This window comes from Hemitrygon akajei, chromosome 16 (genome assembly GCF_048418815.1).
Source record: "Hemitrygon akajei chromosome 16, sHemAka1.3, whole genome shotgun sequence".
Lineage (NCBI taxonomy): Eukaryota > Metazoa > Chordata > Chondrichthyes > Myliobatiformes > Dasyatidae > Hemitrygon > Hemitrygon akajei.
Genome location: NC_133139.1, coordinates 31822964 through 31895052, shown reverse-complemented (window position 1 = coordinate 31895052; position 72089 = coordinate 31822964).

The following is a 72089-nucleotide window of genomic DNA, read 5'->3' as shown; positions in this document are numbered from 1 at the left end:
GTCTCCACAAGCTCAAACAGTTCATGTCCAGTCACTACAAATCCAAACAGTTCATGTCCAGTCACTACAAGTCCAAACATTTCATGTCCAGTCACTACAAATCCAAACAGTTCATGTCCAGTCACTGCAAGCTCAAACAGTTCATGTCTAGTCACAACAAGCCCAGTCAGTTCATGTCCAGTCATTGCAAGTCCAAACAGTTCATGTCCAGTCACTAAAAATCCAAACATTTTATGTCCAGTCACTACAGATCCAAACAGTTCATGTCCAGTCACTACAAGTCCAAACAGTTCATGTCCAGTCACTACAAGTCCAAACATTTCATGCCCAGTCACTAAAAAACCAAACATTTCATGTCCAGTCACTAAAGATCCAAACAGTTCATGTCCAGGCACAGCAAGTCCAAAATGTTCATGTCCAGTCACTACAAGCTCAAACAATTCATGTCCAGTCACTACAAGCTCAAACAGTTCATGTCCATTCACTACAAATCCAAACAGTTCATGTCCTGTCACTACAAATCCAAACAGTTCATGTCCAGTCACTACAAACTCAAACAGTTCATGTCCAGTCAACCACAAGTCCAGTGAGTTCATGTCCAGTCACTTCAAGCTCAAACAGTTCATGTCCAGTCAGTACAAATCAAAACATTTCATGTCCAGTCACTACAAGTCCAAACAGTTCATGTCCAGTCACTGCAAGCTCAAACAGTTCATGTCCAGTCACGACATGCCCAGTCAGTTCATGTCCTGTCATTGCAAGTCCAAACAGTTCATGTCCAGACACTGCAAGTAGAAACAGTTCATGTCAAGTCACTACAAGTCCAAACAGTTCATGCCCAGTCACTACAAGACCAAACAGTTCATGCCCAGTCACTACAAGTCCATACATTTCATGTCCAGTCACTAAAAATCCAAACAGTTCATGTCCAGTCACTAAAAATCCAAACATTTCATGTCCAGTCACGACAAGTCCAAACATTTCATTTCCAGTCACTAAAAAGCCAAACAGTTCATGTCCAGTCACTACAATCTCTAACAGTTCATGTCCAGTCAGTACAAGTCCAAACAGTTCATGTCCAGTCACTACAAGTCGAAACATTTCATGTCCAGTCACCACAAGTCCAAACAGATCAGTTCCAGTCACTACAAGTCCAAACATTTGATGTCCAGTCACTAAAAAACCAAACAGTTCATGTCCAGTCACTACAAATCCAAACAGTTCATGTCCAGTCACTGCAAGCTCAAACAGTTCATGTCTAGTCACAACAAGCACAGTCAGATCATGTCCAGTCATTGCAAGTCCAAACAGTTCATGTCCAGTCACTAAAAATCCAAACATTTCATGTCCAGTCACTACAGATCCAAACAGTTCATGTCCAGTCACTATAAATCCAAACAGATTATGTCCAGTCACTGCAAGTCTAAACAGTACATGTCCAGTCACTGCAAGCTCAAACAGTTCATGTCTAGTCACGACAAGCCCAGTCAGTTCATGTCCAGTCATTGCAAATCCAAACAGTTCATGTCCAGTCACTAAAAATCCAAACATTTCATGTCCAGTCACTACAGATCCAAACAGTTCATGTCCAGTCACTACAAATCCAAACAGATTATGTCCAGTCACTGCAAGTCTAAACTGTTCCTGTCCAGTCACTAAAAATCCAAACAGTTCATATTCAGTCACTAAAAATCCAAACATTTCATGTCCAGTCACTAAAGATCCAAACAGTTCATGTCCAGTCACTGCAAGTCCAAACATTCATGCCCAGTCACAACAAGTCCAAATAGTTCATGCCCAGTCACTACAAGTCCATACATTTCATGTCCAGTCACTAAAAATCCAAACAGTTCATGTCCAGTCACTAAAAATCCAAACATTTCATGTCCAGTCACGACAAGTCCAAACATTTCATTTCCAGTCACTAAAAAGCCAAACAGTTCATGTCCAGTCACTACAATCTCTAACAGTTCATGTCCAGTCAGTACAAGTCCAAACAGTTCATGTCCAGTCACTACAAGTCGAAACATTTCATGTCCAGTCACCACAAGTCCAAACAGATCAGTTCCAGTCACTACAAGTCCAAACAGTTCATGTCCAGTCACTAAAAATCCAAACATTTCATGTCCAGTCACTACAAGTCCAAACATTTCATGTCCAGTCACTACAAATCCAAACAGTTCATGTCCAGTTACTACAAGTACAAACAGTTCATGTCCAGTCACTGCAAGCTCAAACAGTTCATGTCTAGTCACGACAAGCCCAGCCAGTTCATGTCCAGTCATTGCAATTCCAAACAGTTCATGTCCAGTCACTGCAAGTCCAAACAGTTCATGTCCAGTCTCTACAAGTCCAAACATTTCATGTCCAGTCACGACAAGTCCAAACATTTCATGTCCAGTCACGACAAGTCCAAACATTTCATGTCCAGTCACGAAAAAGACAAACAGTTCATGTCCAGACACTACAATCTCTAACAGTTCATGTCCAGTCAGTACAAGTCCAAACAGTTCATGTCCAGTCACTACAAGTCGAAACATTTCATGTCCAGTCACCACAAGTCCAAACAGATCAGTTCCAGTCACTACAAGTCCAAACAGTTCATGTCCAGTCACTAAAAATCCAAACATTTCATGTCCAGTCACGACAAGTCCAAACATTTCATTTCCAGTCACTAAAAAGCCAAACAGTTCATGTCCAGTCACTACAATCTCTAACAGTTCATGTCCAGTCAGTACAAGTCCAAACAGTTCATGTCCAGTCACTACAAGTCGAAACATTTCATGTCCAGTCACCACAAGTCCAAACAGATCAGTTCCAGTCACTACAAGTCCAAACATTTGATGTCCAGTCACTAAAAAACCAAACAGTTCATGTCCAGTCACTACAAATCCAAACAGTTCATGTCCAGTCACTGCAAGCTCAAACAGTTCATGTCTAGTCACAACAAGCACAGTCAGATCATGTCCAGTCATTGCAAGTCCAAACAGTTCATGTCCAGTCACTAAAAATCCAAACATTTCATGTCCAGTCACTACAGATCCAAACAGTTCATGTCCAGTCACTATAAATCCAAACAGATTATGTCCAGTCACTGCAAGTCTAAACAGTTCATGTCCAGTCACTGCAAGCTCAAACAGTTCATGTCTAGTCACGACAAGCCCAGTCAGTTCATGTCCAGTCATTGCAAATCCAAACAGTTCATGTCCAGTCACTAAAAATCCAAACATTTCATGTCCAGTCACTACAGATCCAAACAGTTCATGTCCAGTCACTACAAATCCAAACAGATTATGTCCAGTCACTGCAAGTCTAAACTGTTCCTGTCCAGTCACTAAAAATCCAAACAGTTCATATTCAGTCACTAAAAATCCAAACATTTCATGTCCAGTCACTAAAGATCCAAACAGTTCATGTCCAGTCACTGCAAGTCCAAACATTCATGCCCAGTCACAACAAGTCCAAATAGTTCATGCCCAGTCACTACAAGTCCATACATTTCATGTCCAGTCACTAAAAATCCAAACAGTTCATGTCCAGTCACTAAAAATCCAAACATTTCATGTCCAGTCACGACAAGTCCAAACATTTCATTTCCAGTCACTAAAAAGCCAAACAGTTCATGTCCAGTCACTACAATCTCTAACAGTTCATGTCCAGTCAGTACAAGTCCAAACAGTTCATGTCCAGTCACTACAAGTCGAAACATTTCATGTCCAGTCACCACAAGTCCAAACAGATCAGTTCCAGTCACTACAAGTCCAAACAGTTCATGTCCAGTCACTAAAAATCCAAACATTTCATGTCCAGTCACTACAAGTCCAAACATTTCATGTCCAGTCACTACAAATCCAAACAGTTCATGTCCAGTTACTACAAGTACAAACAGTTCATGTCCAGTCACTGCAAGCTCAAACAGTTCATGTCTAGTCACGACAAGCCCAGCCAGTTCATGTCCAGTCATTGCAATTCCAAACAGTTCATGTCCAGTCACTGCAAGTCCAAACAGTTCATGTCCAGTCTCTACAAGTCCAAACATTTCATGTCCAGTCACGACAAGTCCAAACATTTCATGTCCAGTCACGACAAGTCCAAACATTTCATGTCCAGTCACGAAAAAGACAAACAGTTCATGTCCAGACACTACAATCTCTAACAGTTCATGTCCAGTCAGTACAAGTCCAAACAGTTCATGTCCAGTCACTACAAGTCGAAACATTTCATGTCCAGTCACCACAAGTCCAAACAGATCAGTTCCAGTCACTACAAGTCCAAACAGTTCATGTCCAGTCACTAAAAATCCAAACATTTCATGTCCAGTCACTACAAGTCCAAACATTTCATGTCCAGTCACTACAAATCCAAACAGTTCATGTCCAGTTACTACAAGTACAAACAGTTCATGTCCAGTCACTGCAAGCTCAAACAGTTCATGTCTAGTCACGACAAGCCCAGCCAGTTCATGTCCAGTCATTGCAATTCCAAACAGTTCATGTCCAGTCACTGCAAGTCCAAACAGTTCATGTCCAGTCACTACAAATCCAAACAGTTCATGTCCAGTCACTACAAGTCCAAACAGTTCATGTCCAGTGACTACAAGTCCAAACATTTCATGCCCAGTCACTAAAAAACCAAACATTTCATGTCCAGTCACTAAAGATCCAAACAGTTCATGTCCAGGCACAGCAAGTCCAAAATGTTCATGTCCAGTCACTACAAGCTCAAACAATTCATGTCCAGTCACTACAAGCTCAAACAGTTCATGTCCATTCACTACAAATCCAAACAGTTCATGTCCTGTCACTACAAATCCAAACATTTCATGTCCAGTCACTAAAAATCCAAACAGTTCATATTCAGTCACTAAAAATCCAAACATTTCATGTCCAGTCACTACAGATCCAAACAGTTCATGTCCAGTCACTGCAAGTCCAAACATTCATGCCCAGTCACTACAAGTCCAAATAGTTCATGCCCAGTCACTACAAGTCCATACATTTCATGTCCAGTCATTAAAAATCCAAACAGTTCATGTCCAGTCACTAAAAATCCAAACATTTCATGTCCAGTCACGACAAGTCCAAACATTTCATTTCCAGTCACTAAAAAGCCAAACAGTTCATGTCCAGTCACTACAATCTCTAACAGTTCATGTCCAGTCAGTACAAGTCCAAACAGTTCATGTCCAGTCACTACAAGTCGAAACATTTCATGTCCAGTCACCACAAGTCCAAAGAGATCAGTTCCAGTCACTACAAGTCCAAACATTTCATGTCCAGTCACTAAAAATCCAAACAGTTCATATTCAGTCACTAAAAATCCAAAAATTTCATGTCCAGTCACTACAGATCCAAACAGTTCATGTCCAGTCACTACAAGTCCAAACATTTCATGTCCAGTCACTACAAATCCAAACAGTTCATGTCCAGTTACTACAAGTACAAACAGTTCATGTCCAGTCACTGCAAGCTCAAACAGTTCATGTCTAGTCACGACAAGTCCAGCCAGTTCATGTCCAGTCATTGCAATTCCAAACATTTCATGTCCAGTCACTACAGATCCAAACAGTTCATGTCCAGTCACTACAAGTCCAAACATTTCATGTCCAGTCACTACAAATCCAAACAGTTCATGTCCAGTTACTACAAGTACAAACAGTTCATGTCCAGTCACTGCAAGCTCAAACAGTTCATGTCTAGTCACGACAAGTCCAGCCAGTTCATGTCCAGTCATTGCAATTCCAAACAGTTCATGTCCAGTCACTACAATCTCTAACAGTTCATGTCCAGTCAGTACAAGTCCAAACAGTTCATGTCCAGTCACTACAAGTCGAAACATTTCATGTCCAGTCACCACAAGTCCAAACAGATCAGTTCCAGTCACTACAAGTCCAAACAGTTCATGTCCAGTCACTAAAAATCCAAACATTTCATGTCCAGTCACTACAAGTCCAAACATTTCATGTCCAGTCACTACAAATCCAAACAGTTCATGTCCAGTTACTACAAGTACAAACAGTTCATGTCCAGTCACTGCAAGCTCAAACAGTTCATGTCTAGTCACGACAAGCCCAGCCAGTTCATGTCCAGTCATTGCAATTCCAAACAGTTCATGTCCAGTCACTGCAAGTCCAAACAGTTCATGTCCAGTCTCTACAAGTCCAAACATTTCATGTCCAGTCACGACAAGTCCAAACATTTCATGTCCAGTCACGACAAGTCCAAACATTTCATGTCCAGTCACGAAAAAGACAAACAGTTCATGTCCAGACACTACAATCTCTAACAGTTCATGTCCAGTCAGTACAAGTCCAAACAGTTCATGTCCAGTCACTACAAGTCGAAACATTTCATGTCCAGTCACCACAAGTCCAAACAGATCAGTTCCAGTCACTACAAGTCCAAACAGTTCATGTCCAGTCACTAAAAATCCAAACATTTCATGTCCAGTCACTACAAGTCCAAACATTTCATGTCCAGTCACTACAAATCCAAACAGTTCATGTCCAGTTACTACAAGTACAAACAGTTCATGTCCAGTCACTGCAAGCTCAAACAGTTCATGTCTAGTCACGACAAGCCCAGCCAGTTCATGTCCAGTCATTGCAATTCCAAACAGTTCATGTCCAGTCACTGCAAGTCCAAACAGTTCATGTCCAGTCACTACAAATCCAAACAGTTCATGTCCAGTCACTACAAGTCCAAACAGTTCATGTCCAGTGACTACAAGTCCAAACATTTCATGCCCAGTCACTAAAAAACCAAACATTTCATGTCCAGTCACTAAAGATCCAAACAGTTCATGTCCAGGCACAGCAAGTCCAAAATGTTCATGTCCAGTCACTACAAGCTCAAACAATTCATGTCCAGTCACTACAAGCTCAAACAGTTCATGTCCATTCACTACAAATCCAAACAGTTCATGTCCTGTCACTACAAATCCAAACATTTCATGTCCAGTCACTAAAAATCCAAACAGTTCATATTCAGTCACTAAAAATCCAAACATTTCATGTCCAGTCACTACAGATCCAAACAGTTCATGTCCAGTCACTGCAAGTCCAAACATTCATGCCCAGTCACTACAAGTCCAAATAGTTCATGCCCAGTCACTACAAGTCCATACATTTCATGTCCAGTCATTAAAAATCCAAACAGTTCATGTCCAGTCACTAAAAATCCAAACATTTCATGTCCAGTCACGACAAGTCCAAACATTTCATTTCCAGTCACTAAAAAGCCAAACAGTTCATGTCCAGTCACTACAATCTCTAACAGTTCATGTCCAGTCAGTACAAGTCCAAACAGTTCATGTCCAGTCACTACAAGTCGAAACATTTCATGTCCAGTCACCACAAGTCCAAACAGATCAGTTCCAGTCACTACAAGTCCAAACATTTCATGTCCAGTCACTAAAAATCCAAACAGTTCATATTCAGTCACTAAAAATCCAAACATTTCATGTCCAGTCACTACAGATCCAAACAGTTCATGTCCAGTCACTACAAGTCCAAACATTTCATGTCCAGTCACTACAAATCCAAACAGTTCATGTCCAGTTACTACAAGTACAAACAGTTCATGTCCAGTCACTGCAAGCTCAAACAGTTCATGTCTAGTCACGACAAGTCCAGCCAGTTCATGTCCAGTCATTGCAATTCCAAACAGTTCATGTCCAGTCACTGCAAGTCCAAACAGTTCATGTCCAGTCTCTACAAGTCCAAACATTTCATGTCCAGTCACGACAAGTCCAAACATTTCATGTCCAGTCACGAAAAAGACAAACAGTTCATGTCCAGACACTACAATCTCTAACAGTTCATGTCCAGTCAGTACAAGTCCAAACAGTTCATGTCCAGTCACTACAAGTCCAAACATTTCATGTCCAGTCACTGCAAGCTCAAACAGTTCATGTCCAGTTACTACAAGTACAAACAGTTCATGTCCAGTCACTGCAAGCTCAAACAGTTCATGTCCAGTCACGACATGCCCAGTCAGTTCATGTCCAGTCATTGCATGTCCAAACAGTTCATGTCCAGACACTGCAAGTCCAAACAGTTCAAGTCCAGTCACTACAAGTCCAAACAGTTCATGCCCAGTCACTACAAACCCAATCAGTTCATTTCCAGTCACTGCAAGTCCAAACGTTCATGTCCAGACACTACAATCTCAAACAATTCATGTCCAGTCTCCACAAGCTCAAACAGTTCATGTCCAGTCACTACAAATCCAAACAGTTCATGTCCAGTCACTACAAGTCCAAACATTTCATGTCCAGTCACTACAAATCCAAACAGTTCATGTCCAGTCACTGCAAGATCAAACAGTTCATTTCTAGTCACAACAAGCCCAGTCAGTTCATGTCCAGTCATTGCAAGTCCAAACAGTTCATGTCCAGTCACTAAAAATCCAAACATTTTATGTCCAGTCACTACAGATCCAAACAGTTCATGTCCAGTCACTACAAGTCCAAACAGTTCATGTCCAGTCACTACAAGTCCAAACATTTCATGCCCAGTCACTAAAAAACCAAACATTTCATGTCCAGTCACTAAAGATCCAAACAGTTCATGTCCAGGCACAGCAAGTCCAAAATGTTCATGTCCAGTCACTACAAGCTCAAACAATTCATGTCCAGTCACTACAAGCTCAAACAGTTCATGTCCATTCACTACAAATCCAAACAGTTCATGTCCTGTCACTACAAATCCAAACAGTTCATGTCCAGTCACTACAAACTCAAACAGTTCATGTCCAGTCAACCACAAGTCCAGTGAGTTCATGTCCAGTCACTTCAAGCTCAAACAGTTCATGTCCAGTCAGTACAAATCAAAACATTTCATGTCCAGTCACTACAAGTCCAAACAGTTCATGTCCAGTCACTGCAAGCTCAAACAGTTCATGTCCAGTCAGTACAAGTCCAAACAGTTCATGTCCAGTCACTACAAGTCGAAACATTTCATGTCCAGTCACCACAAGTCCAAACAGATCAGTTCCAGTCACTACAAGTCCAAACATTTGATGTCCAGTCACTAAAAAACCAAACAGTTCATGTCCAGTCACTACAAATCCAAACAGTTCATGTCCAGTCACTGCAAGCTCAAACAGTTCATGTCTAGTCACAACAAGCACAGTCAGATCATGTCCAGTCATTGCAAGTCCAAACAGTTCATGTCCAGTCACTAAAAATCCAAACATTTCATGTCCAGTCACTACAGATCCAAACAGTTCATGTCCAGTCACTATAAATCCAAACAGATTATGTCCAGTCACTGCAAGTCTAAACAGTTCATGTCCAGTCACTGCAAGCTCAAACAGTTCATGTCTAGTCACGACAAGCCCAGTCAGTTCATGTCCAGTCATTGCAAATCCAAACAGTTCATGTCCAGTCACTAAAAATCCAAACATTTCATGTCCAGTCACTACAGATCCAAACAGTTCATGTCCAGTCACTACAAATCCAAACAGATTATGTCCAGTCACTGCAAGTCTTAACTGTTCCTGTCCAGTCACTAAAAATCCAAACAGTTCATATTCAGTCACTAAAAATCCAAACATTTCATGTCCAGTCACTAAAGATCCAAACAGTTCATGTCCAGTCACTGCAAGTCCAAACATTCATGCCCAGTCACAACAAGTCCAAATAGTTCATGCCCAGTCACTACAAGTCCATACATTTCATGTCCAGTCACTAAAAATCCAATCAGTTCATGTCCAGTCACTAAAAATCCAAACATTTCATGTCCAGTCACGACAAGTCCAAACATTTCATTTCCAGTCACTAAAAAGCCAAACAGTTCATGTCCAGTCACTACAATCTCTAACAGTTCATGTCCAGTCAGTACAAGTCCAAACAGTTCATGTCCAGTCACTACAAGTCGAAACATTTCATGTCCAGTCACCACAAGTCCAAACAGATCAGTTCCAGTCACTACAAGTCCAAACAGTTCATGTCCAGTCACTAAAAATCCAAACATTTCATGTCCAGTCACTACAAGTCCAAACATTTCATGTCCAGTCACTACAAATCCAAACAGTTCATGTCCAGTTACTACAAGTACAAACAGTTCATGTCCAGTCACTGCAAGCTCAAACAGTTCATGTCTAGTCACGACAAGCCCAGCCAGTTCATGTCCAGTCATTGCAATTCCAAACAGTTCATGTCCAGTCACTGCAAGTCCAAACAGTTCATGTCCAGTCTCTACAAGTCCAAACATTTCATGTCCAGTCACGACAAGTCCAAACATTTCATGTCCAGTCACGACAAGTCCAAACATTTCATGTCCAGTCACGAAAAAGACAAACAGTTCATGTCCAGACACTACAATCTCTAACAGTTCATGTCCAGTCAGTACAAGTCCAAACAGTTCATGTCCAGTCACTACAAGTCGAAACATTTCATGTCCAGTCACCACAAGTCCAAACAGATCAGTTCCAGTCACTACAAGTCCAAACAGTTCATGTCCAGTCACTAAAAATCCAAACATTTCATGTCCAGTCACTACAAGTCCAAACATTTCATGTCCAGTCACTACAAATCCAAACAGTTCATGTCCAGTTACTACAAGTACAAACAGTTCATGTCCAGTCACTGCAAGCTCAAACAGTTCATGTCTAGTCACGACAAGCCCAGCCAGTTCATGTCCAGTCATTGCAATTCCAAACAGTTCATGTCCAGTCACTGCAAGTCCAAACAGTTCATGTCCAGTCACTACAAATCCAAACAGTTCATGTCCAGTCACTACAAGTCCAAACAGTTCATGTCCAGTGACTACAAGTCCAAACATTTCATGCCCAGTCACTAAAAAACCAAACATTTCATGTCCAGTCACTAAAGATCCAAACAGTTCATGTCCAGGCACAGCAAGTCCAAAATGTTCATGTCCAGTCACTACAAGCTCAAACAATTCATGTCCAGTCACTACAAGCTCAAACAGTTCATGTCCATTCACTACAAATCCAAACAGTTCATGTCCTGTCACTACAAATCCAAACATTTCATGTCCAGTCACTAAAAATCCAAACAGTTCATATTCAGTCACTAAAAATCCAAACATTTCATGTCCAGTCACTACAGATCCAAACAGTTCATGTCCAGTCACTGCAAGTCCAAACATTCATGCCCAGTCACTACAAGTCCAAATAGTTCATGCCCAGTCACTACAAGTCCATACATTTCATGTCCAGTCACTAAAAATCCAAACAGTTCATGTCCAGTCACTAAAAATCCAAACATTTCATGTCCAGTCACGACAAGTCCAAACATTTCATTTCCAGTCACTAAAAAGCCAAACAGTTCATGTCCAGTCACTACAATCTCTAACAGTTCATGTCCAGTCAGTACAAGTCCAAACAGTTCATGTCCAGTCACTACAAGTCGAAACATTTCATGTCCAGTCACCACAAGTCCAAACAGATCAGTTCCAGTCACTACAAGTCCAAACAGTTCATGTCCAGTCACTAAAAATCCAAACATTTCATGTCCAGTCACTACAAGTCCAAACATTTCATGTCCAGTCACTACAAATCCAAACAGTTCATGTCCAGTTACTACAAGTACAAACAGTTCATGTCCAGTCACTGCAAGCTCAAACAGTTCATGTCTAGTCACGACAAGCCCAGCCAGTTCATGTCCAGTCATTGCAATTCCAAACAGTTCATGTCCAGTCACTGCAAGTCCAAACAGTTCATGTCCAGTCTCTACAAGTCCAAACATTTCATGTCCAGTCACGACAAGTCCAAACATTTCATGTCCAGTCACGACAAGTCCAAACATTTCATGTCCAGTCACGAAAAAGACAAACAGTTCATGTCCAGACACTACAATCTCTAACAGTTCATGTCCAGTCAGTACAAGTCCAAACAGTTCATGTCCAGTCACTACAAGTCGAAACATTTCATGTCCAGTCACCACAAGTCCAAACAGATCAGTTCCAGTCACTACAAGTCCAAACAGTTCATGTCCAGTCACTAAAAATCCAAACATTTCATGTCCAGTCACTACAAGTCCAAACATTTCATGTCCAGTCACTACAAATCCAAACAGTTCATGTCCAGTTACTACAAGTACAAACAGTTCATGTCCAGTCACTGCAAGCTCAAACAGTTCATGTCTAGTCACGACAAGCCCAGCCAGTTCATGTCCAGTCATTGCAATTCCAAACAGTTCATGTCCAGTCACTGCAAGTCCAAACAGTTCATGTCCAGTCACTACAAATCCAAACAGTTCATGTCCAGTCACTACAAGTCCAAACAGTTCATGTCCAGTGACTACAAGTCCAAACATTTCATGCCCAGTCACTAAAAAACCAAACATTTCATGTCCAGTCACTAAAGATCCAAACAGTTCATGTCCAGGCACAGCAAGTCCAAAATGTTCATGTCCAGTCACTACAAGCTCAAACAATTCATGTCCAGTCACTACAAGCTCAAACAGTTCATGTCCATTCACTACAAATCCAAACAGTTCATGTCCTGTCACTACAAATCCAAACATTTCATGTCCAGTCACTAAAAATCCAAACAGTTCATATTCAGTCACTAAAAATCCAAACATTTCATGTCCAGTCACTACAGATCCAAACAGTTCATGTCCAGTCACTGCAAGTCCAAACATTCATGCCCAGTCACTACAAGTCCAAATAGTTCATGCCCAGTCACTACAAGTCCATACATTTCATGTCCAGTCATTAAAAATCCAAACAGTTCATGTCCAGTCACTAAAAATCCAAACATTTCATGTCCAGTCACGACAAGTCCAAACATTTCATTTCCAGTCACTAAAAAGCCAAACAGTTCATGTCCAGTCACTACAATCTCTAACAGTTCATGTCCAGTCAGTACAAGTCCAAACAGTTCATGTCCAGTCACTACAAGTCGAAACATTTCATGTCCAGTCACCACAAGTCCAAACAGATCAGTTCCAGTCACTACAAGTCCAAACATTTCATGTCCAGTCACTAAAAATCCAAACAGTTCATATTCAGTCACTAAAAATCCAAACATTTCATGTCCAGTCACTACAGATCCAAACAGTTCATGTCCAGTCACTACAAGTCCAAACATTTCATGTCCAGTCACTACAAATCCAAACAGTTCATGTCCAGTTACTACAAGTACAAACAGTTCATGTCCAGTCACTGCAAGCTCAAACAGTTCATGTCTAGTCACGACAAGTCCAGCCAGTTCATGTCCAGTCATTGCAATTCCAAACAGTTCATGTCCAGTCACTGCAAGTCCAAACAGTTCATGTCCAGTCTCTACAAGTCCAAACATTTCATGTCCAGTCACGACAAGTCCAAACATTTCATGTCCAGTCACGAAAAAGACAAACAGTTCATGTCCAGACACTACAATCTCTAACAGTTCATGTCCAGTCAGTACAAGTCCAAACAGTTCATGTCCAGTCACTACAAGTCCAAACATTTCATGTCCAGTCACTGCAAGCTCAAACAGTTCATGTCCAGTTACTACAAGTACAAACAGTTCATGTCCAGTCACTGCAAGCTCAAACAGTTCATGTCCAGTCACGACATGCCCAGTCAGTTCATGTCCAGTCATTGCATGTCCAAACAGTTCATGTCCAGACACTGCAAGTCCAAACAGTTCATGTCCAGTCACTACAAGTCCAAACAGTTCATGCCCAGTCACTACAAACCCAATCAGTTCATTTCCAGTCACTGCAAGTCGAAACGTTCATGTCCAGACACTACAAGCTCAAACAATTCATGTCCAGTCTCCACAAGCTCAAACAGTTCATGTCCAGTCACTACAAATCCAAACAGTTCATGTCCAGTCACTACAAGTCCAAACATTTCATGTCCAGTCACTACAAATCCAAACAGTTCATGTCCAGTCACTGCAAGCTCAAACAGTTCATGTCCAGTCACGACATGCCCAGTCAGTTCATGTCCTGTCATTGCAAGTCCAAACAGTTCATGTCCAGACACTGCAAGTAGAAAAAGTTCATGTCCAGTCACTACAAGTCCAAACAGTTCATGCCCAGTCACTACAAGTCCAAACAGTTCATGCCCAGTCACTACAAGTCCATACATTTCATGTCCAGTCACTAAAAATCCAAACAGTTCATGTCCAGTCACTAAAAATCCAAACATTTCATGTCCTGTCACGACAAGTCCAAACATTTCATTTCCAGTCACTAAAAAGCCAAACAGTTCATGTCCAGTCACTACAATCTCTAACAGTTCATGTCCAGTCAGTACATGCCCAGTCAGTTCATGTCCTGTCATTGCAAGTCCAAACAGTTCATGTCCAGACACTGCAAGTAGAAACAGTTCATGTCCAGTCACTACAAGTCCAAACAGATCAGTTCCAGTCACTACAAGTCCAAACATTTGATGTCCAGTCACTAAAAAACCAAACAGTTCATGTCCAGTCACTACAAATCCAAACAGTTCATGTCCAGTCACGGCAAGCTCAAACAGTTCATGTCTAGTCACAACAAGCCCAGTCAGATCATGTCCAGTCATTGCAAGTCCAAACATTTCATGTCCAGTCACTACAGATCCAAACAGTTCATGTCCAGTCACTACAATTCCAAACAGACTATGTCCAGTCACTGCAAGTCTAAACAGTTCATGTCCAGTCACGACAAGCCCAGTCAGTTCATGTCCAGTCATTGCAAGTCCAAACAGTTCATGTCCAGTCACTAAAAATCAAAACATTTCATGTCCAGTCACTACAGATCCAAACAGTTCATGTCCAGTCACTACAAATCCAAACAGATTATGTCCAGTCACTGCAAGTCTAAACTGTTCATGTCCAGTCACTACAAGTCCAAACATTTCATGTCCAGTCACTAAAAATCCAAACAGTTCATATTCAGTTACTAAAAATCCAAACATTTCATGTCCAGTCACTACAGATCCAAACAGTTCATGTCCAGTCACTGCAAGTCCAAACATTCATGCCCAGTCACTACAAGTCCAAATAGTTCATGCCCAGTCACTACAAGTCCATACATTTCATGTCCAGTCACTAAAAATCCAAACAGTTCATGTCCAGTCACTAAAAATCCAAACATTTCATGTCCAGTCACGACAAGTCCAAACATTTCATTTCCAGTCACTAAAAAGCCAAACAGTTCATGTCCAGTCACTACAAGTCCAAACATTTCATGTCCAGTCACGACAAGTCCAAACATTTAATGTCCAGTCACGACAAGTCCAAACATTTCATGTCCAGTCACGAAAAAGACAAACAGTTCATGTCCAGACACTACAATCTCTAACAGTTCATGTCAAGTCAGTACAAGTCCAAACAGTTCATGTCCAGTCACTACAAGTCCAAACATTTCATGTCCAGCCAATGCAAACTCAAACAGTTCATGTCCAGTCAACCACAAGTCCAGTGAGTTCATGTCCAGTCACTTCAAGCTCAAACAGTTCATGTCCAGTCAGTACAAATCAAAACATTTCATGTCCAGTCACTACAAGTCCAAACAGTTCATGTCCAGTCACTGCAAGCTCAAACAGTTCATGTCCAGTCAGTACAAGTCCAAACAGTTCATGTCCAGTCACTACAAGTCGAAACATTTCATGTCCAGTCACCACAAGTCCAAACAGATCAGTTCCAGTCACTACAAGTCCAAACATTTCATGTCCAGTCACTAAAAATCCAAACAGTTCATATTCAGTCACTAAAAATCCAAACATTTCATGTCCAGTCACTACAGATCCAAACAGTTCATGTCCAGTCACTACAAGTCCAAACATTTCATGTCCAGTCACTACAAATCCAAACAGTTCATGTCCAGTCACTGCAAGCTCAAACAGTTCATGTCCAGTCTCCACAAGCTCAAACAGTTCATGTCCAGTCACTACAAATCCAAACAGTTCATGTCCAGTCACTACAAGTCCAAACATTTCATGTCCAGTCACTACAAATCCAAACAGTTCATGTCCAGTCACTGCAAGCTCAAACAGTTCATGTCCAGTCACGACATGCCCAGTCAGTTCATGTCCTGTCATTGCAAGTCCAAACAGTTCATGTCCAGACACTGCAAGTAGAAAAAGTTCATGTCCAGTCACTACAAGTCCAAACAGTTCATGCCCAGTCACTACAAGTCCAAACAGTTCATGCCCAGTCACTACAAGTCCATACATTTCATGTCCAGTCACTAAAAATCCAAACAGTTCATGTCCAGTCACTAAAAATCCAAACATTTCATGTCCTGTCACGACAAGTCCAAACATTTCATTTCCAGTCACTAAAAAGCCAAACAGTTCATGTCCAGTCACTACAATCTCTAACAGTTCATGTCCAGTCAGTACATGCCCAGTCAGTTCATGTCCTGTCATTGCAAGTCCAAACAGTTCATGTCCAGACACTGCAAGTAGAAACAGTTCATGTCCAGTCACTACAAGTCCAAACAGATCAGTTCCAGTCACTACAAGTCCAAACATTTGATGTCCAGTCACTAAAAAACCAAACAGTTCATGTCCAGTCACTACAAATCCAAACAGTTCATGTCCAGTCACTGCAAGCTCAAACAGTTCATGTCTAGTCACAACAAGCCCAGTCAGATCATGTCCAGTCATTGCAAGTCCAAACATTTCATGTCCAGTCACTACAGATCCAAACAGTTCATGTCCAGTCACTACAATTCCAAACAGACTATGTCCAGTCACTGCAAGTCTAAACAGTTCATGTCCAGTCACGACAAGCCCAGTCAGTTCATGTCCAGTCATTGCAAGTCCAAACAGTTCATGTCCAGTCACTAAAAATCAAAACATTTCATGTCCAGTCACTACAGATCCAAACAGTTCATGTCCAGTCACTACAAATCCAAACAGATTATGTCCAGTCACTGCAAGTCTAAACTGTTCATGTCCAGTCACTACAAGTCCAAACATTTCATGTCCAGTCACTAAAAATCCAAACAGTTCATATTCAGTTACTAAAAATCCAAACATTTCATGTCCAGTCACTACAGATCCAAACAGTTCATGTCCAGTCACTGCAAGTCCAAACATTCATGCCCAGTCACTACAAGTCCATACATTTCATGTCCAGTCACTAAAAATCCAAACAGTTCATGTCCAGTCACTAAAAATCCAAACATTTCATGTCCAGTCACGACAAGTCCAAACATTTCATTTCCAGTCACTAAAAAGCCAAACAGTTCATGTCCAGTCACTACAAGTCCAAACATTTCATGTCCAGTCACGACAAGTCCAAACATTTAATGTCCAGTCACGACAAGTCCAAACATTTCATGTCCAGTCACGAAAAAGACAAACAGTTCATGTCCAGACACTACAATCTCTAACAGTTCATGTCAAGTCAGTACAAGTCCAAACAGTTCATGTCCAGTCACTACAAGTCCAAACATTTCATGTCCAGCCAATGCAAACTCAAACAGTTCATGTCCAGTCAACCACAAGTCCAGTGAGTTCATGTCCAGTCACTTCAAGCTCAAACAGTTCATGTCCAGTCAGTACAAATCAAAACATTTCATGTCCAGTCACTACAAGTCCAAACAGTTCATGTCCAGTCACTGCAAGCTCAAACAGTTCATGTCCAGTCAGTACAAGTCCAAACAGTTCATGTCCAGTCACTACAAGTCGAAACATTTCATGTCCAGTCACCACAAGTCCAAACAGATCAGTTCCAGTCACTACAAGTCCAAACATTTCATGTCCAGTCACTAAAAATCCAAACAGTTCATATTCAGTCACTAAAAATCCAAACATTTCATGTCCAGTCACTACAGATCCAAACAGTTCATGTCCAGTCACTACAAGTCCAAACATTTCATGTCCAGTCACTACAAATCCAAACAGTTCATGTCCAGTTACTACAAGTACAAACAGTTCATGTCCAGTCACTGCAAGCTCAAACAGTTCATGTCTAGTCACGACAAGTCCAGCCAGTTCATGTCCAGTCATTGCAATTCCAAACAGTTCATGTCCAGTCACTGCAAGTCCAAACAGTTCATGTCCAGTCTCTACAAGTCCAAACATTTCATGTCCAGTCACGACAAGTCCAAACATTTCATGTCCAGTCACGAAAAAGTCAAACAGTTCATGTCCAGACACTACAATCTCTAACAGTTCATGTCCAGTCAGTACAAGTCCAAACAGTTCATGTCCAGTCACTACAAGTTCAAACATTTCATGTCCAGTCACTGCAAGCTCAAACAGTTCATGTCCAGTTACTACAAGTACAAACAGTTCATGTCCAGTCACTGCAAGCTCAAACAGTTCATGTCCAGTCACGACATGCCCAGTCAGTTCATGTCCAGTCATTGCATGTCCAAACAGTTCATGTCCAGACACTGCAAGTCCAAACAGTTCATGTCCAGTCACTACAAGTCCAAACAGTTCATGCCCAGTCACTACAAACCCAAACAGTTCATTTCCAGTCACTGCAAGTCCAAACGTTCATGTCCAGACACTACAAGCTCAAACAATTCATGTCCAGTCTCCACAAGCTCAAACAGTTCATGTCCAGTCACTACAAATCCAAACAGTTCATGTCCAGTCACTACAAGTCCAAACATTTCATGTCCAGTCACTACAAATCCAAACAGTTCATGTCCAGTCACTGCAAGATCAAACAGTTCATTTCTAGTCACAACAAGCCCAGTCAGTTCATGTCCAGTCATTGCAAGTCCAAACAGTTCATGACCAGTCACTAAAAATCCAAACATTTTATGTCCAGTCACTACAGATCCAAACAGTTCATGTCCAGTCACTACAAGTCCAAACAGTTCATGTCCAGTCACTACAAGTCCAAACATTTCATGCCCAGTCACTAAAAAACCAAACATTTCATGTCCAGTCACTAAAGATCCAAACAGTTCATGTCCAGGCACAGCAAGTCCAAAATGTTCATGTCCAGTCACTACAAGCTCAAACAATTCATGTCCAGTCACTACAAGCTCAAACAGTTCATGTCCATTCACTACAAATCCAAACAGTTCATGTCCTGTCACTACAAATCCAAACAGTTCATGTCCAGTCACTACAAACTCAAACTGTTCATGTCCAGTCAACCACAAGTCCAGTGAGTTCATGTCCAGTCACTTCAAGCTCAAACAGTTCATGTCCAGTCAGTACAAATCAAAACATTTCATGTCCAGTCACTACAAGTCCAAACAGTTCATGTCCAGTCACTGCAAGCGCAAACAGTTCATGTCCAGTCACGACATGCCCAGTCAGTTCATGTCCTGTCATTGCAAGTCCAAACAGTTCATGTCCAGACACTGCAAGTAGAAAAAGTTCATGTCCAGTCACTACAAGTCCAAACAGTTCATGCCCAGTCACTACAAGTCCAAACAGTTCATGCCCAGTCACTACAAGTCCATACATTTCATGTCCAGTCACTAAAAATCCAAACAGTTCATGTCCAGTCACTAAAAATCCAAACATTTCATGTCCTGTCACGACAAGTCCAAACATTTCATTTCCAGTCACTAAAAAGCCAAACAGTTCATGTCCAGTCACTACAATCTCTAACAGTTCATGTCCAGTCAGTACAAATCAAAACATTTCATGTCCAGTCACTACAAGTCCAAACAGTTCATGTCCAGTCACTGCAAGCTCAAACAGTTCATGTCCAGTCAGTACAAATCAAAACATTTCATGTCCAGTCACTACAAGTCCAAACAGTTCATGTCCAGTCACTGCAAGCTCAAACAGTTCATGTCCAGTCAGTACAAGTCCAAACAGTTCATGTCCAGTCACTACAAGTCGAAACATTTCATGTCCAGTCACCACAAGTCCAAACAGATCAGTTCCAGTCACTACAAGTCCAAACATTTCATGTCCAGTCACTAAAAATCCAAACAGTTCATATTCAGTCACTAAAAATCCAAACATTTCATGTCCAGTCACTACAGATCCAAACAGTTCATGTCCAGTCACTACAAGTCCAAACATTTCATGTCCAGTCACTACAAATCCAAACAGTTCATGTCCAGTTACTACAAGTACAAACAGTTCATGTCCAGTCACTGCAAGCTCAAACAGTTCATGTCTAGTCACGACAAGTCCAGCCAGTTCATGTCCAGTCATTGCAATTCCAAACAGTTCATGTCCTGTCACTGCAAGTCCAAACAGTTCGTGTCCAGTCTCTACAAGTCCAAACATTTCATGTCCAGTCACGACAAGTCCAAACATTTCATGTCCAGTCACGAAAAAGACAAACAGTTCATGTCCAGACACTACAATCTCTAACAGTTCATGTCCAGTCAGTACAAGTCCAAACAGTTCATGTCCAGTCACTACAAGTCCAAACATTTCATGTCCAGTCACTGCAAGCTCAAACAGTTCATGTCCAGTTACTACAAGTACAAACAGTTCATGTCCAGTCACTGCAAGCTCAAACAGTTCATGTCCAGTCACGACATGCCCAGTCAGTTCATGTCCAGTCATTGCATGTCCAAACAGTTCATGTCCAGACACTGCAAGTCCAAACAGTTCATGTCCAGTCACTACAAGTCCAAACAGTTCATGCCCAGTCACTACAAACCCAAACAGTTCATTTCCAGTCACTGCAAGTCCAAACGTTCATGTCCAGACACTACAAGCTCAAACAATTCATGTCCAGTCTCCACAAGCTCAAACAGTTCATGTCCAGTCACTACAAATCCAAACAGTTCATGTCCAGTCACTACAAGTCCAAACATTTCATGTCCAGTCACTACAAATCCAAACAGTTCATGTCCAGTCACTGCAAGATCAAACAGTTCATTTCTAGTCACAACAAGCCCAGTCAGTTCATGTCCAGTCATTGCAAGTCCAAACAGTTCATGTCCAGTCACTAAAAATCCAAACATTTTATGTCCAGTCACTACAGATCCAAACAGTTCATGTCCAGTCACTACAAGTCCAAACAGTTCATGTCCAGTCACTACAAGTCCAAACATTTCATGCCCAGTCACTAAAAAACCAAACATTTCATGTCCAGTCACTAAAGATCCAAACAGTTCATGTCCAGGCACAGCAAGTCCAAAATGTTCATGTCCAGTCACTACAAGCTCAAACAATTCATGTCCAGTCACTACAAGCTCAAACAGTTCATGTCCATTCACTACAAATCCAAACAGTTCATGTCCTGTCACTACAAATCCAAACAGTTCATGTCCAGTCACTACAAACTCAAACTGTTCATGTCCAGTCAACCACAAGTCCCGTGAGTTCATGTCCAGTCACTTCAAGCTCAAACAGTTCATGTCCAGTCAGTACAAATCAAAACATTTCATGTCCAGTCACTACAAGTCCAAACAGTTCATGTCCAGTCACTGCAAGCTCAAACAGTTCATGTCCAGTCACGACATGCCCAGTCAGTTCATGTCCTGTCATTGCAAGTCCAAACAGTTCATGTCCAGACACTGCAAGTAGAAAAAGTTCATGTCCAGTCACTACAAGTCCAAACAGTTCATGCCCAGTCACTACAAGTCCAAACAGTTCATGCCCAGTCACTACAAGTCCATACATTTCATGTCCAGTCACTAAAAATCCAAACAGTTCATGTCCAGTCACTAAAAATCCAAACATTTCATGTCCTGTCACGACAAGCCCAAACATTTCATTTCCAGTCACTAAAAAGCCAAACAGTTCATGTCCAGTCACTACAATCTCTAACAGTTCATGTCCAGTCAGTACATGCCCAGTCAGTTCATGTCCTGTCATTGCAAGTCCAAACAGTTCATGTCCAGACACTGCAAGTAGAAACAGTTCATGTCCAGTCACTACAAGTCCAAACAGATCAGTTCCAGTCACTACAAGTCCAAACATTTGATGTCCAGTCACTAAAAAACCAAACAGTTCATGTCCAGTCACTACAAATCCAAACAGTTCATGTCCAGTCACTGCAAGCTCAAACAGTTCATGTCTAGTCACAACAAGCCCAGTCAGATCATGTCCAGTCATTGCAAGTCCAAACATTTCATGTCCAGTCACTACAGATCCAAACAGTTCATGTCCAGTCACTACAATTCCAAACAGACTATGTCCAGTCACTGCAAGTCTAAACAGTTCATGTCCAGTCACTGCAAGCTCAAACAGTTCATGTCTAGTCACGACAAGCCCAGTCAGTTCATGTCCAGTCATTGCAAGTCCAAACAGTTCATGTCCAGTCACTAAAAATCCAAACATTTCATGTCCAGTCACTACAGATCCAAACAGTTCATGTCCAGTCACTACAAATCCAAACAGATTATGTCCAGTCACTGCAAGTCTAAACTGTTCATGTCCAGTCACTACAAGTCCAAACATTTCATGTCCAGTCACTAAAAATCCAAACAGTTCATATTCAGTTACTAAAAATCCAAACATTTCATGTCCAGTCACTACAGATCCAAACAGTTCATGTCCAGTCACTGCAAGTCCAAACATTCATGCCCAGTCACTACAAGTCCAAATAGTTCATGCCCAGTCACTACAAGTCCATACATTTCATGTCCAGTCACTAAAAATCCAAACAGTTCATGTCCAGTCACTAAAAATCCAAACATTTCATGTCCAGTCACGACAAGTCCAAACATTTCATTTCCAGTCACTAAAAAGCCAAACAGTTCATGTCCAGTCACTACAAGTCCAAACATTTCATGTCCAGTCACTACAAATCCAAACAGTTCATGTCCAGTTACTACAAGTACAAACAGTTCATGTCCAGTCACTGCAAGCTCAAACAGTTCATGTCTAGTCACGACAAGCCCAGCCAGTTCATGTCCAGTCATTGCAATTCCAAACAGTTCATGTCCAGTCACTGCAAGTCCAAACAGTTCATGTCCAGTCTCTACAAGTCCAAACATTTCATGTCCAGTCACGACAAGTCCAAACATTTAATGTCCAGTCACGACATGTCCAAACATTTCATGTCCAGTCACGAAAAAGACAAACAGTTCATGTCCAGACACTACAATCTCTAACAGTTCATGTCAAGTCAGTACAAGTCCAAACAGTTCATGTCCAGTCACTACAAGTCCAAACATTTCATGTCCAGTCACTGCAAACTCAAACAGTTCATGTCCAGTCAACCAGAAGTCCAGTGAGTTCATGTCCAGTCACTTCAAGCTCAAACAGTTCATGTCCAGTCAGTACAAATCAAAACATTTCATGTCCAGTCACTACAAGTCCAAACAGTTCATGTCCAGTCACTGCAAGCTCAAACAGTTCATGTCCAGTCACGACATGCCCAGTCAGTTCATGTCCTGTCATTGCAAGTCCAAACAGTTCATGTCCAGACACTGCAAGTAGAAACAGTTCATGTCCAGTCACTACAAGTCCAATCAGTTCATGCCCAGTCACTACAAGTCCAAACAGTTCATGCCCAGTCACTACATGTCCATACATTTCATGTCCAGTCACTAAAAATCCAAACAGTTCATGTCCAGTCACTAAAAATCCAAACATTTCATGTCCAGTCACGACAAGTCCAAACATTTCATTTCCAGTCACTAAAAAGCCAAACAGTTCATGTCCAGTCACTACAATCTCTAACAGTTCATGTCCAGTCAGTACAAGTCCAAACAGTTCATGTCCAGTCACTACAAGTCGAAACATTTCATGTCCAGTCACCACAAGTCCAAACAGATCAGTTCCAGTCACTACAAGTCCAAACATTTGATGTCCAGTCACTAAAAAACCAAACAGTTCATGTCCAGTCACTACAAATCCAAACAGTTCATGTCCAGTCACTGCAAGCTCAAACAGTTCATGTCTAGTCACAACAAGCCCAGTCAGTTCATGTCCAGTCATTGCAAGTCCAAACAGTTCATGTCCAGTCACTAAAAATCCAGACATTTCATGTCCTGTCACTACAGATCCAAACAGTTCATGTCCAGTCACTACAAATCCAAACAGATTATGTCCAGTCACTGCAAGTCTAAACAGTTCATGTCCAGTCACTGCAAGCTCAAACAGTTCATGTCTAGTCACGACAAGCCCAGTCAGTTCATGTCCAGTCATTGCAAGTCCAAACAGTTCATGTCCAGTCACTAAAAATCCAAACATTTCATGTCCAGTCACTACAGATCCAAACAGTTCATGTCCAGTCACTGCAAGTCCAAACATTCATGCCCAGTCACTACAAGTCCAAATAGTTCATGTCCAGTCAATAAAAATCCAAACATTTCATGTCCAGTCACGACAAGTCCAAACATTTCATTTCCAGTCACTAAAAAGCCAAACAGTTCATGTCCAGTCACTACAATCTCTAACAGTTCATGTCCAGTCAATACAAGTCCAAACAGTTCATGTCCAGTCACTACATGTCGAAACATTTCATGTGCAGTCACCACAAGTCCAAACAGATCAGTTCCAGTCACTACAAGTCCAAACAGTTCATGTCCAGTCACTAAAAATCCAAACATTTCATGTCCAGTCACTACAAGTCCAAACATTTCATGTCCAGTCACTACAAATCCAAACAGTTCATGTCCAGTTACTACAAGTACAAACAGTTCATGTCCAGTCACTGCAAGCTCAAACAGTTCATGTCTAGTCACGACAAGCCCAGCCAGTTCATGTCCAGTCACTACAAGTCCAAACAGTTCATGTCCAGTCTCTACAAGTCCAAACATTTCATGCCCAGTCACTACAAGTCCATACATTTCATGTCCAGTCACTAAAAATCCAAACGGTTCATGTCCAGTCACTAAAAATCCAAACATTTCATGTCCAGTCACGACAAGTCCAAACATTTCATTTCCAGTCACTAAAAAGCCAAACAGTTCATGTCCAGTCACTACAATCTCTAACAGTTCATGTCCAGTCAGTACAAGTCCAAACAGTTCATGTCCAGTCACTACAAGTCCAAACAGTTCATGTCCAGTCACTAAAAATCCAGACATTTCATGTCCTGTCACTACAGATCCAAACAGTTCATGTCCAGTCACTACAAATCCAAACAGATTATGTCCAGTCACTGCAAGTCTAAACAGTTCATGTCCAGTCACTGCAAGCTCAAACAGTTCATGTCTAGTCACGACAAGCCCAGTCAGTTCATGTCCAGTCATTGCAAGTCCAAACAGTTCATGTCCAGTCACTAAAAATCCAAACATTTCATGTCCAGTCACTACAGATCCAAACAGTTCATGTCCAGTCACTGCAAGTCCAAACATTCATGCCCAGTCACTACAAGTCCAAATAGTTCATGCCCAGTCACTACAAGTCCATACATTTCATGTCCAGTCACTAAAAATACAAACAGTTCATGTCCAGTCAATAAAAATCCAAACATTTCATGTCCAGTCACGACAAGTCCAAACATTTCATTTCCAGTCACTAAAAAGCCAAACAGTTCATGTCCAGTCACTACAATCTCTAACAGTTCATGTCCAGTCAATACAAGTCCAAACAGTTCATGTCCAGTCACTACATGTCGAAACATTTCATGTGCAGTCACCACAAGTCCAAACAGATCAGTTCCAGTCACTACAAGTCCAAACAGTTCATGTCCAGTCACTAAAAATCCAAACATTTCATGTCCAGTCACTACAAGTCCAAACATTTCATGTCCAGTCACTACAAATCCAAACCGTTCATGTCCAGTTACTACAAGTACAAACAGTTCATGTCCAGTCACTGCAAGCTCAAACAGTTCATGTCTAGTCACGACAAGCCCAGTCAGTTCATGTCCAGTCACTGCAAGTCCAAACAGTTCATGTCCAGTCTCTACAAGTCCAAACATTTCATGTCCAGTCACGACAAGTCCAAACATTACATGTCCAGTCACGACAAGTCCAAACATTTCATGTCCAGTTACGAAAAAGACAAACAGTTCATGTCCAGACACTACAATCTCTAACAGTTCATGTCCAGTCAGTACAAGTCCAAACAGTTCATGTCCAGTCACTACAAGTCCAAACATTTCATGTCCAGTCACTGCAAGCTCAAACAGTTGATGTCCAGTCACGACATGCCCAGTCAGTTCATGTCCAGTCATTGCATGTCCAAACAGTTCATGTCCAGACACTGCAAGTCCAAACATTTCATGTCCAGTCACTACAAGTCCAAACAGTTCAAATCCAGTCACTACAAGTCCAAACAGTTCATGCCCAGTCACTACAAACCCAAACAGTTCATTTCCAGTCACTGCAAGTCCAAACGTTCATGTCCAGACACTACAAGCTCAAACAATTCATGTCCAGTCTCCACAAGCTCAAACAGTTCATGTCCAGTCACTACAAATCCAAAAAGTTCATGTCCAGTCACTACAAGTCCAAACATTTCATGCCCAGTCACTAAAAAACCAAACATTTCATGTCCAGTCAATAAAGATCCAAACAGTTCATGTCCAGGCACAGCAAGTCCAAAATGTTCATGTCCAGTCACTACAAGCTCAAACAATTCATGTCCAGTCACTACAAGCTCAAACAGTTCATGTCCATTCACTACAAATCCAAACAGTTCATGTCCTGTCACTACAAATCCAAACAGTTCATGTCCAGTCACTACAAACTCAAACAGTTCATGTCCAGTCAACCACAAGTCCAGTGAGTTCATGTCCAGTCACTTCAAGCTCAAACAGTTCATGTCCAGTCAGTACAAATCAAAACATTTCTTGTCCAGTCACTACAATCTCTAACAGTTCATGTCCAGTCAGTACATGCCCAGTCAGTTCATGTCCTGTCATTGCAAGTCCAAACAGTTCATGTCCAGACACTGCAAGTAGAAACAGTTCATGTCCAGTCACTACAAGTCCAAACAGATCAGTTCCAGTCACTACAAGTCCAAACATTTGATGTCCAGTCACTAAAAAACCAAACAGTTCATGTCCAGTCACTACAAGTCCAAACAGTTCATGTCCAGTCACTGCAAGCTCAAACAGTTCATGTCCAGTCACGACATGCCCAGTCAGTTCATGTCCTGTCATTGCAAGTCCAAACAGTTCATGTCCAGACACTGCAAGTAGAAACAGTTCATGTCCAGTCACTACAAGTCCAATCAGTTCATGCCCAGTCACTACAAGTCCAAACAGTTCATGCCCAGTCACTACATGTCCATACATTTCATGTCCAGTCACTAAAAATCCAAACAGTTCATGTCCAGTCACTAAAAATCCAAACATTTCATGTCCAGTCACGACAAGTCCAAACATTTCATTTCCAGTCACTAAAAAGCCAAACAGTTCATGTCCAGTCACTACAATCTCTAACAGTTCATGTCCAGTCAGTACAAGTCCAAACAGTTCATGTCCAGTCACTACAAGTCGAAACATTTCATGTCCAGTCACCACAAGTCCAAACAGATCAGTTCCAGTCACTACAAGTCCAAACATTTGATGTCCAGTCACTAAAAAACCAAACAGTTCATGTCCAGTCACTACAAATCCAAACAGTTCATGTCCAGTCACTGCAAGCTCAAACAGTTCATGTCTAGTCACAACAAGCCCAGTCAGTTCATGTCCAGTCATTGCAAGTCCAAACAGTTCATGTCCAGTCACTAAAAATCCAGACATTTCATGTCCTGTCACTACAGATCCAAACAGTTCATGTCCAGTCACTACAAATCCAAACAGATTATGTCCAGTCACTGCAAGTCTAAACAGTTCATGTCCAGTCACTGCAAGCTCAAACAGTTCATGTCTAGTCACGACAAGCCCAGTCAGTTCATGTCCAGTCATTGCAAGTCCAAACAGTTCATGTCCAGTCACTAAAAATCCAAACATTTCATGTCCAGTCACTACAGATCCAAACAGTTCATGTCCAGTCACTGCAAGTCCAAACATTCATGCCCAGTCACTACAAGTCCAAATAGTTCATGTCCAGTCAATAAAAATCCAAACATTTCATGTCCAGTCACGACAAGTCCAAACATTTCATTTCCAGTCACTAAAAAGCCAAACAGTTCATGTCCAGTCACTACAATCTCTAACAGTTCATGTCCAGTCAATACAAGTCCAAACAGTTCATGTCCAGTCACTACATGTCGAAACATTTCATGTGCAGTCACCACAAGTCCAAACAGATCAGTTCCAGTCACTACAAGTCCAAACAGTTCATGTCCAGTCACTAAAAATCCAAACATTTCATGTCCAGTCACTACAAGTCCAAACATTTCATGTCCAGTCACTACAAATCCAAACAGTTCATGTCCAGTTACTACAAGTACAAACAGTTCATGTCCAGTCACTGCAAGCTCAAACAGTTCATGTCTAGTCACGACAAGCCCAGCCAGTTCATGTCCAGTCACTGCAAGTCCAAACAGTTCATGTCCAGTCTCTACAAGTCCAAACATTTCATGCCCAGTCACTACAAGTCCATACATTTCATGTCCAGTCACTAAAAATCCAAACGGTTCATGTCCAGTCACTAAAAATCCAAACATTTCATGTCCAGTCACGACAAGTCCAAACATTTCATTTCCAGTCACTAAAAAGCCAAACAGTTCATGTCCAGTCACTACAATCTCTAACAGTTCATGTCCAGTCAGTACAAGTCCAAACAGTTCATGTCCAGTCACTACAAGTCCAAACAGTTCATGTCCAGTCACTAAAAATCCAGACATTTCATGTCCTGTCACTACAGATCCAAACAGTTCATGTCCAGTCACTACAAATCCAAACAGATTATGTCCAGTCACTGCAAGTCTAAACAGTTCATGTCCAGTCACTGCAAGCTCAAACAGTTCATGTCTAGTCACGACAAGCCCAGTCAGTTCATGTCCAGTCATTGCAAGTCCAAACAGTTCATGTCCAGTCACTAAAAATCCAAACATTTCATGTCCAGTCACTACAGATCCAAACAGTTCATGTCCAGTCACTGCAAGTCCAAACATTCATGCCCAGTCACTACAAGTCCAAATAGTTCATGCCCAGTCACTACAAGTCCATACATTTCATGTCCAGTCACTAAAAATACAAACAGTTCATGTCCAGTCAATAAAAATCCAAACATTTCATGTCCAGTCACGACAAGTCCAAACATTTCATTTCCAGTCACTAAAAAGCCAAACAGTTCATGTCCAGTCACTACAATCTCTAACAGTTCATGTCCAGTCAATACAAGTCCAAACAGTTCATGTCCAGTCACTACATGTCGAAACATTTCATGTGCAGTCACCACAAGTCCAAACAGATCAGTTCCAGTCACTACAAGTCCAAACAGTTCATGTCCAGTCACTAAAAATCCAAACATTTCATGTCCAGTCACTACAAGTCCAAACATTTCATGTCCAGTCACTACAAATCCAAACCGTTCATGTCCAGTTACTACAAGTACAAACAGTTCATGTCCAGTCACTGCAAGCTCAAACAGTTCATGTCTAGTCACGACAAGCCCAGTCAGTTCATGTCCAGTCACTGCAAGTCCAAACAGTTCATGTCCAGTCTCTACAAGTCCAAACATTTCATGTCCAGTCACGACAAGTCCAAACATTACATGTCCAGTCACGACAAGTCCAAACATTTCATGTCCAGTTACGAAAAAGACAAACAGTTCATGTCCAGACACTACAATCTCTAACAGTTCATGTCCAGTCAGTACAAGTCCAAACAGTTCATGTCCAGTCACTACAAGTCCAAACATTTCATGTCCAGTCACTGCAAGCTCAAACAGTTGATGTCCAGTCACGACATGCCCAGTCAGTTCATGTCCAGTCATTGCATGTCCAAACAGTTCATGTCCAGACACTGCAAGTCCAAACATTTCATGTCCAGTCACTACAAGTCCAAACAGTTCAAATCCAGTCACTACAAGTCCAAACAGTTCATGCCCAGTCACTACAAACCCAAACAGTTCATTTCCAGTCACTGCAAGTCCAAACGTTCATGTCCAGACACTACAAGCTCAAACAATTCATGTCCAGTCTCCACAAGCTCAAACAGTTCATGTCCAGTCACTACAAATCCAAAAAGTTCATGTCCAGTCACTACAAGTCCAAACATTTCATGCCCAGTCACTAAAAAACCAAACATTTCATGTCCAGTCAATAAAGATCCAAACAGTTCATGTCCAGGCACAGCAAGTCCAAAATGTTCATGTCCAGTCACTACAAGCTCAAACAATTCATGTCCAGTCACTACAAGCTCAAACAGTTCATGTCCATTCACTACAAATCCAAACAGTTCATGTCCTGTCACTACAAATCCAAACAGTTCATGTCCAGTCACTACAAACTCAAACAGTTCATGTCCAGTCAACCACAAGTCCAGTGAGTTCATGTCCAGTCACTTCAAGCTCAAACAGTTCATGTCCAGTCAGTACAAATCAAAACATTTCTTGTCCAGTCACTACAATCTCTAACAGTTCATGTCCAGTCAGTACATGCCCAGTCAGTTCATGTCCTGTCATTGCAAGTCCAAACAGTTCATGTCCAGACACTGCAAGTAGAAACAGTTCATGTCCAGTCACTACAAGTCCAAACAGATCAGTTCCAGTCACTACAAGTCCAAACATTTGATGTCCAGTCACTAAAAAACCAAACAGTTCATGTCCAGTCACTACAAATCCAAACAGTTCATGTCCAGTCACTGCAAGCTCAAACAGTTCATGTCTAGTCACAACAAGCCCAGTCAGATCATGTCCAGTCATTGCAAGTCCAAACATTTCATGTCCAGTCACTACAGATCCAAACAGTTCATGTCCAGTCACTACAATTCCAAACAGACTATGTCCAGTCACTGCAAGTCTAAACAGTTCATGTCCAGTCACTGCAAGCTCAAACAGTTCATGTCTAGTCACGACAAGCCCAGTCAGTTCATGTCCAGTCATTGCAAGTCCAAACAGTTCATGTCCAGTCACTAAAAATCCAAACATTTCATGTCCAGTCACTACAGATCCAAACAGTTCATGTCCAGTCACTACAAATCCAAACAGATTATGTCCAGTCACTGCAAGTCTAAACTGTTCATGTCCAGTCACTACAAGTCCAAACATTTCATGTCCAGTCACTAAAAATCCAAACAGTTCATATTCAGTTACTAAAAATCCAAACATTTCATGTCCAGTCACTACAGATCCAAACAGTTCATGTCCAGTCACTGCAAGTCCAAACATTCATGCCCAGTCACTACAAGTCCAAATAGTTCATGCCCAGTCACTACAAGTCCATACATTTCATGTCCAGTCACTAAAAATCCAAACAGTTCATGTCCAGTCACTAAAAATCCAAACATTTCATGTCCAGTCACGACAAGTCCAAACATTTCATTTCCAGTCACTAAAAAGCCAAACAGTTCATGTCCAGTCACTACAAGTCCAAACATTTCATGTCCAGTCACTACAAATCCAAACAGTTCAAGTCCAGTTACTACAAGTACAAACAGTTCATGTCCAGTCACTGCAAGCTCAAACAGTTCATGTCTAGTCACGACAAGCCCAGCCAGTTCATGTCCAGTCATTGCAATTCCAAACAGTTCATGTCCAGTCACTGCAAGTCCAAACAGTTCATGTCCAGTCTCTACAAGTCCAAACATTTCATGTCCAGTCACGACAAGTCCAAACATTTAATGTCCAGTCACGACAAGTCCAAACATTTCATGTCCAGTCACGAAAAAGACAAACAGTTCATGTCCAGACACTACAATCTCTAACAGTTCATGTCAAGTCAGTACAAGTCCAAACAGTTCATGTCCAGTCACTACAAGTCCAAACATTTCATGTCCAGTCAATGCAAACTCAAACAGTTCATGTCCAGTCAACCACAAGTCCAGTGAGTTCATGTCCAGTCACTTCAAGCTCAAACAGTTCATGTCCAGTCACTACAGATCCAAACAGTTCATGTCCAGTCACTGCAAGTCCAAACATTCATGCCCAGTCACTACAAGTCCAAATAGTTCATGCCCAGTCACTACAAGTCCATACATTTCATGTCCAGTCACTAAAAATCCAAACAGTTCATGTCCAGTCACTAAAAATCCAATCATTTCATGTCCAGTCACGACAAGTCCAAACATTTCATTTCCAGTCACTAAAAAGCCAAACAGTTCATGTCCAGTCACTACAAGTCCAAACATTTCATGTCCAGTCACTACAAATCCAAACAGTTCATGTCCAGTTACTACAAGTACAAACAGTTCATGTCCAGTCACTGCAAGCTCAAACAGTTCATGTCTAGTCACGACAAGCCCAGCCAGTTCATGTCCAGTCATTGCAATTCCAAACAGTTCATGTCCAGTCACTGCAAGTCCAAACAGTTCATGTCCAGTCTCTACAAGTCCAAACATTTCATGTCCAGTCACGACAAGTCCAAACATTTAATGTCCAGTCACGACAAGTCCAAACATTTCATGTCCAGTCACGAAAAAGACAAACAGTTCATGTCCAGACACTACAATCTCTAACAGTTCATGTCAAGTCAGTACAAGTCCAAACAGTTCATGTCCAGTCACTACAAGTCCAAACATTTCATGTCCAGTCACTGCAAACTCAAACAGTTCATGTCCAGTCAACCACAAGTCCAGTGAGTTCATGTCCAGTCACTTCAAGCTCAAACAGTTCATGTCCAGTCACTAAAAATCCAAACATTTCATGTCCAGTCACTACAAGTCCAAACATTTCATGTCCAGTCACTACAAATCCAAACAGTTCATGTCCAGTTACTACAAGTACAAACAGTTCATGACCAGTCACTGCAAGCTCAAACAGTTCATGTCTAGTCACGACAAGCCCAGCCAGTTCATGTACAGTCACTGCAAGTCCAAACAGTTCATGTCCAGTCTCTACAAGTCCAAACATTTCATGCCCAGTCACTACAAGTCCATACATTTCATGTCCAGTCACTAAAAATCCAAACAGTTCATGTCCAGTCACTAAAAATCCAAACATTTCATGTCCAGTCACGACAAGTCCAAACATTTCATTTCCAGTCACTAAAAAGCCAAACAGTTCATGTCCAGTCAGTACAATCTCTAACAGTTCATGTACAGTCAGTACAAGTCCAAACAGTTCATGTCCAGTCACTGCAAGCTCAAACAGTTCATGTCTAGTCACAACAAGCCCAGTCAGTTCATGTCCAGTCATTGCAAGTCCAAACAGTTCATGTCCAGTCACTAAAAATCCAGACATTTCATGTCCTGTCACTACAGATCCAAACAGTTCATGTCCAGTCACTACAAATCCAAACAGATTATGTCCAGTCACTGCAAGTCTAAACAGTTCATGTCCAGTCACTACAAGTCCAAACAGTTCATGCCCAGTCACTACAAGTCCAAACAGTTCATGCCCAGTCACTACAAGTCCATACATTTCATGTCCAGTCACTAAAAATCCAAACAGTTCATGTCCAGTCACTACAAGTCCAAATAGTTCATGCCCAGTCACTACAAGTCCATACATTTCATGTCCAGTCACTAAAAATACAAACAGTTCATGTCCAGTCAATAAAAATCCAAACATTTCATGTCCAGTCACGACAAGTCCAAACATTTCATTTCCAGTCACTAAAAAGCCAAACAGTTCATGTCCAGTCACTACAATCTCTAACAGTTCATGTCCAGTCAATACAAGTCCAAACAGTTCATGTCCAGTCACTACATGTCGAAACATTTCATGTGCAGTCACCACAAGTCCAAACAGATCAGTTCCAGTCACTACAAGTCCAAACAGTTCATGTCCAGTCACTAAAAATCCAAACATTTCATGTCCAGTCACTACAAGTCCAAACATTTCATGTCCAGTCACTACAAATCCAAACAGTTCATGTCCAGTTACTACAAGTACAAACAGTTCATGTCCAGTCACTGCAAGCTCAAACAGTTCATGTCTAGTCACGACAAGCCCAGCCAGTTCATGTCCAGTCACTGCAAGTCCAAACAGTTCATGTCCAGTCTCTACAAGTCCAAACATTTCATGCCCAGTCACTACAAGTCCATACATTTCATGTCCAGTCACTAAAAATCCAAACAGTTCATGTCCAGTCACGAAAAATCCAAACATTTCATGTCCAGTCACGACAAGTCCAAACATTTCATTTCCAGTCACTAAAAAGCCAAACAGTTCATGTCCAGTCACTACAATCTCTAACAGTTCATGTCCAGTCAGTACAAGTCCAAACAGTTCATGTCCAGTCACTACAAGTCGAAACATTTCATGTCCAGTCACCACAAGTCCAAACAGATCAGTTCCAGTCACTACAAGTCCAAACATTTGATGTCCAGTCACTAAAAAACCAAACAGTTCATGTCCAGTCACTACAAATCCAAACAGTTCATGTCCAGTCACTGCAAGCTCAAACAGTTCATGTCTAGTCACAACAAGCCCAGTCAGTTCATGTCCAGTCATTGCAAGTCCAAACAGTTCATGTCCAGTCACTAAAAATCCAGACATTTCATGTCCTGTCACTACAGATCCAAACAGTTCATGTCCAGTCACTACAAATCCAAACAGATTATGTCCAGTCACTGCAAGTCTAAACAGTTCATGTCCAGTCACTACAAGTCCAAACAGTTCATGCCCAGTCACTACAAGTCCAAACAGTTCATGCCCAGTCACTACAAGTCCATACATTTCATGTCCAGTCACTAAAAATCCAAACAGTTCATGTCCAGTCACTAAAAATCCAAACATTTCATGTCCAGTCACTACAAGTCCAAACATTTCATGTCCAGTCACTACAAATCCAAACAGTTCATGTCCAGTTACTACAAGTACAAACAGTTCATGTCCAGTCACTGCAAGCTCAAACAGTTCATGTCTAGTCACGACAAGCCCAGCCAGTTCATGTCCAGTCACTGCAAGTCCAAACAGTTCATGTCCAGTCTCTACAAGTCCAAACATTTCATGCCCAGTCACTACAAGTCCATACATTTCATGTCCAGTCACTAAAAATCCAAACAGTTCATGTCCAGTCACTAAAAATCCAAACATTTCATGTCCAGTCACGACAAGTCCAAACATTTCATTTCCAGTCACTAAAAAGCCAAACAGTTCATGTCCAGTCACTACAATCTCTAACAGTTCATGTCCAGTCAGTACAAGTCCAAACAGTTCATGTCCAGTCACTGCAAGCTCAAACAGTTCTTGTCTAGTCACAACAAGCCCAGTCAGTTCATGTCCAGTCATTGCAAGTCCAAACAGTTCATGTCCAGTCACTAAAAATCCAGACATTTCATGTCCTGTCACTACAGATCCAAACAGTTCATGTCCAGTCACTACAAATCCAAACAGATTATGTCCAGTCACTGCAAGTCTAAACAGTTCATGTCCAGTCACTACAAGTCCAAACAGTTCATGCCCAGTCACTACAAGTCCAAACAGTTCATGTCCAGTTACTACAAGTACAAACAGTTCATGTCCAGTCACTGCAAGCTCAAACAGTTCATGTCTAGTCACGACAAGCCCAGCCAGTTCATGTCCAGTCACTGCAAGTCCAAACAGTTCATGTCCAGTCTCTACAAGTCCAAACATTTCATGCCCAGTCACTACAAGTCCATACATTTCATGTCCAGTCACTAAAAATCCAAACAGTTCATGTCCAGTCACTAAAAATCCAAACATTTCATGTCCAGTCACGACAAGTCCAAACATTTCATTTCCAGTCACTAAAAAGCCAAACAGTTCATGTCCAGTCACTACAATCTCTAACAGTTCATGTCCAGTCAGTACAAGTCCAAACAGTTCATGTCCAGTCACTACAAGTCCAAACATTTCATGTCCAGTCACTGCAAGCTCAAACAGTTGATGTCCAGTCACGACATGCCCAGTCAGTTCATGTCCAGTCATTGCATGTCCAAACAGTTCATGTCCAGACACTGCAAGTCCAAACATTTCATGTCCAGTCACTACAAGTCCAAACAGTTCAAATCCAGTCACTACAAGTCCAAACAGTTCATGCCCAGTCACTACAAACCCAAACAGTTCATTTCCAGTCACTGCAAGTCCAAACGTTCATGTCCAGACACTACAAGCTCAAACAATTCATGTCCAGTCTCCACAAGCTCAAACAGTTCATGTCCAGTCACTACAAATCCAAAAAGTTCATGTCCAGTCACTACAAGTCCAAACATTTCATGCCCAGTCACTAAAAAACCAAACATTTCATGTCCAGTCAATAAAGATCCAAACAGTTCATGTCCAGGCACAGCAAGTCCAAAATGTTCATGTCCAGTCACTAGAAGCTCAAACAATTCATGTCCAGTCACTACAAGCTCAAACAGTTCATGTCCATTCACTACAAATCCAAACAGTTCATGTCCTGTCACTACAAATCCAAACAGTTCATGTCCAGTCACTACAAACTCAAACAGTTCATGTCCAGTCAACCACAAGTCCAGTGAGTTCATGTCCAGTCACTTCAAGCTCAAACAGTTCATGTCCAGTCAGTACAAATCAAAACATTTCTTGTCCAGTCACTACAAGTCCAAACAGTTCATGTCCAGTCACTGCAAGCTCAAACAGTTCATGTCCAGTCACGACATGCCCAGTCAGTTCATGTCCTGTCATTGCAAGTCCAAACAGTTCATGTCCAGACACTGCAAGTAGAAACAGTTCATGTCCAGTCACTACAAGTCCAAACAGTTCATGCCCAGTCACTACAAGTCCAAACAGTTCATGCCCAGTCACTACAAGTCCATACATTTCATGTCCAGTTACTAAAAATCCAAACAGTTCATGTCCAGTCACGACAAGTCCAAACATTTCATTTCCAGTCACTAAAAAGCCAAACAGTTCATGTCCAGTCACTACAATCTCTAACAGTTCATGTCCAGTCAGTACAAGTCCAAACAGTTCATGTCCAGTCACTACAAGTCGAAACATTTCATGTCCAGTCACCACAAGTCCAAACAGATCAGTTCCAGTCACTACAAGTCCAAACATTTGATGTCCAGTCACTAAAAAACCAAACAGTTCATGTCCAGTCACTACAAATCCAAACAGTTCATGTCCAGTCACTGCAAGCTCAAACAGTTCATGTCTAGTCACAACAAGCCCAGTCAGTTCATGTCCAGTCATTGCAAGTCCAAACAGTTCATGTCCAGTCACTGCAAGTCCAAACAGTTCATGTCCAGTCTCTACAAGTCCAAACATTTCATGTCCAGTCACGACAAGTCCAAACATTTAATGTCCAGTCACGACAAGTCCAAACATTTCATGTCCAGTCACGAAAAAGACAAACAGTTCATGTCCAGACACTACAATCTCTAACAGTTCATGTCAAGTCAGTACAAGTCCAAACAGTTCATGTCCAGTCACTACAAGTCCAAACATTTCATGTCCAGTCAATGCAAACTCAAACAGTTCATGTCCAGTCAACCACAAGTCCAGTGAGTTCATGTCCAGTCACTTCAAGCTCAAACAGTTCATGTCCAGTCACTACAGATCCAAACAGTTCATGTCCAGTCACTGCAAGTCCAAACATTCATGCCCAGTCACTACAAGTCCAAATAGTTCATGCCCAGTCACTACAAGTCCATACATTTCATGTCCAGTCACTAAAAATCCAAACAGTTCATGTCCAGTCACTAAAAATCCAAACATTTCATGTCCAGTCACGACAAGTCCAAACATTTCATTTCCAGTCACTAAAAAGCCAAACAGTTCATGTCCAGTCACTACAAGTCCAAACATTTCATGTCCAGTCACTACAAATCCAAACAGTTCATGTCCAGTTACCACAAGTACAAACAGTTCATGTCCAGTCACTGCAAGCTCAAACAGTTCATGTCTAGTCACGACAAGCCCAGCCAGTTCATGTCCAGTCATTGCAATTCCAAACAGTTCATGTCCAGTCACTGCAAGTCCAAACAGTTCATGTCCAGTCTCTACAAGTCCAAACATTTCATGTCCAGTCACGACAAGTCCAAACATTTAATGTCCAGTCACGACAAGTCCAAACATTTCATGTCCAGTCACGAAAAAGACAAACAGTTCATGTCCAGACACTACAATCTCTAACAGTTCATGTCAAGTCAGTACAAGTCCAAACAGTTCATGTCCAGTCACTACAAGTCCAAACATTTCATGTCCAGTCACTGCAAACTCAAACAGTTCATGTCCAGTCAACCACAAGTCCAGTGAGTTCATGTCCAGTCACTTCAAGCTCAAACAGTTCATGTCCAGTCAGTACAAATCAAAACATTTCATGTCCAGTCACTACAAGTCCAAACAGTTCATGTCCAGTCACTGCAAGCTCAAACAGTTCATGTCCAGTCACGACATGCCCAGTCAGTTCATGTCCTGTCATTGCAAGTCCAAACAGTTCATGTCCAGACACTGCAAGTAGAAACAGTTCATGTCCAGTCACTACAAGTCCAAACAGTTCATGCCCAGTCACTACAAGTCCAAACAGTTCATGCCCAGTCACTACAAGTCCATACATTTCATGTCCAGTCACTAAAAATCCAAACAGTTCATGTCCAGTCACTAAAAATCCAAACATTTCATGTCCAGTCACGACAAGTCCAAACATTTCATTTCCAGTCACTAAAAAGCCAAACAGTTCATGTCCAGTCACTACAATCTCTAACAGTTCATGTCCAGTCAGTACAAGTCCAAACAGTTCATGTCCAGTCACTACAAGTCGAAACATTTCATGTCCAGTCACCACAAGTCCAAACAGATCAGTTCCAGTCACTACAAGTCCAAACATTTGATGTCCAGTCACTAAAAAACCAAACAGTTCATGTCCAGTCACTACAAATCCAAACAGTTCATGTCCAGTCACTGCAAGCTCAAACAGTTCATGTCTAGTCACAACAAGCCCAGTCAGTTCATGTCCAGTCATTGCAAGTCCAAACAGTTCATGTCCAGTCACTAAAAATCCAGACATTTCATGTCCTGTCACTACAGATCCAAACAGTTCATGTCCAGTCACTACAAATCCAAACAGATTATGTCCAGTCACTGCAAGCCTAAACAGTTCATGTCCAGTCACTGCAAGCTCAAACAGTTCATGTCTAGTCACGACAAGCCCTGTCAGTTCATGTCCAGTCATTGCAAGTCCAAACAGTTCATGTCCAGTCACTAAAAATCCAAACATTTCATGTCCAGTCACTACAGATCCAAACAGTTCATGTCCAGTCACTGCAAGTCCAAACATTCATGCCCAGTCACTACAAGTCCAAATAGTTCATGCCCAGTCACTACAAGTCCATACATTTCATGTCCAGTCACTAAAAATACAAACAGTTCATGTCCAGTCAATAAAAATCCAAACATTTCATGTCCAGTCACGACAAGTCCAAACATTTCATTTCCAGTCACTAAAAAGCCAAACAGTTCATGTCCAGTCACTACAATCTCTAACAGTTCATGTCCAGTCAATACAAGTCCAAACAGTTCATGTCCAGTCACTACATGTCGAAACATTTCATGTGCAGTCACCACAAGTCCAAACAGATCAGTTCCAGTCACTACAAGTCCAAACAGTTCATGTCCAGTCACTAAAAATCCAAACATTTCATGTCCAGTCACTACAAGTCCAAACATTTCATGTCCTGTCACTACAAATCCAAACAGTTCATGTCCAGTTACTACAAGTACAAACAGTTCATGTCCAGTCACTGCAAGCTCAAACAGTTCATGTCTAGTCACGACAAGCCCAGCCAGTTCATGTCCAGTCACTGCAAGTCCAAACAGTTCATGTCCAGTCTCTACAAGTCCAAACATTTCATGTCCAGTCACGACAAGTCCAAACATTACATGTCCAGTCACGACAAGTCCAAACATTTCATGTCCAGTTACGAAAAAGACAAACAGTTCATGTCCAGACACTACAATCTCTAACAGTTCATGTCCAGTCAGTACAAGTCCAAACAGTTCATGTCCAGTCACTACAAGTCCAAACATTTCATGTCCAGTCACTGCAAGCTCAAACAGTTGATGTCCAGTCACGACATGCCCAGTCAGTTCATGTCCAGTCATTGCATGTCCAAACAGTTCATGTCCAGACACTGCAAGTCCAAACATTTCATGTCCAGTCACTACAAGTCCAAACAGTTCAAATCCAGTCACTACAAGTCCAAACAGTTCATGCCCAGTCACTACAAACCCAAACAGTTCATTTCCAGTCACTGCAAGTCCAAACGTTCATGTCCAGACACTACAAGCTCAAACAATTCATGTCCAGTCTCCACAAGCTCAAACAGTTCATGTCCAGTCACTACAAATCCAAAAAGTTCATGTCCAGTCACTACAAGTCCAAACATTTCATGCCCAGTCACTAAAAAACCAAACATTTCATGTCCAGTCAATAAAGATCCAAACAGTTCATGTCCAGGCACAGCAAGTCCAAAATGTTCATGTCCAGTCACTACAAGCTCAAACAATTCATGTCCAGTCACTACAAGCTCAAACAGTTCATGTCCATTCACTACAAATCCAAACAGTTCATGTCCTGTCACTACAAATCCAAACAGTTCATGTCCAGTCACTACAAACTCAAACAGTTCATGTCCAGTCAACCACAAGTCCAGTGAGTTCATGTCCAGTCACTTCAAGCTCAAACAGTTCATGTCCAGTCAGTACAAATCAAAACATTTCTTGTCCAGTCACTACAAGTCCAAACAGTTCATGTCCAGTCACTGCAAGCTCAAACAGTTCATGTCCAGTCACGACATGCCCAGTCAGTTCATGTCCTGTCATTGCAAGTCCAAACAGTTCATGTCCAGACACTGCAAGTAGAAACAGTTCATGTCCAGTCACTACAAGTCCAAACAGTTCATGCCCAGTCACTACAAGTCCAAACAGTTCATGCCCAGTCACTACAAGTCCATACATTTCATGTCCAGTTACTAAAAATCCAAACAGTTCATGTCCAGTCACGACAAGTCCAAACATTTCATTTCCAGTCACTAAAAAGCCAAACAGTTCATGTCCAGTCACTACAATCTCTAACAGTTCATGTCCAGTCAGTACAAGTCCAAACAGTTCATGTCCAGTCACTACAAGTCGAAACATTTCATGTCCAGTCACCACAAGTCCAAACAGATCAGTTCCAGTCACTACAAGTCCAAACATTTGATGTCCAGTCACTAAAAAACCAAACAGTTCATGTCCAGTCACTACAAATCCAAACAGTTCATGTCCAGTCACTGCAAGCTCAAACAGTTCATGTCTAGTCACAACAAGCCCAGTCAGTTCATGTCCAGTCATTGCAAGTCCAAACAGTTCATGTCCAGTCACTGCAAGTCCAAACAGTTCATGTCCAGTCTCTACAAGTCCAAACATTTCATGTCCAGTCACGACAAGTCCAAACATTTAATGTCCAGTCACGACAAGTCCAAACATTTCATGTCCAGTCACGAAAAAGACAAACAGTTCATGTCCAGACACTACAATCTCTAACAGTTCATGTCAAGTCAGTACAAGTCCAAACAGTTCATGTCCAGTCACTACAAGTCCAAACATTTCATGTCCAGTCAATGCAAACTCAAACAGTTCATGTCCAGTCAACCACAAGTCCAGTGAGTTCATGTCCAGTCACTTCAAGCTCAAACAGTTCATGTCCAGTCACTACAGATCCAAACAGTTCATGTCCAGTCACTGCAAGTCCAAACATTCATGCCCAGTCACTACAAGTCCAAATAGTTCATGCCCAGTCACTACAAGTCCATACATTTCATGTCCAGTCACTAAAAATCCAAACAGTTCATGTCCAGTCACTAAAAATCCAAACATTTCATGTCCAGTCACGACAAGTCCAAACATTTCATTTCCAGTCACTAAAAAGCCAAACAGTTCATGTCCAGTCACTACAAGTCCAAACATTTCATGTCCAGTCACTACAAATCCAAACAGTTCATGTCCAGTTACTACAAGTACAAACAGTTCATGTCCAGTCACTGCAAGCTCAAACAGTTCATGTCTAGTCACGACAAGCCCAGCCAGTTCATGTCCAGTCATTGCAATTCCAAACAGTTCATGTCCAGTCACTGCAAGTCCAAACAGTTCATGTCCAGTCTCTACAAGTCCAAACATTTCATGTCCAGTCACGACAAGTCCAAACATTTAATGTCCAGTCACGACAAGTCCAAACATTTCATGTCCAGTCACGAAAAAGACAAACAGTTCATGTCCAGACACTACAATCTCTAACAGTTCATGTCAAGTCAGTACAAGTCCAAACAGTTCATGTCCAGTCACTACAAGTCCAAACATTTCATGTCCAGTCACTGCAAACTCAAACAGTTCATGTCCAGTCAACCACAAGTCCAGTGAGTTCATGTCCAGTCACTTCAAGCTCAAACAGTTCATGTCCAGTCAGTACAAATCAAAACATTTCATGTCCAGTCACTAAAAATCCAAACAGTTCATGTCCAGTCACGACAAGTCCAAACATTTCATTTCCAGTCACTAAAAAGCCAAACAGTTCATGTCCAGTCACTACAATCTCTAACAGTTCATGTCCAGTCAGTACAAGTCCAAACAGTTCATGTCCAGTCACTACAAGTCGAAACATTTCATGTCCAGTCACCACAAGTCCAAACAGATCAGTTCCAGTCACTACAAGTCCAAACATTTGATGTCCAGTCACTAAAAAACCAAACAGTTCATGTCCAGTCACTACAAATCCAAACAGTTCATGTCCAGTCACTGCAAGCTCAAACAGTTCATGTCTAGTCACAACAAGCCCAGTCAGTTCATGTCCAGTCATTGCAAGTCCAAACAGTTCATGTCCAGTCACTGCAAGTCCAAACAGTTCATGTCCAGTCTCTACAAGTCCAAACATTTCATGTCCAGTCACGACAAGTCCAAACATTTAATGTCCAGTCACGACAAGTCCAAACATTTCATGTCCAGTCACGAAAAAGACAAACAGTTCATGTCCAGACACTACAATCTCTAACAGTTCATGTCAAGTCAGTACAAGTCCAAACAGTTCATGTCCAGTCACTACAAGTCCAAACATTTCATGTCCAGTCAATGCAAACTCAAACAGTTCATGTCCAGTCAACCACAAGTCCAGTGAGTTCATGTCCAGTCACTTCAAGCTCAAACAGTTCATGTCCAGTCACTACAGATCCAAACAGTTCATGTCCAGTCACTGCAAGTCCAAACATTCATGCCCAGTCACTACAAGTCCAAATAGTTCATGCCCAGTCACTACAAGTCCATACATTTCATGTCCAGTCACTAAAAATCCAAACAGTTCATGTCCAGTCACTAAAAATCCAAACATTTCATGTCCAGTCACGACAAGTCCAAACATTTCATTTCCAGTCACTAAAAAGCCAAACAGTTCATGTCCAGTCACTACAAGTCCAAACATTTCATGTCCAGTCACTACAAATCCAAACAGTTCATGTCCAGTTACTACAAGTACAAACAGTTCATGTCCAGTCACTGCAAGCTCAAACAGTTCATGTCTAGTCACGACAAGCCCAGCCAGTTCATGTCCAGTCATTGCAATTCCAAACAGTTCATGTCCAGTCACTGCAAGTCCAAACAGTTCATGTCCAGTCTCTACAAGTCCAAACATTTCATGTCCAGTCACGACAAGTCCAAACATTTAATGTCCAGTCACGACAAGTCCAAACATTTCATGTCCAGTCACGAAAAAGACAAACAGTTCATGTCCAGACACTACAATCTCTAACAGTTCATGTCAAGTCAGTACAAGTCCAAACAGTTCATGTCCAGTCACTACAAGTCCAAACATTTCATGTCCAGTCACTGCAAACTCAAACAGTTCATGTCCAGTCAACCACAAGTCCAGTGAGTTCATGTCCAGTCACTTCAAGCTCAAACAGTTCATGTCCAGTCAGTACAAATCAAAACATTTCATGTCCAGTCACTACAAGTCCAAACAGTTCATGTCCAGTCACTGCAAGCTCAAACAGTTCATGTCCAGTCACGACATGCCCAGTCAGTTCATGTCCTGTCATTGCAAGTCCAAACAGTTCATGTCCAGACACTGCAAGTAGAAACAGTTCATGTCCAGTCACTACAAGTCCAAACAGTTCATGCCCAGTCACTACAAGTCCAAACAGTTCATGCCCAGTCACTACAAGTCCATACATTTCATGTCCAGTCACTAAAAATCCAAACAGTTCATGTCCAGTCACTAAAAATCCAAACATTTCATGTCCAGTCACGACAAGTCCAAACATTTCATTTCCAGTCACTAAAAAGCCAAACAGTTCATGTCCAGTCACTACAATCTCTAACAGTTCATGTCCAGTCAGTACAAGTCCAAACAGTTCATGTCCAGTCACTACAAGTCGAAACATTTCATGTCCAGTCACCACAAGTCCAAACAGATCAGTTCCAGTCACTACAAGTCCAAACATTTGATGTCCAGTCACTAAAAAACCAAACAGTTCATGTCCAGTCACTACAAATCCAAACAGTTCATGTCCAGTCACTGCAAGCTCAAACAGTTCATGTCTAGTCACAACAAGCCCAGTCAGTTCATGTCCAGTCATTGCAAGTCCAAACAGTTCATGTCCAGTCACTAAAAATCCAGACATTTCATGTCCTGTCACTACAGATCCAAACAGTTCATGTCCAGTCACTACAAATCCAAACAGATTATGTCCAGTCACTGCAAGTCTAAACAGTTCATGTCCAGTCACTGCAAGCTCAAACAGTTCATGTCTAGTCACGACAAGCCCAGTCAGTTCATGTCCAGTCATTGCAAGTCCAAACAGTTCATGTCCAGTCACTAAAAATCCAAACATTTCATGTCCAGTCACTACAGATCCAAACAGTTCATGTCCAGTCACTGCAAGTCCAAACATTCATGCCCAGTCACTACAAGTCCAAATAGTTCATGCCCAGTCACTACAAGTCCATACATTTCATGTCCAGTCACTAAAAATACAAACAGTTCATGTCCAGTCAATAAAAATCCAAACATTTCATGTCCAGTCACGACAAGTCCAAACATTTCATTTCCAGTCACTAAAAAGCCAAACAGTTCATGTCCAGTCACTACAATCTCTAACAGTTCATGTCCAGTCAATACAAGTCCAAACAGTTCATGTCCAGTCACTACATGTCGAAACATTTCATGTGCAGTCACCACAAGTCCAAACAGATCAGTTCCAGTCACTACAAGTCCAAACAGTTCATGTCCAGTCACTAAAAATCCAAACATTTCATGTCCAGTCACTACAAGTCCAAACATTTCATGTCCAGTCACTACAAATCCAAACAGTTCATGTCCAGTTACTACAAGTACAAACAGTTCATGTCCAGTCACTGCAAGCTCAAACAGTTCATGTCTAGTCACGACAAGCCCAGCCAGTTCATGTCCAGTCACTGCAAGTCCAAACAGTTCATGTCCAGTCTCTACAAGTCCAAACATTTCATGCCCAGTCACTACAAGTCCATACATTTCATGTCCAGTCACTAAAAATCCAAACAGTTCATGTCCAGTCACTAAAAATCCAAACATTTCATGTCCAGTCACGACAAGTCCAAACATTTCATTTCCAGTCACTAAAAAGCCAAACAGTTCATGTCCAGTCACTACAATCTCTAACAGTTCATGTCCAGTCAGTACAAGTCCAAACAGTTCATGTCCAGTCACTACAAGTCGAAACATTTCATGTCCAGTCACCACAAGTCCAAACAGATCAGTTCCAGTCACTACAAGTCAAAACATTTGATGTCCAGTCACTAAAAAACCAAACAGTTCATGTCCAGTCACTACAAATCCAAACAGTTCATGTCCAGTCACTGCAAGCTCAAACAGTTCATGTCTAGTCACAACAAGCCCAGTCAGTTCATGTCCAGTCATTGCAAGTCCAAACAGTTCATGTCCAGTCACTAAAAATCCAGACATTTCATGTCCTGTCACTACAGATCCAAACAGTTCATGTCCAGTCACTACAAATCCAAACAGATTATGTCCAGTCACTGCAAGTCTAAACAGTTCATGTCCAGTCACTGCAAGCTCAAACAGTTCATGTCTAGTCACGACAAGCCCAGTCAGTTCATGTCCAGTCATTGCAAGTCCAAACAGTTCATGTCCAGTCACTAAAAATCCAAACATTTCATGTCCAGTCACTACAGATCCAAACAGTTCATGTCCAGTCACTGCAAGTCCAAACATTCATGCCCAGTCACTACAAGTCCAAATAGTTCATGCCCAGTCACTACAAGTCCATACATTTCATGTCCAGTCACTAAAAATACAAACAGTTCATGTCCAGTCAATAAAAATCCAAACATTTCATGTCCAGTCACGACAAGTCCAAACATTTCATTTCCAGTCACTAAAAAGCCAAACAGTTCATGTCCAGTCACTACAATCTCTAACAGTTCATGTCCAGTCAATACAAGTCCAAACAGTTCATGTCCAGTCACTACATGTCGAAACATTTCATGTGCAGTCACCACAAGTCCAAACAGATCAGTTCCAGTCACTACAAGTCCAAACAGTTCATGTCCAGTCACTAAAAATCCAAACATTTCATGTCCAGTCACTACAAGTCCAAAAATTTCATGTCCAGTCACTACAAATCCAAACAGTTCATGTCCAGTTACTACAAGTACAAACAGTTCATGTCCAGTCACTGCAAGCTCAAACAGTTCATGTCTAGTCACGACAAGCCCAGCCAGTTCATGTCCAGTCACTGCAAGTCCAAACAGTTCATGTCCAGTCTCTACAAGTCCAAACATTTCATGTCCAGTCACGACAAGTCCAAACATTACATGTCCAGTCACGACAAGTCCAAACATTTCATGTCCAGTTACGAAAAAGACAAACAGTTCATGTCCAGACACTACAATCTCTAACAGTTCATGTCCAGTCAGTACAAGTCCAAACAGTTCATGTCCAGTCACTACAAGTCCAAACATTTCATGTCCAGTCACTGCAAGCTCAAACAGTTGATGTCCAGTCACGACATGCCCAGTCAGTTCATGTCCAGTCATTGCATGTCCAAACAGTTCATGTCCAGACACTGCAAGTCCAAACATTTCATGTCCAGTCACTACAAGTCCAAACAGTTCAAATCCAGTCACTACAAGTCCAAACAGTTCATGCCCAGTCACTACAAACCCAAACAGTTCATTTCCAGTCACTGCAAGTCCAAACGTTCATGACCAGACACTACAAGCTCAAATAATTCATGTCCAGTCTCCACAAGCTCAAACAGTTCATGTCCAGTCACTACAAATCCAAAAAGTTCATGTCCAGTCACTACAAGTCCAAACATTTCATGCCCAGTCACTAAAAAACCAAACATTTCATGTCCAGTCAATAAAGATCCAAACAGTTCATGTCCAGGCACAGCAAGTCCAAAATGTTCATGTCCAGTCACTAGAAGCTCAAACAATTCATGTCCAGTCACTACAAGCTCAAACAGTTCATGTCCATTCACTACAAATCCAAACAGTTCATGTCCTGTCACTACAAATCCAAACAGTTCATGTCCAGTCACTACAAACTCAAACAGTTCATGTCCAGTCAACCACAAGTCCAGTGAGTTCATGTCCAGTCACTTCAAGCTCAAACAGTTCATGTCCAGTCAGTACAAATCAAAACATTTCTTGTCCAGTCACTACAAGTCCAAACAGTTCATGTCCAGTCACTGCAAGCTCAAACAGTTCATGTCCAGTCACGACATGCCCAGTCAGTTCATGTCCTGTCATTGCAAGTCCAAACAGTTCATGTCCAGACACTGCAAGTAGAAACAGTTCATGTCCAGTCACTACAAGTCCAAACAGTTCATGCCCAGTCACTACAAGTCCAAACAGTTCATGCCCAGTCACTACAAGTCCATACATTTCATGTCCAGTTACTAAAAATCCAAACAGTTCATGTCCAGTCACGACAAGTCCAAACATTTCATTTCCAGTCACTAAAAAGCCAAACAGTTCATGTCCAGTCACTACAATCTCTAACAGTTCATGTCCAGTCAGTACAAGTCCAAACAGTTCATGTCCAGTCACTACAAGTCGAAACATTTCATGTCCAGTCACCACAAGTCCAAACAGATCAGTTCCAGTCACTACAAGTCCAAACATTTGATGTCCAGTCACTAAAAAACCAAACAGTTCATGTCCAGTCACTACAAATCCAAACAGTTCATGTCCAGTCACTGCAAGCTCAAACAGTTCATGTCTAGTCACAACAAGCCCAGTCAGTTCATGTCCAGTCATTGCAAGTCCAAACAGTTCATGTCCAGTCACTAAAAATCCAAACATTTCATGTCCAGTCACTACAGATCCAAACAGTTCATGTCCAGTCACTACAAATCCAAACAGATTATGTCCAGTCACTGCAAGTCTAAACAGTTCATGTCCAGTCACTGCAAGCTCAAACAGTTCATGTCTAGTCACGACAAGCCCAGTCAGTTCATGTCCAGTCATTGCAAGTCCAAACAGTTCATGTCCAGTCACTAAAAATCCAAACATTTCATGTCCAGTCACTACAGATCCAAACATTCATGCCCAGTCACTACAAGTCCAAATAGTTCATGCCCAGTCACTACAAGTCCATACATTTCATGTCCAGTCACTAAAAATCCAAACAGTTCATGTCCAGTCAATAAAAATCCAAACATTTCATGTCCAGTCACGACAAGTCCAAACATTTCATTTCCAGTCACTAAAAAGCCAAACAGTTCATGTCCAGTCACTACAATCTCTAACAGTTCATGTCCAGTCAGTACAAGTCCAAACAGTTCATGTCCAGTCACTACAAGTCGAAACATTTCATGTGCAGTCACCACAAGTCCAAACAGATCAGTTCCAGTCACTACAAGTCCAAACAGTTCATGTCCAGTCACTAAAAATCCAAACATTTCATGTCCAGTCACTACAAGTCCAAACATTTCATGTCCAATCACTACAAATCCAAACAGTTCATGTCCAGTAACTACAAGTACAAACAGTTCATGTCCAGTCACTGCAAGCTCAAACAGTTCATGTCTAGTCACGACAAGCCCAGTCAGTTCATGTCCAGTCATTGCAAGTCCAAACAGTTCATGTCCAGTCACTAAAAATCCAAACATTTCATGTCCAGTCACTACAAGTCCAAACATTTCATGTCCAGTCACGACAAGTCCAAACATTTCATGTCCAGTCACGACAAGTCCAAACATTTCATGTCCAGTTACGAAAAAGACAAACAGTTCATGCCCAGTCACTACAAACCCAAACAGTTCATTTCCAGTCACTGCAAGTCCAAACGTTCATGTCCAGACACTACAAGCTCAAACAATTCATGTCCAGTCTCCACAAGCTCAAACAGTTCATGTCCAGTCACTACAAATCCAAACTGTTCATGTCCAGTCACTACAAGTCCAAACATTTCATGCCCAGTCACTAAAAAACCAAACATTTCATGTCCAGTCACTAAAGATCCAAACAGTTCATGTCCAGGCACAGCAAGTCCAAAATGTTCATGTCCAGTCACTACAAGCTCAAACAATTCATGTCCAGTCACTACAAGCTCAAACAGTTCATGTCCATTCACTACAAATCCAAACAGTTCATGTCCTGTCACTACAAATCCAAACAGTTCATGTCCAGTCACTACAAACTCAAACAGTTCATGTCCAGTCAACCACAAGTCCAGTGAGTTCATGTCCAGTCACTTCAAGCTCAAACAGTTCATGTCCAGTCAGTACAAATCAAAACATTTCTTGTCCAGTCACTACAAGTCCAAACAGTTCATGTCCAGTCACGACATGCCCAGTCAGTTCATGTCCTGTCATTGCAAGTCCAAACAGTTCATGTCCAGACACTGCAAGTAGAAACAGTTCATGTCCAGTCACTACAAGTCCAAACAGTTCATGCCCAGTCACTACAAGTCCAAACAGTTCATGCCCAGTCACTACAAGTCCATACATTTCATGTCCAGTCACTAAAAATCCAAACAGTTCATGTCCAGTCACTAAAAATCCAAACATTTCATGTCCAGTCACGAAAAGTCCAAACATTTCATTTCCAGTCACTAAAAAGCCAAACAGTTCATGTCCAGTCACTACAATCTCTAACAGTTCATGTCCAGTCAGTACATGCCCAGTCAGTTCATGTCCTGTCATTGCAAGTCCAAACAGTTCATGTCCAGACACTGCAAGTAGAAACAGTTCATGTCCAGTCACTACAAGTCCAAACATTTCATGTCCAGTCACCACAAGTCCAAACAGATCAGTTCCAGTCACTACAAGTCCAAACATTTGATGTCCAGTCACTAAAAAACCAAACAGTTCATGTCCAGTCACTAAAAATCCAAACAGTTCATGTCCAGTCACTGCAAGCTCAAACAGTTCATGTCTAGTCACAACAAGCCCAGTCAGTTCATGTCCAGTCATTGCAAGTCCAAACAGTTCATGTCCAGTCACTACAAATCCAAACAGATTATGTCCAGTCACGACAAGTCCAAACATTTCATGTCCAGTCACGAAAAAGACAAACAGTTCATGTCCAGACACTACAATCTCTAACAGTTCATGTCCAGTCAGTACAAGTCCAAACAGTTCATGTCCAGTCACTACAAGTCCAAACATTTCATGTCCAGTCACTGCAAGCTCAAACAGTTCATGTCCAGTCACGACATGCCCAGTCAGTTCATGTCCAGTCATTGCATGTCCAAACAGTTCATGTCCAGACACTGCAAGTCCAAACAGTTCATGTCCAGTCACTACAAGTCCAAACAGTTCAAATCCAGTCACTACAAGTCCAAACAGTTCATGCCCAGTCACTACAAACCCAAACAGTTCATTTCCAGTCACTGCAAGTCCAAACGTTCATGTCCAGACACTACAAGCTCAAACAATTCATGTCCAGTCTCCACAAGCTCAAACAGTTCATGTCCAGTCACTACAAATCCAAACAGTTCATGTCCAGTCACTACAAGTCCAAACATTTCATGTCCAGTCACTACAAATCCAAACAGTTCATGTCCAGTCACTGCAAGCTCAAACAGTTCATGTCTAGTCACAACAAGCCCAGTCAGTTCATGTCCAGTCATTGCAAGTCCAAACAGTTCATGTCCAGTCACTAAAAATCCAAACATTTTATGTCCAGTCACTACAGATCCAAACAGTTCATGTCCAGTCACTACAAGTCCAAACAGTTCATGACCAGTCACTACAAGTCCAAACATTTCATGCCCAGTCACTAAAAAACCAAACATTTCATGTCCCGTCACTAAAGATCCAAACAGTTCATGTCCAGGCACAGCAAGTCCAAAATGTTCATATCCAGTCACTACAAGCTCAAACAATTCATGTCCAGTCACTACAAGCTCAAACAGTTCATGTCCATTCACTACAAATCCAAACAGTTCATGTCCTGTCACTACAAATCCAAACAGTTCATGTCCAGTCACTACAAACTCAAACAGTTCATGTCCAGTCAACCACAAGTCCAGTGAGTTCATGTCCAGTCACTTCAAGCTCAAACAGTTCATGTCCAGTCAGTACAAATCAAAACATTTCATGTCCAGTCACTACAAGTCCAAACAGTTCATGTCCAGTCACTGCAAGCTCAAACAGTTCATGTCCAGTCACGACATGCCCAGTCAGTTCATGTCCTGTCATTGCAAGTCCAAACAGTTCATGTCCAGACACTGCAAGTAGAAACAGTTCATGTCCAGTCACTACAAGTCCATACATTTCATGTCGAGTCACTAAAAATCCAAACAGTTCATGTCCAGTCACTAAAAATCCAAACATTTCATGTCCAGTCACGACAAGTCCAAACATTTCATTTCCAGTCACTAAAAAGCCAAACAGTTCATGTCCACTCACTACAATCTCTAACAGTTCATGTCCAGTCAGTACAAGTCCAAACAGTTCATGTCCAGTGACTACAAGTCGAAACATTTCATGTCCAGTCACCACAAGTCCAAACAGATCAGTTCCAGTCTCTACAAGTCCAAACATTTCATGTCCAGTCACGACAAGTCCAAACATTTCATGTCCAGTCACGACAAGTCCAAACATTTCATGTCCAGTCACGAAAAAGACAAACAGTTCATGTCCAGACACTACAATCTCTAACAGTTCATATCCAGTCAGTACAAGTCCAAACAGTTCATGTCCAGTCACTAAAAGTCCAAACATTTCATGTCCAGTCACTGCAAGCTCAAACAGTTCATGTCCAGTCACGACATGACCAGTCAGTTCATGTCCAGTCATTGCATGTCCAAACAGTTCATGTCCAGACACTGCAAGTCCAAACAGTTCATGTCCAGTCACTACAAGTCCAAACAGTTCAAATCCAGTCACTACAAGTCCAAACAGTTCATGCCCAGTCACTACAAACCCAAACAGTTCATTTCCAGTCACTGCAAGTCCAAACGTTCATGTCCAGACACTACAAGCTCAAACAGTTCATGTCCAGTCACTACAAATCCAAACAGTTCATGTCCAGTCACTACAAGTCCAAACAGTTCATGTCCAGTCACTACAGATCCAAACAATTCATGTCCAGTCACTGCAAGTCCAAACATTCATGTCCAGACACTACAAGCTCAAACAATTCATGTCCAGTCTCAACAAGCTCAAACAGTTCATGTCCTGTGACTACAAATCCAAACAGTTCATGTCCAGACACTACAAGTCCAAACAGTTCATGCCCAGTCACTACAAGTCCAAACATTTCATATCCAGTCACTAAACAGCCGAACAGTTCATGTCCAGTCACTAAAAATCCAAACATTTCATGTCCAGTCACTACAGATCCAAACTGTTCATTTCCAGTAACTACAAGCTCAAACAGTTCAAGTCCATTCACTACATATCCTAACAGTTCATGTCCAGTCACTACTAACTCAAACAGTTCATGTCCAGTCAACCACAAGTCCAGTGAGTTCATGTCCAGTCACTTCAAGCTCAAACAGTTCATGTCCAGTCAGTACAAATCAAAACATTTCATGTCCAGTCACTACAAGTCCAAACAGTTCATGTCCAGTCACTGCAAGCTCAAACAGTTCATGTCCAGTCACGACATGCCCAGTCAGTTCATGTCCTGTCATTGCAAGTCCAAACAGTTCATGTCCAGACACTGCAAGTAGAAACAGTTCATGTCCAGTCACTACAAGTCCATACATTTCATGTCAGGTCACTAAAAATCCAAACAGTTCATGTCCAGTCACTAAAAATCCAAACATTTCATGTCCAGTCACTAAAAAGCCAAACAGTTCATGTCCAGTCACTACAATCTCTAACAGTTCATGTCCAGTCAGTACAAGTCCAAACAGTTCATGTCCAGTGACTACAAGTCGAAACATTTCATGTCCAGTCACCACAAGTCCAAACAGATCAGTTCCAGTCACTACAAGTCCAAACATTTCATGTCCAGTCACTAAAAATCCAAACAGTTCATATTCAGTCACTAAAAATCCAAACATTTCATGTCCAGTCACTACAGATCCAAACAGTTCATGTCCAGTCACTACAAGTCCAAACATTTCATGTCCAGTCACTACAAATCCAAACAGTTCATGTCCAGTTACTACAAGTACAAACAGTTCATGTTCAGTCACTACAAGTCGAAACATTTCATGTCCAGTCACCACAAGTCCAAACAGATCAGTTCCAGTCACTACAAGTCCAAACATTTCATGTCCAGTCACTAAAAATCCAAACAGTTCATATTCAGTCACTAAAAATCGAAACATTTCATGTCCAGTCACTACAGATCCAAACAGTTCATGTCCAGTCACTACAAGTCCAAAAATTTCATGTCCAGTCACTACAAATCCAAACAGTTCATGTCCAGTTACTACAAGTACAAACAGTTCATGTCCAGTCACTGCAAGCTCAAACAATTCATGTCTAGTCACGACAAGCCCAGCCAGTTCATGTCCAGTCATTGCAATTCCAAACAGTTCATGTCCAGTCACTGCAAGTCCAAACAGTTCATGTCCAGTCTCTACAAGTCCAAACATTTCATGTCCAGTCAAGACAAGTCCAAACATTTCATGTCCAGTCACGAAAAAGACAAACAGTTCATGTCCAGACACTACAATCTCTAACAGTTCATGTCCAGTCAGTACAAGACCAAACAGTTCATGTCCAGTCACGACAAGTCCAAACATTTCATGTCCAGTCACTGCAAGCTCAAACAGTTCATGTCCAGTCACGACATGCCCAGTCAGTTCATGTCCAGTCATTGCATGTCCAAACAGTTCATGTCCAGACACTGCAAGTCCAAACAGTTCATGTCCAGTCACTACAAACCCAAACAGTTCATTTCCAGTCACTGCAAGTCCAAACGTTCATGTCCAGACACTACAAGCTCAAACAATTCATGTCCAGTCACTACAAACCCAAACAGTTCATGTCCAGTCACTACAAATCCAAACAGTTCATGTCCAGTCACTACAAGTCCAAACATTTCATGTCCAGTCACTACAAATCCAAACAGTTCATGTCCAGTCACTGCAAGCTCAAACAGTTCATGTCTGGTCACAACAAGCCCAGTCAGTTCATGTCCAGTCATTGCATGTCCAAACAGTTCATGTCCAGACACTGCAAGTCCAAACAGTTCATGTCCAGTCACTACAAGTCCAAACAGTTCAAATCCAGTCACTACAAGTCCAAACAGTTCATGCCCAGTCACTACAAACCCAAACAGTTCATGTCCAGTCACTACAAATCCAAACAGTTCATGTCCAGTCACTACAAGTCCAAACATTTCATGTCCAGTCACTACAAATCCAAACAGTTCATGTCCAGTCACTGCAAGCTCAAACAGTTCATGTCTGGTCACAACAAGTCCAAACAGTTCAAATCCAGTCACTACAAGTCCAAACAGTTCATGCCCAGTCACTACAAACCCAAACAGTTCATTTCCAGTCACTGCAAGTCCAAACGTTCATGTCCAGACACTACAAGCTCAAACAATTCATGTCCAGTCTCCACAAGCTCAAACAGTTCATGTCCAGTCACTACAAATCCAAACAGTTCATGTCCAGTCACTACAAGTCCAAACATTTCATGTCCAGTCACTACAAATCCAAACAGTTCATGTCCAGTCACTGCAAGCTCAAACAGTTCATGTCTAGTCACAACAAGCCCAGTCAGTTCATGTCCAGTCATTGCAAGTCCAAACAGTTCATGTCCAGTCACTAAAAATCCAAACATTTTATGTCCAGTCACTACAGATCCAAACAGTTCATGTCCAGTCACTACAAGTCCAAACAGTTCATGACCAGTCACTACAAGTCCAAACATTTCATGCCCAGTCACTAAAAAACCAAACATTTCATGTCCCGTCACTAAAGATCCAAACAGTTCATGTCCAGGCACAGCAAGTCCAAAATGTTCATATCCAGTCACTACAAGCTCAAACAATTCATGTCCAGTCACTACAAGCTCAAACAGTTCATGTCCATTCACTACAAATCCAAACAGTTCATGTCCTGTCACTACAAATCCAAACAGTTCATGTCCAGTCACTACAAACTCAAACAGTTCATGTCCAGTCAACCACAAGTCCAGTGAGTTCATGTCCAGTCACTTCAAGCTCAAACAGTTCATGTCCAGTCAGTACAAATCAAAACATTTCATGTCCAGTCACTACAAGTCCAAACAGTTCATGTCCAGTCACTGCAAGCTCAAACAGTTCATGTCCAGTCACGACATGCCCAGTCAGTTCATGTCCTGTCATTGCAAGTCCAAACAGTTCATGTCCAGACACTGCAAGTAGAAACAGTTCATGTCCAGTCACTACAAGTCCATACATTTCATGTCGAGTCACTAAAAATCCAAACAGTTCATGTCCAGTCACTAAAAATCCAAACATTTCATGTCCAGTCACGACAAGTCCAAACATTTCATTTCCAGTCACTAAAAAGCCAAACAGTTCATGTCCACTCACTACAATCTCTAACAGTTCATGTCCAGTCAGTACAAGTCCAAACAGTTCATGTCCAGTGACTACAAGTCGAAACATTTCATGTCCAGTCACCACAAGTCCAAACAGATCAGTTCCAGTCTCTACAAGTCCAAACATTTCATGTCCAGTCACGACAAGTCCAAACATTTCATGTCCAGTCACGACAAGTCCAAACATTTCATGTCCAGTCACGAAAAAGACAAACAGTTCATGTCCAGACACTACAATCTCTAACAGTTCATATCCAGTCAGTACAAGTCCAAACAGTTCATGTCCAGTCACTAAAAGTCCAAACATTTCATGTCCAGTCACTGCAAGCTCAAACAGTTCATGTCCAGTCACGACATGACCAGTCAGTTCATGTCCAGTCATTGCATGTCCAAACAGTTCATGTCCAGACACTGCAAGTCCAAACAGTTCATGTCCAGTCACTACAAGTCCAAACAGTTCAAATCCAGTCACTACAAGTCCAAACAGTTCATGCCCAGTCACTACAAACCCAAACAGTTCATTTCCAGTCACTGCAAGTCCAAACGTTCATGTCCAGACACTACAAGCTCAAACAGTTCATGTCCAGTCACTACAAATCCAAACAGTTCATGTCCAGTCACTACAAGTCCAAACAGTTCATGTCCAGTCACTACAGATCCAAACAATTCATGTCCAGTCACTGCAAGTCCAAACATTCATGTCCAGACACTACAAGCTCAAACAATTCATGTCCAGTCTCAACAAGCTCAAACAGTTCATGTCCTGTGACTACAAATCCAAACAGTTCATGTCCAGACACTACAAGTCCAAACAGTTCATGCCCAGTCACTACAAGTCCAAACATTTCATATCCAGTCACTAAACAGCCGAACAGTTCATGTCCAGTCACTAAAAATCCAAACATTTCATGTCCAGTCACTACAGATCCAAACTGTTCATTTCCAGTAACTACAAGCTCAAACAGTTCAAGTCCATTCACTACATATCCTAACAGTTCATGTCCAGTCACTACTAACTCAAACAGTTCATGTCCAGTCAACCACAAGTCCAGTGAGTTCATGTCCAGTCACTTCAAGCTCAAACAGTTCATGTCCAGTCAGTACAAATCAAAACATTTCATGTCCAGTCACTACAAGTCCAAACAGTTCATGTCCAGTCACTGCAAGCTCAAACAGTTCATGTCCAGTCACGACATGCCCAGTCAGTTCATGTCCTGTCATTGCAAGTCCAAACAGTTCATGTCCAGACACTGCAAGTAGAAACAGTTCATGTCCAGTCACTACAAGTCCATACATTTCATGTCAGGTCACTAAAAATCCAAACAGTTCATGTCCAGTCACTAAAAATCCAAACATTTCATGTCCAGTCACTAAAAAGCCAAACAGTTCATGTCCAGTCACTACAATCTCTAACAGTTCATGTCCAGTCAGTACAAGTCCAAACAGTTCATGTCCAGTGACTACAAGTCGAAACATTTCATGTCCAGTCACCACAAGTCCAAACAGATCAGTTCCAGTCACTACAAGTCCAAACATTTCATGTCCAGTCACTAAAAATCCAAACAGTTCATATTCAGTCACTAAAAATCCAAACATTTCATGTCCAGTCACTACAGATCCAAACAGTTCATGTCCAGTCACTACAAGTCCAAACATTTCATGTCCAGTCACTACAAATCCAAACAGTTCATGTCCAGTTACTACAAGTACAAACAGTTCATGTTCAGTCACTACAAGTCGAAACATTTCATGTCCAGTCACCACAAGTCCAAACAGATCAGTTCCAGTCACTACAAGTCCAAACATTTCATGTCCAGTCACTAAAAATCCAAACAGTTCATATTCAGTCACTAAAAATCGAAACATTTCATGTCCAGTCACTACAGATCCAAACAGTTCATGTCCAGTCACTACAAGTCCAAAAATTTCATGTCCAGTCACTACAAATCCAAACAGTTCATGTCCAGTTACTACAAGTACAAACAGTTCATGTCCAGTCACTGCAAGCTCAAACAGTTCATGTCTAGTCACGACAAGCCCAGCCAGTTCATGTCCAGTCATTGCAATTCCAAACAGTTCATGTCCAGTCACTGCAAGTCCAAACAGTTCATGTCCAGTCTCTACAAGTCCAAACATTTCATGTCCAGTCAAGACAAGTCCAAACATTTCATGTCCAGTCACGAAAAAGACAAACAGTTCATGTCCAGACACTACAATCTCTAACAGTTCATGTCCAGTCAGTACAAGACCAAACAGTTCATGTCCAGTCACGACAAGTCCAAACATTTCATGTCCAGTCACTGCAAGCTCAAACAGTTCATGTCCAGTCACAACAAGCCCAGTCAGTTCATGTCCAGTCATTGCATGTCCAAACAGTTCATGTCCAGACACTGCAAGTCCAAACAGTTCATGTCCAGTCACTACAAGTCCAAACAGTTCAAATCCAGTCACTACAAGTCCAAACAGTTCATGCCCAGTCACTACAAACCCAAACAGTTCATGTCCAGTCACTACAAATCCAAACAGTTCATGTCCAGTCACTACAAGTCCAAACATTTCATGTCCAGTCACTACAAATCCAAACAGTTCATGTCCAGTCACTGCAAGCTCAAACAGTTCATGTCTGGTCACAACAAGTCCAAACAGTTCAAATCCAGTCACTACAAGTCCAAACAGTTCATGCCCAGTCACTACAAACCCAAACAGTTCATTTCCAGTCACTGCAAGTCCAAACGTTCATGTCCAGACACTACAAGCTCAAACAATTCATGTCCAGTCTCCACAAGCTCAAACAGTTCATGTCCAGTCACTACAAATCCAAACAGTTCATGTCCAGTCACTACAAGTCCAAACATTTCATGTCCAGTCACTACAAATCCAAACAGTTCATGTCCAGTCACTGCAAGCTCAAACAGTTCATGTCTAGTCACAACAAGCCCAGTCAGTTCATGTCCAGTCATTGCAAGTCCAAACAGTTCATGTCCAGTCACTAAAAATCCAAACATTTTATGTCCAGTCACTACAGATCCAAACAGTTCATGTCCAGTCACTACAAGTCCAAACAGTTCATGACCAGTCACTACAAGTCCAAACATTTCATGCCCAGTCACTAAAAAACCAAACATTTCATGTCCCGTCACTAAAGATCCAAACAGTTCATGTCCAGGCACAGCAAGTCCAAAATGTTCATATCCAGTCACTACAAGCTCAAACAATTCATGTCCAGTCACTACAAGCTCAAACAGTTCATGTCCATTCACTACAAATCCAAACAGTTCATGTCCTGTCACTACAAATCCAAACAGTTCATGTCCAGTCACTACAAACTCAAACAGTTCATGTCCAGTCAACCACAAGTCCAGTGAGTTCATGTCCAGTCACTTCAAGCTCAAACAGTTCATGTCCAGTCAGTACAAATCAAAACATTTCATGTCCAGTCACTACAAGTCCAAACAGTTCATGTCCAGTCACTGCAAGCTCAAACAGTTCATGTCCAGTCACGACATGCCCAGTCAGTTCATGTCCTGTCATTGCAAGTCCAAACAGTTCATGTCCAGACACTGCAAGTAGAAACAGTTCATGTCCAGTCACTACAAGTCCATACATTTCATGTCGAGTCACTAAAAATCCAAACAGTTCATGTCCAGTCACTAAAAATCCAAACATTTCATGTCCAGTCACGACAAGTCCAAACATTTCATTTCCAGTCACTAAAAAGCCAAACAGTTCATGTCCACTCACTACAATCTCTAACAGTTCATGTCCAGTCAGTACAAGTCCAAACAGTTCATGTCCAGTGACTACAAGTCGAAACATTTCATGTCCAGTCACCACAAGTCCAAACAGATCAGTTCCAGTCTCTACAAGTCCAAACATTTCATGTCCAGTCACGACAAGTCCAAACATTTCATGTCCAGTCACGACAAGTCCAAACATTTCATGTCCAGTCACGAAAAAGACAAACAGTTCATGTCCAGACACTACAATCTCTAACAGTTCATATCCAGTCAGTACAAGTCCAAACAGTTCATGTCCAGTCACTAAAAGTCCAAACATTTCATGTCCAGTCACTGCAAGCTCAAACAGTTCATGTCCAGTCACGACATGACCAGTCAGTTCATGTCCAGTCATTGCATGTCCAAACAGTTCATGTCCAGACACTGCAAGTCCAAACAGTTCATGTCCAGTCACTACAAGTCCAAACAGTTCAAATCCAGTCACTACAAGTCCAAACAGTTCATGCCCAGTCACTACAAACCCAAACAGTTCATTTCCAGTCACTGCAAGTCCAAACGTTCATGTCCAGACACTACAAGCTCAAACAGTTCATGTCCAGTCACTACAAATCCAAACAGTTCATGTCCAGTCACTACAAGTCCAAACAGTTCATGTCCAGTCACTACAGATCCAAACAATTCATGTCCAGTCACTGCAAGTCCAAACATTCATGTCCAGACACTACAAGCTCAAACAATTCATGTCCAGTCTCAACAAGCTCAAACAGTTCATGTCCTGTGACTACAAATCCAAACAGTTCATGTCCAGACACTACAAGTCCAAACAGTTCATGCCCAGTCACTACAAGTCCAAACATTTCATATCCAGTCACTAAACAGCCGAACAGTTCATGTCCAGTCACTAAAAATCCAAACATTTCATGTCCAGTCACTACAGATCCAAACTGTTCATTTCCAGTAACTACAAGCTCAAACAGTTCAAGTCCATTCACTACATATCCTAACAGTTCATGTCCAGTCACTACTAACTCAAACAGTTCATGTCCAGTCAACCACAAGTCCAGTGAGTTCATGTCCAGTCACTTCAAGCTCAAACAGTTCATGTCCAGTCAGTACAAATCAAAACATTTCATGTCCAGTCACTACAAGTCCAAACAGTTCATGTCCAGTCACTGCAAGCTCAAACAGTTCATGTCCAGTCACGACATGCCCAGTCAGTTCATGTCCTGTCATTGCAAGTCCAAACAGTTCATGTCCAGACACTGCAAGTAGAAACAGTTCATGTCCAGTCACTACAAGTCCATACATTTCATGTCAGGTCACTAAAAATCCAAACAGTTCATGTCCAGTCACTAAAAATCCAAACATTTCATGTCCAGTCACTAAAAAGCCAAACAGTTCATGTCCAGTCACTACAATCTCTAACAGTTCATGTCCAGTCAGTACAAGTCCAAACAGTTCATGTCCAGTGACTACAAGTCGAAACATTTCATGTCCAGTCACCACAAGTCCAAACAGATCAGTTCCAGTCACTACAAGTCCAAACATTTCATGTCCAGTCACTAAAAATCCAAACAGTTCATATTCAGTCACTAAAAATCCAAACATTTCATGTCCAGTCACTACAGATCCAAACAGTTCATGTCCAGTCACTACAAGTCCAAACATTTCATGTCCAGTCACTACAAATCCAAACAGTTCATGTCCAGTTACTACAAGTACAAACAGTTCATGTTCAGTCACTACAAGTCGAAACATTTCATGTCCAGTCACCACAAGTCCAAACAGATCAGTTCCAGTCACTACAAGTCCAAACATTTCATGTCCAGTCACTAAAAATCCAAACAGTTCATATTCAGTCACTAAAAATCGAAACATTTCATGTCCAGTCACTACAGATCCAAACAGTTCATGTCCAGTCACTACAAGTCCAAAAATTTCATGTCCAGTCACTACAAATCCAAACAGTTCATGTCCAGTTACTACAAGTACAAACAGTTCATGTCCAGTCACTGCAAGCTCAAACAGTTCATGTCTAGTCACGACAAGCCCAGCCAGTTCATGTCCAGTCATTGCAATTCCAAACAGTTCATGTCCAGTCACTGCAAGTCCAAACAGTTCATGTCCAGTCTCTACAAGTCCAAACATTTCATGTCCAGTCAAGACAAGTCCAAACATTTCATGTCCAGTCACGAAAAAGACAAACAGTTCATGTCCAGACACTACAATCTCTAACAGTTCATGTCCAGTCAGTACAAGACCAAACAGTTCATGTCCAGTCACGACAAGTCCAAACATTTCATGTCCAGTCACTGCAAGCTCAAACAGTTCATGTCCAGTCACGACATGCCCAGTCAGTTCATGTCCAGTCATTGCATGTCCAAACAGTTCATGTCCAGACACTGCAAGTCCAAACAGTTCATGTCCAGTCACTACAAACCCAAACAGTTCATTTCCAGTCACTGCAAGTCCAAACGTTCATGTCCAGACACTACAAGCTCAAACAATTCATGTCCAGTCACTACAAACCCAAACAGTTCATGTCCAGTCACTACAAATCCAAACAGTTCATGTCCAGTCACTACAAGTCCAAACATTTCATGTCCAGTCACTACAAATCCAAACAGTTCATGTCCAGTCACTGCAAGCTCAAACAGTTCATGTCTGGTCACAACAAGCCCAGTCAGTTCATGTCCAGTCATTGCATGTCCAAACAGTTCATGTCCAGACACTGCAAGTCCAAACAGTTCATGTCCAGTCACTACAAGTCCAAACAGTTCAAATCCAGTCACTACAAGTCCAAACAGTTCATGCCCAGTCACTACAAACCCAAACAGTTCATGTCCAGTCACTACAAATCCAAACAGTTCATGTCCAGTCACTACAAGTCCAAACATTTCATGTCCAGTCACTACAAATCCAAACAGTTCATGTCCAGTCACTGCAAGCTCAAACAGTTCATGTCTGGTCACAACAAGCCCAGTCAGTTCATGTCCAGTCATTGCAAGTCCAAACAGTTCATGCCCAGTCACTACAAACCCAAACAGTTCAGTTCCAGTCACTGCAAGTCCAAACGTTCATGTCCAGACACTACAAGCTCAAACAATTCATGTCCAGTCTCCACAAGCTCAAACAGTTCATGTCCAGTCACTACAAATCCAAACAGTTCATATCCAGTCACTACAAGTCCAAACAGTTCATGCACAGTCACTAAAAAACCAAACATTTCATGTCCAGTCACTAAAGATCGAAACAGTTCATGTCCAGGCACAGCAAGTCCAAAATGTTCATGTCCAGTGACTACAAGTCGAAACATTTCATGTCCAGTCACCACAAGTCCAAACAGATCAGTTCCAGTCACTACAAGTCCAAACATTTCATGTCCAGTCACTAAAAATCCAAACAGTTCATATACAGTCACTAAAAATCCAAACATTTCATGTCCTGTCACTACAGATCCAAACAGTTCATGTCCAGTCACTACAAGTCCAAACATTTCATGTCCAGTCACTACAAGTCCAAACATTTCATGTCCAGTCACTACAAATCCAAACAGTTCATGTCTAGTCACGACAAGGCCAGCCAGTTCATGTCCAGTCATTGCAATTCCAAACAGTTCATGTCCAGTCACTGCAAGTACAAACAGTTCATGTCCAGTCTCTACAAGTCCAAACATTTCATGTCCAGTCACGACAAGTCCAAACATTTCATGTCCAGTCAAGAAAAAGACAAACAGTTCATGTCCAGACACTACAATCTCTAACAGTTCATGTCCAGTCAGTACAAGACCAAACAGTTCATGTCCAGTCACTACAAGTCCAAACATTTCATGTCCAGTCACTGCAAGCTCAAACAGTTCATGTCCAGTCACGACATGCCCAGTCAGTTCATGTCCAGTCATTGCATGTCCAAACAGTTCATGTCCAGACACTGCAAGTCCAAACAGTTCATGTCCAGTCACTACAAGTCCAAACAGTTCAAATCCAGTCACTACAAGTCCAAACAGTTCATGCCCAGTCACTACAAACCCAAACAGTTCATTTCCAGTCACTGCAAGTCCAAACGTTCATGTCCAGACACTACAAGCTCAAACAATTCATGTCCAGTCTCCACAAGCTCAAACAGTTCATGTCCAGTCACTACAAATCCAAACAGTTCATGTCCAGTCACTACAAGTCCAAACATTTCATGTCCAGTCACTACCAATCCAAACAGTTCATATTCAGTCACTAAAAATCCAAACATTTCATGTCCAGTCACTACAGATCCAAACAGTTCATGTCCAGTCACTACAAGTCCAAACATTTCATGTCCAGTCACTACAAATCCAAACAGTTCATGTCCAGTTACTACAAGTCCAAACATTTCATGTCCAGTCACTAAAAATCCAAACAGTTCATATTCAGTCACTAAAAATCCAAACATTTCATGTCCAGTCACTACAGATCCAAACATTTCATGTCCAGTCACTACAAATCCAAACAGTTCATATTCAGTCACTAAAAATCCAAACATTTCATGTCCAGTCACTACAGATCCAAACAGTTCATGTCCAGTCACTACAAGTCCAAACATTTCATGTCCAGTCACTACAAATCCAAACAGTTCATGTCCAGTTACTACAAGTACAAACAGTTCATGTCCAGTCACTGCAAGCTCAAACAGTTCATGTCTAGTCACGACAAGCCCAGCCAGTTCATGTCCAGTCATTGCAATTCCAAACAGTTCATGTCCAGTCACTGCAAGTCCAAACAGTTCATGTCCAGTCTCTACAAGTCCAAACATTTCATGTCCAGTCACGACAAGTCCAAACATTTCATGTCCAGTCAAGAAAAAGACAAACAGTTCATGTCCAGACACTACAATCTCTAACAGTTCATGTCCAGTCAGTACAAGACCAAACAGTTCATGTCCAGTCACTACAAGTCCAAACATTTCATGTCCAGTCACTGCAAGCTCAAACAGTTCATGTCCAGTCACGACATGCCCAGTCAGTTCATGTCCAGTCATTGCATGTCCAAACAGTTCATGTCCAGACACTGCAAGTCCAAACAGTTCATGTCCAGTCACTACAAGTCCAAACAGTTCAAATCCAGTCACTACAAGTCCAAACAGTTCATGCCCAGTCACTACAAACCCAAACAGTTCATTTCCAGTCACTGCAAGTCCAAACGTTCATGTCCAGACACTACAAGCTCAAACAATTCATGTCCAGTCTCCACAAGCTCAAACAGTTCATGTCCAGTCACTACAAATCCAAACAGATTATGTCCAGTCACTGCAAGTCTAAACAGTTCATGTCCAGTCACTGCAAGCTCAAACAGTTCATGTCTAGTCACGACAAGCCCAGTCAGTTCATGTCCAGTCATTGCAAGTCCAAACAGTTCATGTCCAGTCACTAAAAATCCAAACATTTCATGTCCAGTCACTACAGATCCAAACATTCATGCCCAGTCACTACAAGTCCAAATAGTTCATGCCCAGTCACTACAAGTCCATACATTTCATGTCCAGTCACTAAAAATCCAAACAGTTCATGTCCAGTCAATAAAAATCCAAACATTTCATGTCCAGTCACGACAAGTCCAAACATTTCATTTCCAGTCACTAAAAAGCCAAACAGTTCATGTCCAGTCACTACAATCTCTAACAGTTCATGTCCAGTCAGTACAAGTCCAAACAGTTCATGTCCAGTCACTACAAGTCGAAACATTTCATGTGCAGTCACCACAAGTCCAAACAGATCAGTTCCAGTCACTACAAGTCCAAACAGTTCATGTCCAGTCACTAAAAATCCAAACATTTCATGTCCAGTCACTACAAGTCCAAACATTTCATGTCCAATCACTACAAATCCAAACAGTTCATGTCCAGTAACTACAAGTACAAACAGTTCATGTACAGTCACTGCAAGCTCAAACAGTTCATGTCTAGTCACGACAAGCCCAGTCAGTTCATGTCCAGTCATTGCAAGTCGAAACAGTTCATGCCCAGTCACTACAAACCCAAACAGTTCATGTCCAGTCACTACAAGTCCAAACATTTCATGTCCAGTCACGACAAGTCCAAACATTTCATGTCCAGTCACGACAAGTCCAAACATTTCATGTCCAGTTACGAAAAAGACAAACAGTTCATGCCCAGTCACTACAAACCCAAACAGTTCATTTCCAGTCACTGCAAGTCCAAACGTTCATGTCCAGACACTACAAGCTCAAACAATTCATGTCCAGTCTCCACAAGCTCAAACAGTTCATGTCCAGTCACTACAAATCCAAACTGTTCATGTCCAGTCACTACAAGTCCAAACATTTCATGCCCAGTCACTAAAAAACCAAACATTTCATGTCCAGTCACTAAAGATCCAAACAGTTCATGTCCAGGCACAGCAAGTCCAAAATGTTCATGTCCAGTCACTACAAGCTCAAACAATTCATGTCCAGTCACTACAAGCTCAAACAGTTCATGTCCATTCACTACAAATCCAAACAGTTCATGTCCTGTCACTACAAATCCAAACAGTTCATGTCCAGTCACTACAAACTCAAACAGTTCATGTCCAGTCAACCACAAGTCCAGTGAGTTCATGTCCAGTCACTTCAAGCTCAAACAGTTCATGTCCAGTCAGTACAAATCAAAACATTTCTTGTCCAGTCACTACAAGTCCAAACAGTTCATGTCCAGTCACGACATGCCCAGTCAGTTCATGTCCTGTCATTGCAAGTCCAAACAGTTCATGTCCAGACACTGCAAGTAGAAACAGTTCATGTCCAGTCACTACAAGTCCAAACAGTTCATGCCCAGTCACTACAAGTCCAAACAGTTCATGCCCAGTCACTACAAGTCCATACATTTCATGTCCAGTCACTAAAAATCCAAACAGTTCATGTCCAGTCACTAAAAATCCAAACATTTCATGTCCAGTCACGAAAAGTCCAAACATTTCATTTCCAGTCACTAAAAAGCCAAACAGTTCATGTCCAGTCACTACAATCTCTAACAGTTCATGTCCAGTCAGTACATGCCCAGTCAGTTCATGTCCTGTCATTGCAAGTCCAAACAGTTCATGTCCAGACACTGCAAGTAGAAACAGTTCATGTCCAGTCACTACAAGTCCAAACATTTCATGTCCAGTCACCACAAGTCCAAACAGATCAGTTCCAGTCACTACAAGTCCAAACATTTGATGTCCAGTCACTAAAAAACCAAACAGTTCATGTCCAGTCACTAAAAATCCAAACAGTTCATGTCCAGTCACTGCAAGCTCAAACAGTTCATGTCTAGTCACAACAAGCCCAGTCAGTTCATGTCCAGTCATTGCAAGTCCAAACAGTTCATGTCCAGTCACTACAAATCCAAACAGATTATGTCCAGTCACGACAAGTCCAAACATTTCATGTCCAGTCACGAAAAAGACAAACAGTTCATGTCCAGACACTACAATCTCTAACAGTTCATGTCCAGTCAGTACAAGTCCAAACAGTTCATGTCCAGTCACTACAAGTCCAAACATTTCATGTCCAGTCACTGCAAGCTCAAACAGTTCATGTCCAGTCACGACATGCCCAGTCAGTTCATGTCCAGTCATTGCATGTCCAAACAGTTCATGTCCAGACACTGCAAGTCCAAACAGTTCATGTCCAGTCACTACAAGTCCAAACAGTTCAAATCCAGTCACTACAAGTCCAAACAGTTCATGCCCAGTCACTACAAACCCAAACAGTTCATTTCCAGTCACTGCAAGTCCAAACGTTCATGTCCAGACACTACAAGCTCAAACAATTCATGTCCAGTCTCCACAAGCTCAAACAGTTCATGTCCAGTCACTACAAATCCAAACAGTTCATGTCCAGTCACTACAAGTCCAAACATTTCATGTCCAGTCACTACAAATCCAAACAGTTCATGTCCAGTCACTGCAAGCTCAAACAGTTCATGTCTAGTCACAACAAGCCCAGTCAGTTCATGTCCAGTCATTGCAAGTCCAAACAGTTCATGTCCAGTCACTAAAAATCCAAACATTTTATGTCCAGTCACTACAGATCCAAACAGTTCATGTCCAGTCACTACAAGTCCAAACAGTTCATGACCAGTCACTACAAGTCCAAACATTTCATGCCCAGTCACTAAAAAACCAAACATTTCATGTCCCGTCACTAAAGATCCAAACAGTTCATGTCCAGGCACAGCAAGTCCAAAATGTTCATATCCAGTCACTACAAGCTCAAACAATTCATGTCCAGTCACTACAAGCTCAAACAGTTCATGTCCATTCACTACAAATCCAAACAGTTCATGTCCTGTCACTACAAATCCAAACAGTTCATGTCCAGTCACTACAAACTCAAACAGTTCATGTCCAGTCAACCACAAGTCCAGTGAGTTCATGTCCAGTCACTTCAAGCTCAAACAGTTCATGTCCAGTCAGTACAAATCAAAACATTTCATGTCCAGTCACTACAAGTCCAAACAGTTCATGTCCAGTCACTGCAAGCTCAAACAGTTCATGTCCAGTCACGACATGCCCAGTCAGTTCATGTCCAGTCATTGCAAGTCCAAACAGTTCATGTCCAGTCACTACAAATCCAAACAGATTATGTCCAGTCACGACAAGTCCAAACATTTCATGTCCAGTCACGAAAAAGACAAACAGTTCATGTCCAGACACTACAATCTCTAACAGTTCATGTCCAGTCAGTACAAGTCCAAACAGTTCATGTCCAGTCACTACAAGTCCAAACATTTCATGTCCAGTCACTGCAAGCTCAAACAGTTCATGTCCAGTCACGACATGCCCAGTCAGTTCATGTCCAGTCATTGCATGTCCAAACAGTTCATGTCCAGACACTGCAAGTCCAAACAGTTCATGTCCAGTCACTACAAGTCCAAACAGTTCAAATCCAGTCACTACAAGTCCAAACAGTTCATGCCCAGTCACTACAAACCCAAACAGTTCATTTCCAGTCACTGCAAGTCCAAACGTTCATGTCCAGACACTACAAGCTCAAACAATTCATGTCCAGTCTCCACAAGCTCAAACAGTTCATGTCCAGTCACTACAAATCCAAACAGTTCATGTCCAGTCACTACAAGTCCAAACATTTCATGTCCAGTCACTACAAATCCAAACAGTTCATGTCCAGTCACTGCAAGCTCAAACAGTTCATGTCTAGTCACAACAAGCCCAGTCAGTTCATGTCCAGTCATTGCAAGTCCAAACAGTTCATGTCCAGTCACTAAAAATCCAAACATTTTATGTCCAGTCACTACAGATCCAAACAGTTCATGTCCAGTCACTACAAGTCCAAACAGTTCATGACCAGTCACTACAAGTCCAAACATTTCATGCCCAGTCACTAAAAAACCAAACATTTCATGTCCCGTCACTAAAGATCCAAACAGTTCATGTCCAGGCACAGCAAGTCCAAAATGTTCATATCCAGTCACTACAAGCTCAAACAATTCATGTCCAGTCACTACAAGCTCAAACAGTTCATGTCCATTCACTACAAATCCAAACAGTTCATGTCCTGTCACTACAAATCCAAACAGTTCATGTCCAGTCACTACAAACTCAAACAGTTCATGTCCAGTCAACCACAAGTCCAGTGAGTTCATGTCCAGTCACTTCAAGCTCAAACAGTTCATGTCCAGTCAGTACAAATCAAAACATTTCATGTCCAGTCACTACAAGTCCAAACAGTTCATGTCCAGTCACTGCAAGCTCAAACAGTTCATGTCCAGTCACGACATGCCCAGTCAGTTCATGTCCTGTCATTGCAAGTCCAAACAGTTCATGTCCAGACACTGCAAGTAGAAACAGTTCATGTCCAGTCACTACAAGTCCATACATTTCATGTCGAGTCACTAAAAATCCAAACAGTTCATGTCCAGTCACTAAAAATCCAAACATTTCATGTCCAGTCACGACAAGTCCAAACATTTCATTTCCAGTCACTAAAAAGCCAAACAGTTCATGTCCAGTCACTACAATCTCTAACAGTTCATGTCCAGTCAGTACAAGTCCAAACAGTTCATGTCCAGTGACTACAAGTCGAAACATTTCATGTCCAGTCACCACAAGTCCAAACAGATCAGTTCCAGTCTCTACAAGTCCAAACATTTAATGTCCAGTCACGACAAGTCCAAACATTTCATGTCCAGTCACGACAAGTCCTAACATTTCATGTCCAGTCACGAAAAAGACAAACAGTTCATGTCCAGACACTACAATCTCTAACAGTTCATATCCAGTCAGTACAAGTCCAAACAGTTCATGTCCAGTCACTAAAAGTCCAAACATTTCATGTCCAGTCACTGCAAGCTCAAACAGTTCATGTCCAGTCACGACATGACCAGTCAGTTCATGTCCAGTCATTGCATGTCCAAACAGTTCATGTCCAGACACTGCAAGTCCAAACAGTTCATGTCCAGTCACTACAAGTCCAAACAGTTCAAATCCAGTCACTACAAGTCCAAACAGTTCATGCCCAGTCACTACAAACCCAAACAGTTCATTTCCAGTCACTGCAAGTCCAAACGTTCATGTCCAGACACTACAAGCTCAAACAGTTCATGTCCAGTCACTACAAATCCAAACAGTTCATGTCCAGTCACTACAAGTCCAAACAGTTCATGTCCAGTCACTACAGATCCAAACAATTCATGTCCAGTCACTGCAAGTCCAAACATTCATGTCCAGACACTACAAGCTCAAACAATTCATGTCCAGTCTCAACAAGCTCAAACAGTTCATGTCCTGTGACTACAAATCCAAACAGTTCATGTCCAGACACTACAAGTCCAAACAGTTCATGCCCAGTCACTACAAGTCCAAACATTTCATATCCAGTCACTAAACAGCCGAACAGTTCATGTCCAGTCACTAAAAATCCAAACATTTCATGTCCAGTCACTACAGATCCAAACTGTTCATTTCCAGTAACTACAAGCTCAAACAGTTCAAGTCCATTCACTACATATCCTAACAGTTCATGTCCAGTCACTACTAACTCAAACAGTTCATGTCCAGTCAACCACAAGTCCAGTGAGTTCATGTCCAGTCACTTCAAGCTCAAACAGTTCATGTCCAGTCAGTACAAATCAAAACATTTCATGTCCAGTCACTACAAGTCCAAACAGTTCATGTCCAGTCACTGCAAGCTCAAACAGTTCATGTCCAGTCACGACATGCCCAGTCAGTTCATGTCCTGTCATTGCAAGTCCAAACAGTTCATGTCCAGACACTGCAAGTAGAAACAGTTCATGTCCAGTCACTACAAGTCCATACATTTCATGTCGAGTCACTAAAAATCCAAACAGTTCATGTCCAGTCACTAAAAATCCAAACATTTCATGTCCAGTCACTAAAAAGCCAAACAGTTCATGTCCAGTCACTACAATCTCTAACAGTTCATGTCCAGTCAGTACAAGTCCAAACAGTTCATGTCCAGTGACTACAAGTCGAAACATTTCATGTCCAGTCACCACAAGTCCAAACAGATCAGTTCCAGTCACTACAAGTCCAAACATTTCATGTCCAGTCACTAAAAATCCAAACAGTTCATATTCAGTCACTAAAAATCCAAACATTTCATGTCCAGTCACTACAGATCTAAACAGTTCATGTCCAGTCACTACAAGTCCAAACATTTCATGTCCAGTCACTACAAATCCAAACAGTTCATGTCCAGTTACTACAAGTACAAACAGTTCATGTCCAGTCACTACAAGTCGAAACATTTCATGTCCAGTCACCACAAGTCCAAACAGATCAGTTCCAGTCACTACAAGTCCAAACATTTCATGTCCAGTCACTAAAAATCCAAACAGTTCATATTCAGTCACTAAAAATCCAAACATTTCATGTCCAGTCACTACAGATCCAAACAGTTCATGTCCAGTCACTACAAGTCCAAAAATTTCATGTCCAGTCACTACAAATCCAAACAGTTCATGTCCAGTTACTACAAGTACAAACAGTTCATGTCCAGTCACTGCAAGCTCAAACAGTTCATGTCTAGTCACGACAAGCCCAGCCAGTTCATGTCCAGTCATTGCAATTCCAAACAGTTCATGTCCAGTCACTGCAAGTCCAAACAGTTCATGTCCAGTCTCTACAAGTCCAAACATTTCATGTCCAGTCAAGACAAGTCCAAACATTTCATGTCCAGTCACGAAAAAGACAAACAGTTCATGTCCAGACACTACAATCTCTAACAGTTCATGTCCAGTCAGTACAAGACCAAACCGTTCATGTCCAGTCACTACAAGTCCAAACATTTCATGTCCAGTCACTGCAAGCTCAAACAGTTCATGTCCAGTCACGACATGCCCAGTCAGTTCATGTCCAGTCATTGCATGTCCAAACAGTTCATGTCCAGACACTGCAAGTCCAAACAGTTCATGTCCAGTCACTACAAACCCAAACAGTTCATTTCCAGTCACTGCAAGTCCAAACGTTCATGTCCAGACACTACAAGCTCAAACAATTCATGTCCAGTCACTACAAACCCAAACAGTTCATGTCCAGTCACTACAAATCCAAACAGTTCATGTCCAGTCACTACAAGTCCAAACATTTCATGTCCAGTCACTACAAATCCAAACAGTTCATGTCCAGTCACTGCAAGCTCAAACAGTTCATGTCTGGTCACAACAAGCCCAGTCAGTTCATGTCCAGTCATTGCATGTCCAAACAGTT